A 72,089-nucleotide genomic window follows, 5' to 3' on the forward strand; every position below is an offset into this window, starting at 1 on the left:
AATGTTTGTGGAAGGTAGAGCAATCCAGAGGGCTGGATGGTGTTGAGCTTATTGAGTATTGTTGGAGCTGCATTCATCCAGGCAAGTGGAGAGTATTCCATTACACTCCTGACTTGTGACTTGTAGATTGTGAACAGGCTTTGGGGGATTAGGAGGTGAGTTAACTGCCATAGGATTCCTAGCCTTTGACCTGCCCTGGTAGCCACAGTGTTAATATGGCTAGTCCAGTTCAGTTTCTGATCAATGGAAATCCCCAGGATGTTGATTGAGCGGTATTCAGCGATGGTGATGCCATTGAATTTCAAGAGGCGGTGGTTAGATACTCTCTTGCCTGCATTTGTATGGCATAAATGTAACTTGCCACTTGTCAGCCCAAGCCTGGATATTGTCCAGGTCTTGCTGCATTTGAACGTGGACTGCTTCATTATCTGAGGAGTCGGGAATTGTGCTGAACATTGTGCAGTCATCTGCAAACATTCCCACTTCTGACCTTATGATGGGAGGGAGGGCGCTGAGGAAGCATTTGAAAATGGTTGGGCCGAGGACAATACTCTGAGGAACTCCTGCTGTGATGTCTTGGAGCTGAAATGATTGATCTTCAACCAACACAACCATCTTCCTTTGTGCCAGGTATGACTCCAACCAGCGAAAAGTTTTCCACTGATTCCCATTGACTCCAGTTTAGCTAAGGATCCTTGATGCCATACTCAGTCAAATGCTGCCTTGATGTCAAGGATAGTCTCTCTCTCAACTCACATCTGGCATTCAACTCTTTTGTCCATGTTGAACCAAGGCTGTAATGAGGTCAGGAACTGAGTGACAATGAGGTTTGGAGCTGAGTGACCCTGGCGGAACCCAAATTGATCACGTTATTGCTGAGTAAGTGCTGCTTGATAGCACTGTTGATGACTCCTTCCATCATTTTGCTGATGATGGAGAGTAGACTGATAGGGCACCAGTTGGCTGGGTTGGATTTTTCCTGTTTCTTGTGTACAGGACACACCTGGGCAATTTTCCACATTGCTGGGTAGATGCTAGTGTTGTAGCTGCACTGGAACAGCTTGGCTAGGGGTGCGACCAGTTCTGGAGCACATGTCTTCAGCACTATTGCTGGGATATTGCCAGGGCCCAAAGCATTTGCAGTATCCAGTGCCTGCAGCCATTTCTTGATATCACGTGGAGCAAATCGTATTGGCTGAAGACGGATATCTGTGATGCTGCTGGCCTCCGGAGGAGACCGAGATGGATCATCCACTCGGTACCTCTGGCTGAAGATTGCTGCGAATGCCTCAGCCTTGCCTTTTGCACATATCTGCTGGGCTCCTCCATAATTAAGGGGAGGGATATTTGTGGAGCCTCCTCCTCTGGTGAGTTGTTTTATTGTCCACCATAATTCACATCTGGATGTGGCAGGACTACAGAGCTTAAATCTGATTTGTATGTTGTGCAATACTTCTGCTTATGTTACTTGGCATGCAAATAGTCCTATGTTGTAGCTTCACCCTGTTGACACCTCATTTTTCGGTGTGCCTTATGTTGCTCCTGTCATGCTCTCCTCGCTCTTCACTGAACCAGGGTTGATCCCCTGGCTTGGTGGTAATGGTAGAGTGGGGGATATGCCGGGCCATGAAGTTACAGATTGTCGTTGAATACAATTCTGATGCTGATGGCCCAGAGTGTCTCATGGATGTCTTGAGTTGCTAGATCTGTTCGAAGTCTATTCCATTTAGCACAGTGGTAGTGCCACACAACATGTTGGAGGGTATCCTCAATGTGAAGACGAGACTTTGTCTCCAGAAGGACTGTGCGGTGATCACTTCTACTGATACTGTCATGGACAGATGCATCTGAGGCAGGCAGATTGGTGAGGATAAGGTCAAGTATGTTTTTCCCTCTTGTTGGTTCCCTCACACCTGCTGCGGTCCCAGTCCAGCAGCTATGTCCTTTAGGACCTGGCCAGCTCGACCTGTGGTGGTACCGGGGCTGGTTTAGCACAAGGCTAAATCGCTGGCTTTTAAAGCAGACCAAGGCAGGCCAGCAGCACGGTTCAATTCCTGTACCAGCCTCTCCGAACAGGCGCCGGAATGTGGCGACTAGGGGCTTTTCGCAGTAACTTCATTGAAGCCTACTTGTGACAATAAGCGATTTTCATTTCATTTTACTACCGAGTCACTCTTGGTGATAGACAGTGAAGTCCCCCACCCAGAGTATATTTTGCACTCTTGCCACCCTCAGTGCTTCCTGAGTACATGGAGGAGTACTGATTCACCAGCTGATGGTGGCCGGTACGTGGTAATCAGCAGGACGTTTCCTTGCCCACCTGAAGCCATAAGACTTCATGTGGTCCAGAGTCAATGTTGAGGACTTCCTGGGCAACTCCCTCCCGACTGTATACCACTGTGCTGCCACCTTTGCTGGGTCTGTCCTGCCAGTGAGACAAGACGTAGCCAGGAATGGTGATGGTGGTGCCTGGGACATTGTGAGATATGATAAAAAGACTTTGTAGGGTTGACAGGGCTGGTTTTGCCATTGTTGTTTCCGGTACCTGGTTCGATGCCGGGTGGTCCGTCCAGTTTCATTCCTTTTTTGTTTTTTCGGCGCGGTTGAATACAACTTGCTCGGCCATTTAAGAGTCAACCACATTACTGTGGATCAGAAGTCACATGTAGGCCAGACCAGGTAGGCCAGACCAGGTAAGGATGGCAGATTTCCTTCCCGAAAGGACATTAGTGAACCAGATGGGTTTTAATGACAATCGACAATGATTTCATGGTCATCGTTACACTTTTAATTCCAGATATTTTAGTGAGTTTAAATTCCATCACCAGGTGGGATTCGAAGTTGGGTCCCCAGATCATTATCCTGGGTCTCTGGATTACTAGTCCAGTGAAAATACCACGATGCCACCGCCTCCATATTGCTGTAATAACCCTTGTATCTGGACAATGAGCCAAAGAGGTGAGTTGACTTCAGTCTAAAATTGTGACTTTATTGCTGATCAAAATAAGCATCAGCAATGCAAGAATACAGAAGCACACAAGTAATTAATTATACTAAACACAGTGGCACAGTGGTTAGCACTGTTACCTCATAGGGACCTGGGTTCAATTCCGGCCTTAGATCACTGTCTGTGGAGTTTGCACTTTCTCTCCATGTCTGCGTGGGTTTCCTCCGGGTGCTCCGGTTTCTGGCCATAATCTAAAGATGTGTAGGTTAGGTGGATTGGCCATGCTAAATAAAATTACGCCTTAGTGCCCATAGATGTGGTTAGGTGAGTGGGGATGGGGCGGGGGGAGGGGCGGGTTTAGTGGGCCTAGGTAGGGTGCTCTTTCAGAGGGTCAATGCAGACTCGATGGGCCAAATCGCCTTCTTCTGCACTGTAGGGATTCTAAGCATTAAAGGTACAGAGGAGAATTAGTGTTAGCGCGTAGAAGTCTAAGCGCTCGCACTAATCTCTAGCTAAATCACCCAAAGTCACCCACCTGCTGTTGGTGGGTGCCTGGTTGGTGGGGCCCGGGGGGGGTGATCCGCGGTCGCTGCGTGGAACAGCAAGTTGGTGACTTTGGGACGCGAGGCTGCAGACAGCGGGGCCCCGATAGCTTGTCGGAGCGTCCCGCAGCGCAGGCCTGAGGGGGATCAGGGTCAGCGGAGGACGGGGGTGGCGCGTGCCACGAGGTCCAGGGGGATGCTGCGTGGCCGGGGCGTATGCGCGGGGGTTCAGGTCGGCGACCTCCAGGGAGGTTGCAAGGGTCCGTGCCTCAGCTAGGCTGAGGGCGTTCTTCTCCAGCAATCGTTGGCAGATAGAGGAGGATTGCATGCCGGCAACATAAGCGTCTCTAATTAAAGGTTCCATGTGCTCAGTCGCAGAAACTTGGGGACAGGTGCACATTCTCCCGAGAGCTGTGAGGGCCTGGTAGAATTCGTCGAGGGACTCACCAGGGAACTGCTATCTAGTCGTCAGGAGATGCCGTGCGTATACTTCATTGACCGGCCGGAGAAAGTGTCCTTTCAGGATATCTATGGCCGCATCATAATCACTTTCGTCCTCAATCATTGAATATGCCGCCATGCCCACGCACGAGTGGAGGATATGGAGTTTCTGCTCCTTGGTGGGCTTGCTGGCTGCAGTTGTCAGGTAACTGTTGAAACACGCCTGCCAATGTTTAAAAATTGCAGGCGCATTTGCAACATGCGGGCTGGTGCGGAGGCAGTCAGGCTTGATGCGTAGCTCCATTCCAAACTTCTAGCTAATTAAATTGATGTACCATCAATTGGACGCGAGACACGATGAAGATCCAAACTGTGGCTTTAATCAGCTAGTTGTTAGCCTGGTGGTCGACTACAGAGAAAGGCCAACCGCCTCGGAGGCGGGGTCTACTTGCCTCTCGACCAATTGGTGAGCAGTCACATGACTAGTCCCAGCCAATCAGACGAGAGGCACATGACCAGCCAGAGCCAATGGGAGACCAATGCTCTGCACCAATGGCAGTGCTCCCACTCATATCGCCACACTGTACATGTAAAGATAATGCTTCTCTATGCTCTGCAACTAGGCCTGACCACACTAACAGCCCTGAGCTTTAGTTCCATCCCTGTCCTCCTCGCCGTCTCTCCACCAAGTGAGGGGGGAGGGCCTTCGGCGTCACTCTTATATGTCCCCATGCTGCCCCCTGGTGGTGCTTCCCCTGGTGGTGCTTCCATTTCCCATCAGCCCCTTATGTACATACTCAAGCGAGGATCATTACAAAGCCTTAACTCCATTTCTGATTAAAATTCTGGTGTATCTCCTGCTTACATTTACTCAATATCCCTGCATCCACCGCACTCCACAGTTCAATAGATTCAGGACCCTTCGAGAGAAGTAATTTCTCCTCATCTGTTTTAAATATGCTACCCCTTATCCTAAAACTATGACCTCTCATTCTAAATTGCTCCAAAAGAGGAAACATCCACTCTACATGTGCTTTGTCAATACCTTTTATCATCTGATATACCTCAATTAGATCTCCATTCATTCTTCAAAACTCTAAAGAGTGCAGGCCTAAACGGCTCAATCTCTCTTCATAAGACACACTGGAATCAATCTAGTAAACCTCCTCTGAACTAACTCTAATGCAACTACATCCCTCCTCAAGTAAGGGGACAAAAACTGTATAGTTCACGCGCTGTTCACGCCGGCAGCGACCAGGTGTGGTTGGCGCCGGCGTGAACCCGTCGGATTGGGCAGGCCGCTCGGCCCATCTGGGCCGGAGAATCGCCGCTCGACCGTTAGAAAAGGCGAGCGGCGAATCTCCGAGCGGCCTCTCGTGAAACGCGGCACGCTGTTTTGGAGGGGGGGGGGGAGGTGGGAGAATCGCGTGCGGGTGCCAGGGGGGCGTGGTGGGAATTGCCCGGCACTCCCGCGATTCTCCCACCCGGCGTGGGGGTTGGAGAATTGCGTCCAATATGTTTCCTTTCTATTTTTTTGACCAAAATGGAGAAACTCACACTTATCCACAGTAAACTCCATCTGTCAAATTTAGGCCCACTCATCTAACATAACCATGTCAATTTTTTAATTTCTTACTTCCTCATTGCAATTTACTATCCCACCTATTTTAGTGTTGTCTGTAAATTCGCCAAAAGAGCTTTCTATCCCTACATCCAAGTCATTAATATAGGTTGTAAATAGTTGGGGCCCAAGGACCAAACCCTGTGACACCCAGCTAGTTACATCTTGCCAACCAGAAAAATACCCATTTATCCCAACTCTGCCTTCTGTCAGTTAGCCAGTCTTCTATCTAAGTTAATGAATTACTTCTTAGCCCTTGTGTGGCACCTTATCAAATGCTTTTGGAAGTCCAAACATACGTCATCTACATTATCGATTTGGCTTGTTACGTCTTCAAAGAACTCTAGCAAATTAGGAGAACAAGATTTACTCTGAATAAAACCATGCTCACTCTGATGGATCTGTTATTAATGTCCAGAGATGCCTACTCTTCAACTCTACTCATCTGATGTTCAAGCACAACATATTGCAACATTGCCACAGTCAGTCTTGAGTTGTAATAATAATAGAATAAACAACAAATGATGGACAACTACATTCTCATCATTCTTGCTATACTTCTGAATGCCAATGATGTGTTGCAGCAGAATCCAATATATGAAGGAGTATTGAAAGAAAATTGTACTGGCAATTTATCTGATTGATTGTTGTATATTGGAGGCAACTAACTTTAAAACAGTAAGGCAGAAGTTCAAGAAAAATATTCAAAAGCTGACTATCAATCCATCAAAAGGTTCAGCCTTTGTAACAGGTGTAACTTTGAAGTGAAACTTTAAAATGCATGTGTTACGTTATTGCATGTTTACCGTCACAGGAAGAAATCAATAATCCAAGAGAATATACATATTTCCTTTTCCTGTTAAAAAAAGATCCTTTACTCCAAGCAAAACCCAGAAAGGTTCAAACACTTTTAACAACATTAAATGCATTTTGATGTTATGGTGCTGGTTTCAGGAGGGCCTCTTGGTGCGCCATCTCTCACTTGCATTTTAATCCGGTAGAGTGCTTAAATAGGTGCCACAGGCTAATGTAGAGTCAATCAAATTATCATCACTGCTCCATTGGACAGTTTATACTTATAGCTGTAGTCATTCATGAGTATGATTGTCCACATATGAAACTCCGTGTTACTCGTCATGACTTCTTTGGGTTCTTGTATGGCTGATGGGCCCAATCCTCGAGCTGCATCTTCGACCTCACACTTGGCAGATGGTAGATTCATTAATTATTTGGGGTCTTTAAGAAATTAACTGAGTATATTACTAGAAAATAGAATGATTTTTAAAGAAAATACCTAGTCTACAAAAATATAGTCACTGTTCTAGATAATGAGTGAACTGTTGAACTCTAAGGTCATGTCTGCAAGATACAGACAATGTTTCAATGAATGTTCCATGTAAATTCTACCTAAAGAAACTTAATATGAATAAGCCATTGTATTGAAAAGGTATTTAACAAAAATGCAAAGAACAAGTAACTATAGCAAGATTGGTAGCTATGATGCAAAGACTTTAGCCATGAGAAACTGCATGGAGATATTAGATTATGCCAGGGGGACATTAATTAATCATATATTCATAGAATCATTTACAGTGCAGAAGGAGGCCATTCGGCCCATTGAGTCTGCACCAGCCCTTGGAAAGGGCATACCACTTAAGACCACGCCTCCACACTATATCCATAACCCAGTAATCCCGCCCAACCTTTTTGGATACAAAGGGCAATTTATCATGGCCAATCCACCTAACCTGCACATCTTTGTACTGTGGGAGGAAACTGGAGCACCGGGAGGAAATCCACGCAGACACAGGGAGAACGTGCAGACTTCGCACAGACAGTGACCCAGGCCAGGAATCCAACCTTGAGTAAATGACTAATGTTTAATTACCTAATCACCTTTTTAGTGGTTGATACCTCTTTGAACAAATGAGGAAGCCTCAGCTGAGAATTAGAACCAATGAAAAATAAACAAGGGACTAAACTGTAGATAAGGATTTCCTTAAGAGTAAGATTGTATAATCAATTGTTCTGTCCTGAATTCTTGCTTTCCGGAATTCTTGAAGCATCTGTTAAATTAATTTTGTTTTAAAGTAATTTCTTTATATTTTTCTTATGTTAATGTTTTAACGCTTTTTGCAATGTCCTGACAAGTTTATGGATTATTTTGCTCTAAGGTTTGATTCAGATCTTATGCAATTGTACTAAAGTGAATACCTGGCAATAAAGTCGTATTTTGGACACCGCCAATCAACCAGACTATTGACCCTTATTTGGAAGATAAATAAGAGATCCTACAGCAGGCATTGGGATTGGTCCTTGGACTCTAGATCATGGCTATTCCTTTCTCAGGCTCATTTTCCACGCCTCCTCTTGTCATCGGGTGTCCTCAAACAATTGTGTCCCTTCAACTAGAAGGTTCCTCCAATTAGGTCTCTTCTGAACTAGGATCCCCCAGACATTGACATCAAAGTTGCATGTTTTAAGGTGTGCCTTCAGGGTGTCTTTGAAGTTACTCCTTTGTCCTCTTCGTGTTCGAAAGCCTTCATTGAGCTGGTCAAATAGGCTTTGCTTGGTAATCATAACTCTGACATCCTAATCATATGCCCAGCCTAGCAGAGTTAGTTTCATATGATCATGGTCTCGATGCTGGTGCTCCTAGCTCCTTCAAGAACACTGATGTTAGTACGTATGTTCTTCAGCGGATGCTTAGAATCCATCTCAGACAATGTTGATGGTACTTCTCCGGGGCCTTGAGGTGAAGTCTGTACATAGTTCAGGTTTCTGAGCCATATAGAAGAGTTGGGAGGATGACTGCCTTGTGCACGAGGATCTTGGTGTCAGCACAGATGTCCCGATCATCAAAGACTCTCGTCCTTTGACATCTGAAGGAGGAACTCGCGGATTGAATACAATGTTAGACCTCGGCACCAACGTCAACCTTGGAGGAGAGACGTTCCCCCAGGAATGGGAAATGTTCCATGTTTGACAGGGTTTCTCCATTGATCTTGATGGAGGAAAAGACCAGATCTTGCCCTGGGGTGGGTTGGTAAAGGACTTGAGGTTGAAGCTGAGAGCAATCTTTGGTATGTATGTATGTATCTGCAAAGGTGTCAAGCATGTCTCGGAGATTCTCTTCTGAGAGAGTGGAAATGGTGATGCCATCCACATACTGAAGTTCCACGAGCGATGTCAGTGGCGTTGTTTTCTTGGATTTCAACCAGTTAAGGTTAAAACGTTTTCCATCCATCCTGTAGACGATGTCCACTCCACTGGGAAGCTTGCTCTTGACAAGATGAAGGATGGTGGGGATGAAAACAGAGAAAAGGGTGACACATCCCTGCTTGACTCCAGTCTTTACCTCTAAGATTTCTGTCTTATTTACATTAATGAGGACTGTCGCTGACATCTTGTCGTGGAGGAGTCAGAGGATGTTGATGAATTTCTCTGGACAGCTGACCTTTGACAGGATCTTCCATAGCACTTCCCAATTAGCTGAGTCAAAAGCCTTTCTCAGATCAATGAAGGCCATGTAGGGCGGTTGATGTTGCTCTTGGCATTTCTCTTGAAGCTGCCGAGCAGTGAAAATCATGTCTGCTGTTCCACGGTTTGGTCAGAAGCCCCAGTGATTTTCTGGAAGGATTTCTTCAGAGACTGAGAGAAGGCGGCTAGCGAGGATTCAGGCGATGATCTTCCCAGCAATGGAATGTATCATAGAATTCTACAATTTACAGTGTATGAGGCTATTCGACCCGCCGAGTCTACACAGGCCCTGGAAAGAGCACCCTACTAAGCCCATGCCTCCATCCTATCCCCGTAACCCAGTAATCCCACCTAATCTTTTTGGACACTAAGGGGTGATTAAGCATGGCCAATCCACCCAACCTGCACATCTTTTGACTGTGGGAGGAAACCCACGCAGACACGGGGAGAGAGTACAAACTCCACACAGTCGCCCGGGGTGGGAATTGAACCCGAGTCCTTGGATCTATGAGGCAGCTGTGCTAACCACGTGCTGCCCTATCTCCCATGTAGGGAGATAGCTAGGTAGTTCCCACCTTTTCCTTTCTTAAAGATGGAGGTGATGACGGCATCCCTGAGCTCGGCAGGAATTTCTTCTCTGCCCAGGTTTTCAGCAACAGCTGATGGAGATGACGGGTGATCTCTTCTCCTCCATTTGAAAAACTCCGCTGGGATCCAGTCACTCTTACAGCTTTTCCATTCTTTGTGTGTTTAATGGCAGTTTCGACTTCATCCATGCTTGGCAGAGATCCAAGATCATCTTTGATGGGGAGTTGGGGATTTACTCAAACACATCCTCATCTATGATTGTATCACAGTTTAGGAGTCCTTTGAAGTGTTCTCTCTATCGAAGGCCAATATTTTCTCTGTTCACAAGATGATGCAATCCTTACTCTGTACCGAGTTGAGGTCTAATCTATTGGGTCCATTTAGTGCCTTGGTGACACCAAAGAAGTCCTGGGTGTAATTCTTGTCAGCGAGGAATTGTAGCTCCTTAGCTTTCTCAATCCATCATTGGTTCTTGATTCTCCTTGTTCTTCTTTGTACTTCCGCCTTGGCTGATTGATGAGCTCTTTGCCTTGCTGGTCATTGTGTCAGGACCGGAGAGCTTTCCTCGTCTTGTCAATGTGGTCTTGGATGGTGTGGCTGTTCTCGGTGAACCAGTCTTGATGTTTCCTGGTCTTGTACCTAATGGTTTCTTCACAGCTCGAGATGACAGCTGTCTTCAGCTCTTTCCAGTTTCTATCCACTCTATTAGAATGGACACTTTGGAGATTTTGGAAAATACATTGTTGGAAGTTCATTCGCATACTTCGCTCTTTATGTCACTCAACTTTGGTCTTTTCTCTGAGATGTTCTTCCACCTTCCGCTGCTTCTGATGGAGTTTGATGGACATAGAGGAATGGATGAACTGCTGGTCTGTCCAGCACTCATCTGCACTGGTCATCGCTTTGGTGATGAGGGCAAGTGCTTTAATTGTGGATGTCTCCAGAAAGTCTTGAACATGCCTTTTTGGTGGAACTGTGTGTTACTGGTGACAAGCTGGTATTCCACACATTTGGCAAGTAGGAGAACGCAATTGGGGTTGTATTCCCAACTCCTTCCTTTCCAATTGTTCCTTTCCAGATTTGGGAGTACTTTTCAAACATGGCATTGAAGTCCCCAAGGAGGATTATCTTATCTTCCTTTGGTATGTTGGAGAGTATGGGGTCCAGGGTGGAGTAGAAGCCTTTTTTGGACTCTGTATTGGCATCAACTGTTGGGGCATAGGCATTCATGACCATTGTCTTGGTTCTTGGAAAGTTGTAGAGGAGGATCATGAGACACTCATTGATGTCATCAGGGATCTCCAAAATTCAGTTCATAAGTTTGTTCTTGATGGCGAAACAAATTCCATGTGTCCTCGGGTTTTCCTGTCCAGAAGAAGGTACGACCTTCCCTCATCTGCGCTTTGCCAGCTCTTTGGTCTCTTGCAGAGCAGCGAACCAGTGTTGAAATGTCAGAGTTCTGCTTCATAACCTAAAAGTTGATAAAGGAATAAAAAAAATATTTTTCTAATACCAGCTCAGACAATTTGGAATTTATGTTTTGAAGCTGTGAATTATTATAAGGAGACTCATATTGATTATGTCACAGTCACAGATATAGGTTGAGAGGTGGTAGGTTTAGAACAGAGATGAGGAGGAACTACTTCTCGGAGGATGGTGAATTTGTGGAACTCGCTGCCCCATAGTGCGGTGGAATCTGAGTCGTAAATGGTTTCAACAAGGAGAGAGATATATTTCTGATTTAACAGGCGGGGATTTGAGACCAGGAAGAGATCAGCCATGATCTGATTGAATGGCGGAGCAGGCTGGAAGGGCTGAATTGCTGACTTCTGCTCCTAATTCCTATGTTCTTATGGCAAATTCTTCCAAGAGAAAATAAAGCACAAACAATATCTGTGTTTGTTTTTACATCTTTAGTAACTTTTATATTGTGAAGCAGTGGTCAATGGTAAATGCAGAGTTCTCTTGTCTTACCTACAATTATAAATATACATTGCCTGATGTACCTTTTTCTGGTAGAGCACTGATGATATTTGGATTGGCTTTTCAACCACCAGGCGCCTATGTGCCATATGATATTGTGAAGACACAAAATGATGTGCTTTGCACAAGTGCTACTCCATGTGGTCTAACCATAAGTTCCTTTCTTTATTTCTTCCAATTGAAAAAAAAAGCTAGGTTCAAAATTGATAGAGTACGGAAGGCAGACACTCAAATCCACAAGAAACAGGTAGTTCATAAAAGGATTTATGTGATGGTTGGAGAATAGACATAAAGATGTTAACATACACAGCTGACAGATGAACGTTAAATTTCTATGGCACTTAGCAATTATGAAATAACTGTTGGACGCAGAAAGCTCAATATTCCATGAGTGCTAAACCATTAGACAATCTATTGTGAATTGTGATTCGGGATTGGCATCACTGTCATGGGATAGAATACAATTGTTGCTCTGACAGCTAATTGAATCTGAGACGATGAGCAATAATATTCTCAGTAACTATGTTTCTCTGTCAAGGGAAAAATGGGTTCATGATCACATAATCTAAGCTGACACATCAGTGCAGTATTTGGGGAATATTGCATTGTTGGAAGAGCCAAGTTTGGGGAAGATTTAAAACAAGGATTCTATCTGCCTGTTCCAGTACATGTAAAAGATTCCAAGGTAGTATTTGAAAAAGAGCAGTGAGTTATTCCAATGCTGGAATCAACATACCTCCTTCAGTCTTTACTGCCAAGAGCAGGTTAACTGGTCATTCACCTTTTTTGCTGTTTTGGGACCTTGTGATATCCAAATTGTCTGCTGAATATTGTTTAGAAAATAAGTAGTTTTAAGGGATTTATATTTGTATTGGCAACATTAGAAGTAATATATAGTTTCAATTGGGTTTAGTTTAATGATTCTCTGCCTGGAAAGGTAAAAACCTATAGTCAAATTCATGCTGGACAAAGGTGTTTGTATGTGTGAGGGTTGGTTAATTTCCTATTGTGTTTAGAGAGGGCTATGGCATGAAGAGTAAATAGTAAGTCATTGCTTTGCATCAGCAGGCCACTTTCCAGAGGAAAGGGCTTTCCTGTGTTCTTAGTTTTCACTGGAAGCCAGAGCAGATGGAGACAGGACATTGGGGAGAGTACAGCTCTCAACTCTGCCAGGAGAAGCTAAACAGGGCAAAGAAGTTGCAAAGATTCAAGCTTCCTAAGAAAAAGATACAATCCAGATAACCAGGAAATTGGGACAGACAGAACAGTTAAGACAAAAAGTTAAGAGAACAGAAACCACGGTATTGCTCAGAAGAATTCAAGGAAGAGTAAACAAAGTATTCTGAGTTAAAGAGACAATTGCAGGAACTAGAAGAATTCAAGGAAGAGTAAACAAAGTATTCTGAGTTAAAGGGACAATTGCAGGAACTAGATTTAAAGTGCCAGAAAACTTCAGAGGTGGATGAAATGTTTGATGTCATTTTAATACAGTTTGGGAATTGAGAGTTAAAGCAATTGTGAACAGTTTGTATGGCAGTCAAGACCAGGAAATCCTAAAAGAGGTTGGTGCAAATACTGGCCTGGATTTGCTGGTAAAAGTGGGGTGGAAGCTTTGTTTAAAAGCATCATTCGGAAAACCGGGACTAGAGTTTGGAATACAAAGCATTATTATTAGAGAAGACTTCAAAGTGTGTTTTGGGGATAGGAGTTTGAAAATTCTCATGTGACAATCTACTGGGGTGCTTCTGAGGAGGAAACCATAGACACTAACTTGGGTTCAGAACAGAGTGTCTGTATTTGACCACAGCCAATCTGTGTTTAAAAGGGACTTTATTTTAATAGGACCATTTTAGATTAAGATGTTCTTTATAATCTGTGCTGATCTTGAAATCATTGTGTATTTGTTAAGCTAAGGAAGAGTAATGAATTCTGGTATAATAAATGTTTTTCTTCATCTTGTTAAAACTAATTAGTGGTCCTCTGCCTCAGTTCCTCCATGTTTTATTAAAAACAACTAAAAGCTACAGTCTTTTGAGCCAGGGTTCAATTCTGGAATCTTCCTATCCAGGTATAACAACAACTGGGATTGTAACAATGTGTGTACATAACAACAGTTATTGCAATCCAGAATCCATTATTTGGTTGCAAAGAGCTTTGGCATGTCCTGAGGATGTAATAAAATGTTATGCAGTTTTATAAATATTTTAGCTTCGTCTCCACTGAATATTTCATATGGACTATAAATCTTTTAAAATAAGTATAATCTAACAATAACACAGAATTATTGCATTTTGAGAACACCAGCTGAGTCGCTTTTACTTTTTGTGCCAAATTATTACTGGGTTTACAGCTTTGACTTTCAGTAAATTAATCATACAGGTCATTTCTCAAAGAAACAGACGTGATGGAAATGTGTTCTTTTATCCTATGTTTTCAGTACAGAAACAGACTCCAACACACATACAAATCGTACGACCATAAATCCATAAGATGTAGGAGCAGAATTACGCCATTCAGCCCATCGAGTCTGTGCTGCCATTCAATCATGGCTGTTATGTTTCTGATCCCCATTCTCCTGATCCCCTTATTAATCAAGAACCTATCTATCTCTGTCTTAAAGATACTTAGTAATTTGGCCTCCACAGTCTTCTGCAGCAAAGAGTTCCACAGATTCACCACCCTCTGGCTGAAGAAATTCTTCCTCATCTCTGTTTTAAAGGATCGTCCATTCAGTCTGAGGCTGCGCCCTCGGGTTTTAGTTTCTCCTACTAGTGGAAACATCCTCTACACATCCACTCAATCTAGGCCTCTCAGTATTCTGTAAGTTTCAATTAGATCCCCCCCCCCATCCTTCTAAACTCCATCGGGTACAGACCTAAAGTCCTCTACCGCTCTTCATGTGACAAGTCCATCATTCCGGGAACTACTCTTGTGAACCTCCTCTGGATCCTCTCCGTGGCCAACACATCCTTCCTTAGATATGGGGCCCAAGCGGCTCACAATATTCCAAATGGGGCCTTATGCAGCCTCAACAGTACATCCCTGCTCTTGTATTCTAGCCCTCTCATCATGAATGCCTACATTGCATGTGCCTTCCTTGTTTTAAAATAAATTTAGAATACCCAATTATTTGTTCCAATTAAGGGGCAATTTAGTGTGGCCAATCAATGCAGCCTGCACATCTTTGGGTTGTTGGGGTGACACCCACGCAAACACGGTGAGAGTGTGCAAACTCAACACAGAGAGTGACCTGGGGCTGGGATCAAAACTGGGCCCTTAGTACCGTAGGCAGCAGTGCTAACCACTGTGTCACCGTGCCGTCCCAATACATTTACCGTCCTAACTGAGAACTGAACCTGTATGTTAACCTGAACAAGGTCTCCTAAGTCGCTTTGTGTTTCTGATTTCTAAACCTTTTAGAAAATAGTCTATGTCTCCATCCTTCCGACAAAGGTGCATAACCTCACACTTTTCCACATTGCATGCCATCTACCACTTTTTTGCCCACTCTCCTAGTCAGTCCAAGTCCTTCTGCAGCCCCCCCTGCTTGCTCAGTATTACCAGTCTCTTTACATATCTTTGTATCATCTGCAAACTTAGCAACAATGGCCTTAGTTCCTTCTTCCAGATCATTCATGTATAACATGAATAGTTGTGGTCCCTACATTGACCCTTACGGAACACCATTAGTCACCAGCTGCATCCTGAAAACAACCCTTTATCCCCACTTTCTGTCTTCTGCCAGTCAGCTAATCCTCTGTGCATGCCAGTACCTTGCCCCTAGCCCCATGGGCACTTATCTTATTTAGCAGCCTCCTGCATGGTACCTTGTCAAAGGCCTTCTGGAAATCCAAATAGATCAAGTCTGGTGGTTCTCCTTTGTCCAACTTCCTCATTACCTCCTCACGACTTCTAACAGATTTTACAGGCATGATCTCCCTTGACAATCCATGCTGACTCAGTTCTATTTTACCATCCACTTCTGAGTGCTCCGCAATCTCATTCTAAATAACAGACTATAAAATCTTACCAACAACCAAAGTGAAGCTAAATGGCCGATAATTTCCTGTGATCCACCTCTTCCTTCTGAAACAGGAGTGTTACATTAGCCATTTTCCAATCCTTTGGGATACTCCTTGCCTCCAGTGTTTCCTGAAAGATCACCGCCAATGCCTCCACAATCTCCTCAGGTATCTCTTTCAGACCCTGGGTGGTAGTTTATCTGGTCCAGGTGATTTATCCACCTTCAGGCCTTTGAGTTTTTCCAGCACCTACTCCTTAGTGATGGCCACTACACTCACTTATGCCCCCTGACTCACTTGAAGTTCTGGTATGCCATTCCACTGTGAAGACTGATTCAAAGTACATATTTAGTTCCTCTGCCATTTCTTTGTTCCCTATCATTATATCTCCAGCCTTATTTTCCAGTGGTCCGTTGTCCATTCTTGCGTCTCTCTTATATATCGAAAAAACTCTTGCAAATTTCTTTTATATTACTAGCTAAATTACACTCATATTTCATCTTTTCCTCCCTTATTTTTTTTTTAGTTTTTCTCTGCTTGCTTTTAATGGCCTCCCAATCCTCTGGTTTCCCACTAATTCTCACCACCTTGTATGTTTCTCCTTTTACTTTTATGCTTTCCTTGACTTCCCTTGTCAACCATGGTTGCCTTGTCTTCCCCTTGGCGGGTTTTCTCCTTGGGATGAATTTCAGTTATGCCTCCCGAATAACCCCCAAGAACTCCTGCCATCGCTGTTTCACTGTCTTCCCTGCTGGGCTCCCCTTCCAATCAACTCTAGCCAGCTCCTCCCACATGTTTTTGTAGTTACATGCGAGACCCCCAAGCGTGGAGACCTGGATCAATGACATGGCGGGTTTTATTAAGCTGGAGAAGGTCAAATACTCCTTGAGAGGATTGGTGCAAGGGTTCTTTAGGCGGTGGCAGCCTTTCCTCGACTTTCTGGCTCAGCGATAGAGACCTAGGTCAGCAGCAGCAGCAACCCTGGGGGGGGGGAGGGGAAAGGGGGGGGGGGTGTTGACTATGTTTATTTAATTTAATTTATTTTCAAGGTCTCTTGTTGTTTACTGGGTTGGGGGGTGAGGGGCTCGATATATGCGTTGTTACGGTTTTGGGGGTGTTATGCTTATTATGTTGTTTTATTGTTGTTTGTTACTGTTTGTTGTTATATATTTTGTAAAAAATTTTCAATAAAAATTATTTTTAAAAAAAAAATGTTTTTGTAGTTACCTTCACATACCTGCAAAACCAAGTATGGGAGCACACTTGAGCGTTTTGTTTAGCAGAATCAGTAATAACTCCTGTGCAGTAACAGGTGTTGCGCGCCTGTGAACAAATTAACCAATCTGATTAGATACTGAGGACAAGCCAGATTTTCTGGTGCTCTGGTTCCATCATTCAAGACATGCTGGGAGCAATGAGGCCGGTTTGGTGATGCCGTTGCTATGATCTGTTTACAGACCGATAACATTTTAGAAGGAAGGATCCCCACAACCCCAATGGAAAGAAAACCAATGTGCGTTATTTCACATTTTAAAACTTTTACTGCAACAATCAAACAACAATTTAAACATTAATCATCAGCCAAATGATGCATCAAATCAAAGGTAAATTTCAAATGTACAACAATGATGATGACTTCTCATGTAGTGACAAGCACTTTCATCACTTCTCACAAAAAAGTGGTACCATGTGCAATCTCTCAGTCTTTCCAACTTGAACACCAGTACGTAGCATCTCTTACTTCTCACACAATGGATTTGGCCTTTGAGTTCCTTTCACTGGTGGCTGCATCCCATCTGAATTTCCGAGCTATGGTCGACACCCAAACAGCACCCTCGCAGAACATTCCCAGCTAGGCTCACAGCAGTTTTGATGGTACATAATGCTCAGGAACCCCCTTCTCTAATTCCTTTGGATGGTCTGGTTGGTTCTGGCAAACCTGAAACAGCAAAGATATTGTTGTCCCTCTCTGTCCTTTCCAATTGCATAATACAGAATCTGCTCTGTTCTGCAGGTTCTGAGGGCAGCTGTCACTCCGTCTCCAATTAGCTTTGTATTAACCTACGGCAGCACGGTGGCACAGTGGTTAGCATTGCTGCCTACGGCGCTGAGGACCCGGGTTCGAATCCCAGCCCTGGGTCACTGTCCGTGAGGAGTTGGCACATTCTCCCCGTGTCTGCGTGGGTTTCGCCCCCACAACCCAAAAGATGTGCAGGATAGGTGGATTGGCCACGCTAAATTGCCCCTTAATTGGAAAAAATAATTGGGTACTCTAAATTTATTTTTTTTAAAAGCTTTGTATTAACCTTTTACTCTTTAATTTTCATCACCGTAGGAACTGCAGATCACAAGGGCATTTATTAGAACTAAAATGCTTGCTGGGAAGTTGAATTACATCCTTTTCGGGATACTCCTCAGTTTCACTGTGGAATTAAGGGGACACCACATAAAAAGAAAACATAGCTTTTTTTCCCGCAAAGCGCAAGTGCATCATTCATAAAGGGATGCTTGTTACTGTTGTGCAATACTTGATGAAACTAAATACTGCAATGCACAGGAGACTCGATGATATCAGCCAGGAATGATCTGTTTCATTTTCCCCAGCATTTGTACAGAAGCTGAAAGAATTTTTGTTTCTGCTGCATTGTCTCAGAAATGTCCCAAAAGGGTTGACAAAAACTAATTTTTTTGAAATGCATCTACGGTTCTCATGTGGCCAATTGAGGCAGCAATTTTATAGCTAACAGTGTCCCACAAACTGCAGGAGAGGTTTGTGTTGCCGAGGGGGAGTGAATTTAGATATATGCAGGCGAGGGACTTTGCGCGAAAGGAGTGGAGGATGTTTCCCAGGTTGCCGGAGTACACTTTATTGGAGCAACTGCTGCTCCCGAATTAGTTTTGACAGGTAGGGATAGGGGATATATATGGGTGGTTGGGGGAGCGTGGGGGGTGTGGGGAGGCGCGAGGATTAAGAACACATGGGAGGAGTTGAGGAGGGAGGAAATAGGCTGGGGACTGTAATGTGAGGCAATGCGCATGGTGAATTCAACCTCCTCCTGCACGAGGATGAGCTTGATTCAGTTCAAGGTGATGCACAAAGTACATATGAAGAGGATGAGTGGGTTCTTCAAAAGCGTGGCCGATGAGTGCGAGAAGTGTGGGCAGGGCCAGTGAATCACGTTCACATTGTTGGGGAGGAGGTCAGGCCGGACCCAATCTGCTGGAGCTGCTGCAGGGAAAGGGGGCCGATGTTGTGGCCTTCTCTAATTGCCCGGCAAAGAATCTTACTACATTGGACATCGGATACGCCGCCATGGCTGGCAGCCACCCTAGGGGACTTGTATGATTTTCTCTGGTTGGAAAAGATTAAATTTGAGTTGAGGGGGGGTCAGTGGAGAGCTTCGAGACACAGTGAAGGTTGGTTATAACAATGTTTGGGAAACTGTTCATTGCGGGGGTGGGGGAGGAGTGTAAAAGGGGAAAAATTGTACAATCTCTGGACGGTGAGTTTGTGGACTGCTTTTTTGTATATGTTGCTATTTTTTACACATTTTTTACACATGTTTGGAATAACATACATTTAAAATAAAAAGTCTCCCAGAAACAACAATGTAAAAGTGGTTCATAGAATTTATAGTGCAGAAGGAGGCCATTCGGCCCATCGAGTCCACACCAGCCCTTGGAAAGAGCACCCCACCAAGCCCACGCCTCCACCCTATCTCTGTAACCCCAACTAACCTTTTTGGACACTAAGGGCAATTTATCATGGCGAATCCACCTAACCTGCACATCTTTGGACTGTGGGGGGAAACCTGAGCACCCGGAGGAAACCCACGCAAACACAGGGAGTTAGTTAACTAGTGATAATTTAGTGGTGTTGGTTGAGGACCAGATGTTGACCAGGACACAAGTAGTTCTCTCTGCTAGTGCCATTAGATGTTTATCGTCGACCTACACCACCAGAGAAAGTTTAGAAGGTTTCAGCTCAATATGTCATCTGAAGCTGCCTGTCAACAGTACTGCACTCCCTCAGTTCTGCACTGAAACATCAACTTGAAATGTAACTGAATCTCCAATCTTCTGACACCAGAGGAAAAGTATTACCAGATTAACCTGAAACACACAGGCCCTGTAGAGTGCCAAACAGGAGTAATTTGTTCCCTTTTATCGTTTGTATACTACACATGTACAGGAGCTGATATTGAGACGCATACAAGCAACATCAGGCCAGGCGGGATGAATTGTTTCCTTTATGCATGCACAAAGGAATTGCTGCTGAGTTGCATACGTATTAGAATATGTGTGAGTGAATTATTCTCTTTTATCTGATGTGCCAGTAAACAAATTGATACCAAGATTCACAAACAATACACTGCTGGCTGAACAGGGGTGAATCGTTGGCCCTTACCCAGTAGCTCCTGTACTCAGCAGGTATAAAAATAAACAGACTGCATCGAAAAATTCTGAGCAAGGCATTTCCTCCTGCTTAGTGCAGATTACACCCATACATGGGTGAGCCCTGAAACAAGCATAAGCCTCAAAATGTTATGTGTATATCATTATGCAATCTCTCCAATTTAGCCTATTTAGACTTGTGCATACATGTGCCTCTGAATCAGCATTCCCATATTAACAGCTGCAGGATGTTGACCAGCCCAGAGATCAGTGTTTGTTCTCCACTGCTCGCTGCCCAGAAAAGGAAGGTAAAGGAATGATATTAGAAAACATGGGAAATTAGATTAAAATAAAACGGGTCCCATAGTTTACTAATTTTTTTCTCTCCCTGTTGGAAAGTGCTTGCTTGGCCTTCCACTTGGCAACTAACCACAGTAGCATCAGGGTTCATTGTTTGAGGATTCACAGGCACAGGTCTTACTTCATAGCCCAACAGGTGCTAGCATTCTAAAGAGTGGCCCTGAAGCTAGACATTGTGAGGAATTTTGACCCTTCACAAACAAATGATTAGTACTTACATGCCTTCAGACATGTGATGAAATTGCTATGTTCCATCTATTTTGTTCTGTATGCTGTACAACATGCTTGTATCAAACTTGTGGTATCCTCTTTCAGGAACTCTCTGGGGTCAGATGTGAGTTCAAGGGTTCAAAGCAGATTTTCAGCAGATGTGGTGTGTTGTGACTTTGAATCAATTCCGGTTACTGAGCAAATGGGTGAGGTGAAAGGCTACTGAATATCAGTTACTCCAAACATCCGTCTATTGTGTAATCATGTCTGCGGCCACCAGAAGCAGCTGAGCCAAACCGTGCCATGACTCTAAAAGAACAGTCAACACCACAGGCCATATTAATTACAGTGAATCAGATGCAACCACAGATTCCATCCTTCAGAGGCTTTTACTGAGCTAAAGCCCCGGGATAATCAATAAACTAAATTCAAACCTCTTTTGTATGTATTCCTCCACATACCACATTTGACCAAACTCAATTACGCCAATAATATGTTTGGCCAATAATTAATGCACAGATTTGCAACACAGGCTTTACCTTTTTCTTCTGTAGATCTCTGCCTGAAGGCAGGTCCTTCTCAAGTATTCACCAAAGCATAGTGCCATGATTTTTATTCAGGGTAGCGCAAAGAGGCAAGCCCCGAGTCTACCTGAGCCTGAAAGGGATAGAATCCTGCGCTGTTGGTGTTAATCTGATCCACACACTAGTATTCTAACCAACTGACTGGTCCCCCAGGCATTACCTGTGGAAACAAAATATACAGTTAAAGAAGAATAGGAATAACTGGAAATTTAGTCATTCAGTCAGCATCTGTGAAAAGGGTGATGAGGTAATCATCGCCACCTAAATTTTCAGTAAATGGCTTTGGTCTTTCTAATAGTTAGTTGAAGAAAATTTGTGCTTATCCATAACAAATAAGGCAAGTAGGGTTAATAAGTCCTTTTTATGTTGTTTGTTGTGTTTTTATGCCAAGGCGGTTAATCTTGTCCTGACGAGGTCAAGATGTGACTGTTAAATAAACCGTGGTTGTTAAATAATATGGTTAAGGAAGCTGTGATAAGGACAAAAGTAGTTAGCAAACTTAAACATGATGGACAAAATTCTCTGGCGTTCCCCGTAGTCTTTCTCAGCCGGTGGCAGGATCTTCTGGTCCTGGGGCTATCAATGGGATTTCCCATTGAATCCACCCCCCCAACTGAAATAGTTATTACATAATATTGTGGTTAATGCATGTGTTGAAATTTAAGGAACAGGTCATTATGTTGAGAAGCGAATTAATGGTCTAACTATATATATCATTGCCTTGGAAACCACAAGTGTGGTTACATACCTTGTAAAATGTTTAGAATTTGTTGTACTAGGAAATTCTTTGAAATGCGATGAAGAATTGTGACCTTTGAAATCTTTTGCAAGAACTGTCAAGAACAGGGAAAACCTGTGAGGGTCTGTGGACTAAAATGTAAAAAGGTTATGATATCAGACTAAGAATCATGTGAGAGAGATTGGGTGTGCCCTAGTAGGGTAAACCATCAGAAAAAGAGGATAACAGGTGAGACACTTTGAAACATTGATGCACACCAATAGAAGAAGATTCAAAGATCATCAGACAACATAACACTTGAAGTGATAGTGCCATGGTTGTCTGGAAGACAAGGACTGGAGTCATGGAAGATACAGGTGTCTACTACTGTCTATGTTAATTATTCACCTGATGAAGGAGCTGCGATCCTTAGTGATTCCAAATAAACCTGTTGGACTTTAACCTGGTGTTATAAGTCTTCTTACTGTGCCCACCCGAGTCCAATGCCGGCATCTCCACATTATGTTAATTACTGCATAGTTTAACTTGTGTTGCTTCATAAATCTATTGTCACTCATAATCACGGTCTGTACCTGTGTGGTCAATAGCCAGTCACAAATGAACCTCAAATCTATGAATCCAATGGGGCCAAACCCAAATGCTAGAATCAGAGCTTACTGTTTGCAAAAACTGACTTGACTGCTTTGCATTTTCGCCATTTTCTGTTCTCCGTTCAGATATCCAGTATTCTTAATTTTTCCATTTTTTTGCAGATTATTTTAAATTTCTAAATTTCAGCTAAGTACATCTTCTCCTTCTTCTTACTTCAAGACATTCTGCTAAATTCTGCAAATGCACACCATGTCAGCATATGAATGAGAAGGACAGGTGGAAGATAATAAAAATTACTTCACTCTTAGATCAAGATTTTATTGCAGGGCTGACAAATGTTTACAAGTCTAAATATACTGTAGCCGTTAAGATTTTTAAACAGAATGGCCAAAGCACAAAATAAATAGAATTTGGCACAAGTTTGGTAAAGAGTTTGGGGGGGAGGGGGGTGCAATGGGGGACAAGATGTCGGGGAAACATATCCAAGGGTGAGGGTTAAGGAACATTGTGCAACATTGCAGAAGGAACATGACAATATGGTTATATTGGATTACATAGGATATACAGCACAGAAATAGGCCATTTGGTTCAACAAGTCCATGTCAACGTTAGGATATACAGCACAGAAACAGGCCATTTGGTTCAACAAGTACATGTCAATGTTAGGATATACAGCACAGAAACAGACCATTTGGCCCTACAAGTCCATGTCAATGTTTATAATCCACACAAGCTTCCTTCAATCAAAATCTACCATCATAACCATCTACTCCCTTCTCTCTTTGAAAATGTATTTTATTACAAACAGGCTCCAACACATAAACACTCCGGGAAACATACTTCCCAGTAATCAACTATAGTTTGTACAATTTTTTCTGCCTTTTTCACCCTACCCCACCTTCTCCCCTTCGACGAACAGCTCCTCAAACATGGTCACAAACATCCCCACATTTTCTCAAATGTCTCTGCAGAGCCCCTTAACTCGTACTTTTTCTCCAACTGCAGGATAGTCGTACAGGTCACCCAGCCAAGCCACTACCACTTGTATATATTCCTCAATTCTTCCCTTCCCTTCCACATCTGGAAGCAGTGGTCGCTCCAGCAGGGTGTATCCTGGCAAACTAGGGAAACCCCACCAGACCTTTTGTGCAATGTCTCTAATCTGCAGATACCTGAACTCATCCCCCCGGCAGCTCTACCCTCTCCCTTAGCTCCTCCAGACTGGCGAACCCTTCCTCCAAAAACAGATCCCTCACCTTGACCAGCCCCACTTCCCTCCACTATCCATCCTCGCTGGCCCAAACCCATTATTCTCACACAACGGCGTTAACATCAACATTCCTTCCACCCCAAAATGTCTCCTCAACTGATTCCATAAGTTCACCGTGGACTGCACCTCCGAGCTCCCTGAATACCTACTCAGAGCCATTGGCAAAGCTGCCATTACTGTAGCCCTCAAACTAGACCCCTTACCAGATTCCTCCTCCATCCTAACCCACTCTACCCCTTCTCCTTCCCACCATTGCTTTACCTTATCCACATTCGTTGCCCAATAATAATGAAGCAGATTTGGCAACACCAACACCCCCCTGCTGCCTCTGTAGCAGGGTCCTCCTCACCCTTGGCACCTTCCCCGCACATACAAAGTCCAAAATGAGCGTGTCCACTTTCCGAAAAAAGGTCTTTGCTATAAAGATCGGGAGAGCCAAATGGCCTCTTTCTGCCTGTAACATACTATAATTTCAGTAGTTTGTCAAATGCAGTAGGTGGTAGGTGGCAGACCTGAAATATGAGGAAGATTTTCCAATTGGCTATGTCCAATTAATGGGCATTTAGTGAATGTAATTGAATGGAAAATGGACAAAGATCCCAATTATTATGACAGATTTCCCTCTATGTAGCTTAATAATTTTCCAAGCAGGCTTGAAATTAGAAGCAACAACCAGTTAGCAATTAATTATGTTTAAAGTTATCGTGCAATTGCATTATTTAGATGCCCATGCATTCCCAGTGTTTCTACCAGCGGTGTTCAATCATGTACCCAGCCATACTCGAGTGAGCCCCATCTTCCTTACCCCCAACCTGGCTGCATTTATTTATATGTATTTAAAGAGCTTAATAGAATGATTTGTAGCAGTACTTTTTGAGGATATTTTTAAATCTTTTTTATTTTCCTTTTTTTGCTCTTTCAACTTAACTGTTCCAGAAACGTGTGCTCTGTGTTGTAGCACATTTGCTTTGGTGTGGCTACAATATTGAGGCAATGTCTTTCTGTGGAAATCTCCCTTGTGCCTGCTTGGTGGAAGTAGAGGAGCAGCAATGAAGCAATGCCAGGTACCACTCCCACCCTCATTAATTGGCAGACTTGTTATGACCATACAAAACTATCCACACTGGTTCTAGGCCAAGCCAACCAGGCGTGCATTCCACGTCAAGTTTTAGCCTGGCCTAAGGGGCGGGTTAGTGGATTTGGACTGGATTTATTTATTGTCATGTGTGCCGAGGTACAGTGAAAAGTATTTTTCTGCGTGCAGCTCAGACCATTTAGTACATGAAGAGAAAAGAAAATACATAATAGGGCAACACAAGATACACAATGTAAATACCTAGACACCAGCATCTAGTGGACCATACAGGAGTATAGTATTAATCAGGCCAGTCCATAAGAGGGTCGTTTAGGAGTCTGGTAACAGCGGGGAAGATGTTTTTGAATCTGTTTGTGCGTGTTCTCAGACATTTGTATTTCCTGACCCACGGAAGTTCAAAGAGTGAGTAAGCTGGGTGGGAGGGGTCTTTGATAATGGTACCCACTTTCCCAAGGCAGAGGGAGGTGTAGATAGAGTTAATGGATGGGAGGTGGGTTTGTGTGATGGACTGGATGGTGTTCACGACTCTCTGAAGTTTCTTGCGGTCTTGGGCCGAGCAATTGCCATACCAGGCTGTGATGCAGCCAGATAGGATGCTTTCTGTGGTGCACCTGTAAAAGTTGGTAAGAGTCAGTGTGAACATGCCGAATTTCCTTAGTTTCTTGAGAAAGTATAGGCGCTGTTGTGCTGTCTTGGTGGTAGCGTTGACGTGGGTGGACCAGGTCAGATTTTTGGTGATGTGCACGCCTAGCAATTTAAAACTGTCAACCATCTCCACTTCGGCACAGTTGATGGAGACAGGGGTGTGTACAGTACTTTGCTATCTGAAGTTAATGACCAGCTCTTTAGTTTTGCTGGCATTGAGGGAGAGATTGTTGTTTTTACGCCACTCCACTAGGTTCTCTATCTCCCTCCTGTATTCTGACTCGTCATTGTTCCAACATTAATAGTCAGGCCAATGTTAATAAAGCTTCAAACTACTGCCACTCAATTGGAAAATCTACTCAATTTCTTCTCATCCTTGACCCTTTTAAAACATTTGAAAATAAGTTTAATGTTGGATTATCCTCTCCTGCCACCTAGTGTAATACAGTGGTAACTGAAGTATCTGCTGAGTCGACAGAATATAAAGTTATATTAAATGATGTAACATTAGCTGTTGAAAGAGGTTACTATTTAAGGCCACAGGTGGCACACTCAATCTTGGTGGCTATTGAAAGAATAGCAACACTTGTTGAAAAATTGGAATGAGGATCAAACATGTTAATTGTGGCTGAGAGGTAGCACTTTCTATGTCAAGAGTCAGAAAGTTGTGGGCTCAAATCCCACTTCAAAATCTACAGGGAGATTTTTTTTTAAGTGTCTTAAAGGAGGAAACTGAGGTAGAGAGATTTAGGAAGGAAATTCCAGAGCTTCAGCAGCCAAATGATGGTGCAATTAAAACTAGGGATGGTCAAGAGGCTGGAATTAGATGAACATAGATAACTAGTCAGACTGGAGGATATTAAAGTTGTAAAGTTGCCATATTCCCAGATGACCATAGGCTGCTTTCCCCTTTGAGGGGGGAGATGGCTGGTGGTGGTTTAACCTGACGATCACCACACCTCAGGCGAGGGGTGAGGTTGAGGTGAGGTTCATGAATAACCTCAACCAGTATGGGAATTGAACCGGCGCTGTTAGCCTTGCTCTGCATCACGAGCCAGCAGTCCAGCCAACTGAGCTAAACTGAGGATATTACAGAAATAGGGAGGGATCATACCACAGAGGGATTTCCAAAGCAAGGATTAGCATTTTAAAATGGAGGTTTTTTACTGTGCACCAGGATAATCGGTGAATCTATTTGGTACAAGTTAAATCATGAGTAGCAGGGGTTTGGATTAACTCACGTTTATGGGGGTTGAATGTGTTAGAATAGGTCAAGTCTGAAAGTAACAAATGCATGGATGAGAGTTTCAGCAATAGAAGAGCTGGGGTGAGGCACAACAGAGACTGGCAGAGGTCGAAACAGGAGCCCTTAATGATGATAGGGATATCTGTTTCAAAGCTCATTGCAGGTTTACCAACAGTCTGGTTCTTCCTCAGATGGTTCCGGAGAGATGGATGGTATCAGCGGATCAGGACTCTTCCATCAATAGAAGAGGTAGTTTGCAGCTTCTCCAGTGACCTTACTGAATAACATTTTGGTTTTACATGCATAGAACAGCAAAGGGGCTGGTTTAGCTCACTGAGCTAAATCGCTGGCTTTTAAAGCAGACCAAGCAGGCCAGCAGCACGGTTCGATTCCCGTACCAGCCTCCCCGGACAGGCGCCGGAATGTGGCGACTAGGGGCTTTTCACAGTAACTTCATTGAAGCCTACTCGTGACAATAAGCGATTTTCATTTTTTTCAATGCTCTAGGCAATGGAATGAAAACAAATATCGAAAATATTTGTTTGTTTTTCATTCACCCCCTGCCCCCTCCTCCCCAAAAGAACGGAAGTACAAAAGCTGTGCAAGTCTTCAACCAACAGAAATCCCAGTAACTGATCAGAATGGCAAATAATGGATGTTCCTCTGTATACAAGAATAGTCTAACATTTGCAAACGTTCATATTTTAAATGGGATTGTGCAACAAATATTAGAACAGATTTAATTGCAAACTGTAAAAACATTTCCTAAACAAATGAGACAATATCCGGTTTACAATTTAGACGTTCTCACTGAATCATGGAATTTACAGTACAGGAGGCCATTTGGCCCATCGAGTCTGCACCAGCCCTTGAAAAGAGCACCCCACTTAAGCCCACCTCATCCCGGTTACCCAGTAACCCCACCTTTTTTGAATACTAAGGACAATTTACCATGGTCAATCCACCTAACCTACACATCTTTTTACTCTGGGAAGAAATCTGAGCACCCACAGACACGGGGAGAATGTGCAGACTCCGCAGACAGTGAACCAAGCCGGGAATCAAACCTGGGACCCTGAAGCTGTGAAGCAACTGTGCTAACCACTATGCTACCATGCTGTCCTATTTTACAAATATGGGGCGGAATTCTCCGATCCCGGGAGGGTCAGAAAATCGCCCGGGGCCGGCGTCAATCCCGCTCCCGCCGTGGCCCGAATTCTCCACCACCCGGGAATCGGCAGGGGCGGGAATCGAGCCGCGCCGGTCCCCCCGCGGCGATTCTCCGGCCCGCGATGGGCCGAAGTCCCGCCGCAGGCAGGCCGTTCCCGCCGGCTAGAATCAAAGCTCGACTGGTGCCGGCGGGATTGGCGGCGTGGGCGGGCACCGGGTCCTGGGAGGGGGGCGCGGGGCGATCTGGCCCCGGGGGGTGCCCCCACGGTGGCCTGGCCCGCGATCTGGGCCCAACCGATCGGCAGGCGGGCCTGCGCCTTTAGGGCAGTCTTTTTCTTCCGCCCCGCCATGGCCTTCAGTATGGCGGGGGCGGAAGAGACCCCCTCCCCTGCACATGCGTCTGTATGACGTCAGCAGCCACTGACGCACCGGAGCATGTGCGGACTTCCGCTGGCCGGCGAAGGCCTTTCAGCCCTGGCTGGCGGGGCGCCAAAGGCCGTTCGGCCAGCCGACGGAGCGGGAGCCACTCTGGCGCTGGCCTAGCCCCTAAAGGTGCGGAGAATTCCGCACCTTTCGGGAGACCAGACGCCGGAGTGGTTCACGCCACTCCGTCCCGCCGGGACCCCAGCCCTGCCGGGTAGGGGAGAATCCCTGCCATGATTTTATCAGTGCATGTGTCATTTTTTGATTCAAATATGGTGGCATAGGCTGTACATATGATTTTGATGTTATTTACTACTGTTAATGTTTGCAGTATTGACAACTGAATTTGCTGACAAGCCATAAGTAGCTATTATGGTACTAATTTTAATACAAAAATGAATTTCAGGCATTCATTCAAGGGATGTGGGCTTTTCTGGCCAATCCAGCATTTATTACCCATCCCTAATGTCCTCGAGAAGGTAGTGAGCTAAGTTCTTGAACTGCTGCAGTCCATATCCCACAGCGATGTGAGGGAATTACAGGATTTTGATGCAGCGACAGTGAAGGAACAATGACGAGCATGATTTATTGGCCACACCACGCCAGAATCTGGACAGGACGCGACCGGTAAGTGCCAGGAGAGGCCTCTTCTGGCATTTCCAATGCCCCACGAGATCTATTGAGATCTCACAAGGCGTCACCAGCTGGATCCCACCCACTCACATAATTAAGTGAGTTTAAGTGCCCACTTAACTATGCCAAGGTCGGATCTAACCGGCTCTCAGGATCTATCGACCTTGCTGAGGAGGCCCCAGCCAAGCACTGATTAGTACTGGTCCACACAAACATGGACCAGGCTGAATACCTTGGGGGTCTTCTAGACCACGAGAGAACCCTGGGTGGTCAGGAACAGGGAAGGGTGGCACACCAGCTCCACCCCTGGCACTCGGATACCTTGGCATTGCCAGGCCTTGGCACAGCCACATGCCTGTGGAGGATTGCAGGGTGGCAACTCTACCAGGGTGCCCAGGTGGCACTTCTAAGGGTCAAAGTCTTTGGGGGGCCATGCCCATGAAAGAGGGGATGAGGGAGCATGAAGGGTGAGGGTTGAAGGGCAGGTATGAAGGGGCCTCGGAAACCCTGGGGGAGGGTAGGGTGAGGCAGTCCCCAAAAGGGCATGAGGAGGCCTGAAAAGGGGGCTCCTCAGCGATGCCCACTTGTGGTGGGTAATGCCTGTGTGTGTGTGTGTGGGGGGAGGGGGGGGGGGGTTGACATTGCTCGTGGGTGGGGAGGAGAGGGGAAGAGATTGTGGGGAGGTACCCGCAAGCTCAGAGATCGGGACACCCTTTCAAAATGGTGGCCCGGTCTGCCGGCAGGTTCAGCTTCCCAATGCTGAAAACACTTCGAAGTGTGGGCTAGACTGGGGAGAAACTCCCCAAGGCCCCAAAAGATGACTACATATGGATAAATAGTAGTGTGGATCTCACCGACAAAGCCGGGGGAAACACCCAGTCAAACACGCCCAAAATGATACTTTAAAACTTTTTTTGTTAAAACGCGCCCAATATGTTTCCGAGTCAGAATAGTGAGTGACGTGAAGGGTGACATCCTGGTTGCGGGTTTTCCCATGTATCTGCTGCTCTTGTCCTTCTAGATGGTACTGGTCATGAGTTGGGAAGGTACTGTCAAAGGAGCCTTGGTGAGTTCCTGCAGTGCATATTATAGATGGTACACACTGCTGCTACTGTTTGTCAGACAACTTTGATAGATAACTTTGGCTCTTTGGCTAAATATTAAAGTTATCAAATTGTGCAACTCCTATATTGCAACTTGCTCTAACATTATAAAATGATTTCACAGTGCAGTGTCAAACACTATTATAGACATTCACTAGAGATATTCCTTTATTCATGATTAAATTTAAGGAACTAACTAAACCTTCATGTTCAATCAGCTTTCAAATATTCTCCAAATATTCTCCAAAGGGAAGATCATTTCTGCCAGTCACTAAAGTCCAGAATTTGCTGAAGCAATTTACCTTGCAACAAGTACCAAGGGTTGTATTTTTTTCTTCACGCTTCATCTTCAATTAATTATGTGCCACCAATTACTGGAAATGAGAGTTGATAATGGAACCGAAGGATCAGCAGGACACCTGGAACCTTGGTGACTGACAGGGTCCCTAATATATCTCCCGACCCAAATAAATGTAAGGATTTGAATGATTAGCAAATATCTGAAATGGCAGCATGAACATCTGATTATTCAAATGACAGTTATATAGCATTACATACAGGATAATGTGTTGGTTTAGATTTTTATGTCTATGTAACATGACACAAAAAACCCCAGCCTAATGTGCAGATTATTATTCGTTTTTAATTTTTGTCTATATGGAAAAGTGTAAACTATATACCGTTTATAGCATTTCAAGGGATGATGTTACTTGTGGGATCAGCATGGCGATTGTTGTTTACTTACAAATTGGTGGACCAGCATACTTTGCAGGACCGTTGGGAAACTAAATTCTGGTAAGCTGAAATGAATTTACTATCGTCACTGAATCCATAATAAACTGATTTTGATTCAAACTGATTTTGATTCAACCAGTTAAATAAATCAATTTAACTAGCATCCTGGTTACTTGCTTTACGTGACACTGTGGATTAATTACCAGTTCATTGATAACTGGTTTCAAAATGGAAGGTCATTTTGGAAACATAAACTAACAGGGCCATTATGCTGCTGAATCGAAGCCCTGAATTTCAGTGGCAAACTTTATTTATTTTTATAGTGTAAATGCAGCATTTTCTTCATAACACTAATGAGGAAGTTGACCTCCAGGTTTGCAAGGCTAAAAGTGAAGCAGCACAGATCACACCATACTTTGTGGGGATTCACAACTGTCAGCACTTCTCTTCATAAATTACTGGATTATTTTATGCACTAACAACAAGGAACTGTTATTTTCCCAACAAATTCTGGGCCTATGCACAGCTACACAGTAGTCAAAAAGAACATATTTACAATTTACCAACTGAAATCATTCAACGTTATGTTATGATGAAACTACACAAAGCAATCGGAGGTAATCAACCCAGGGGCTTTTAAAATGGTTATTTCATTATCAACTATCACTCAGAAAGAAAGTTAATGAAACAAACTTAAAGCCATTGTCTTTGGATGTTAAGACTTTCCTTTTTAGCATGCTTCTCACTTTGAAAATCTTGGGATAGCTATGAAGCTGAATGCTTTGTAGCTTTAACTCTCAATTCAAATGTACCTTCGTCCACTCAAATTTGCCAGTGAAAAAGCAATTTTCCAAAATATTTCTTTTGAAACTGGTTAAATCCTAACAACATGGGCCATCAAAAGAATATTGTAATCTGTTTTTCTGAGATTTTTCTGCATGTGCTGAGAAAATTTCTGAATTCAGTTTCCTCGGAGAAATTAAGGCTGATCAAAGAAACATTGCTGAAATATCCGTCTCCAATTAACTTAAGGTGGGATATGCAAAGGTTTGTGTTTAATTTGCACACAGGTTCCAGAGACCAAGGATAATGCGTTAATCCATTGCACCACTAGATAATAAAGGAAAAAGAGAGACCAAGGGGGAAGTGGGGGGAGGAAGGGAGGAATGGGGGAGGAGTGGGGAGGATGGGGGTGGGAAGTGCTTTCTGTTCAAGGTGTTTCACTTTTTTATTTAAAATACTGTACATCTTTAAAAAATACTCTTACTATACATATATAGTTTTTTAAACCTGCACAAAGAAGTTCAAATCTACATGACTAAACTAGTGATACCAATTTTAGAGTTCAATTTAAACTGGTCGATAGTCCACTCTAAAGTACACGTTTGCCCCTTCCCCAGTCATAGAAAACCATACGGTTTCCCATCTGTATCATGATTTCTTAAGAATAGGTGACTCCAAAGCTGCCAGCAGGCTCTGCTAAACTGGTATTCTTATGAAAATGGAACAGTCTAGCAAGGAAGGGATCATACTAAAATGACTCCATGCCCATAAAAAAGATTGTAGAAATATCGGGCAAATGTATATTTTTTTGTTATAAAAGAAATAAATGAAAATTATCCCATCTCCAAATTCCTTCATAAAATAGATCAGAATGAAGAAAGTCCATTTAATCCCATCCTAATTCTAACACTAATACTAACTTTTTCCATTACAATCCCTAGTTATTTTTCAACTTCAGGCAAACGTCATTGGGCAATATTTGGGAGAACTAAATGCAGAGGTTAAAGAATATATTACCAAATAAAATTTACGAGAAATAATGGGAATCATTAAGTGAATAAAAAAATAAAATATAATATTTTCCTTCAATTTGGACGACTTCACAACATATCAGTAACCTGGCAACCAGCTAAATATAAAATATTGGAAAGCCCAGCTCAAAATATAGGGATGTTGCAGTGCTACTTACTACTACATAACGGCAAAAGCCTGCCACAGGCAGCCAGAAACTTAAAACAATATATACAGTTGGATGCCCTACTTCCACAATTCAATTCAAGTAGTGTTGTTGTTTGTTTGTAAAGTTCAGTTCATGCTTTGGAGTTGCACACTGGGTCATGCATTTTCTTGATCCATGTTGAAGATAATGTAACAAGTCTCCAAGTGATCAGATCCCAGCCGATGCTCGAAATGAGGTTGGAGATCCTCGGGGGTCAAACCCTTGAGAAACTGAGCAGCAACTTCATGGAAAAGCATCTGACCAATATCATCTGTAAACAGAGAAAAATGTCAATAATTTGGTTATGAATTGGGCTGATTGCTGTTAAAGATTAATGCAAATGGATCAACGTTCAATTCGGAGAGTTCTAGCTCGAGTTCTAGCTCTAATCTTAAATGTATTAGTCATCAAAGCAAGCGTGGCAGAACTAAAGCCACCTCTTCCAATGATCAAAGTCTAGAGACAAGGTCATTTGCATAATTGATAATTGCATAACGCAGGCAGGACTTGCAGGGTGCTCCAGTAGCATCTTCCACAAAGCACCATAATCTAATGGTGCAGTGAAGACCTGGCAAAGCCGCCACCCCACCCCCTGCCACTCGCCCTCCCAAAAAATAATTTCTCCAATCTTCTGCACCCAACAGAGCAAGCAGTCATCTTGGGGAAAGAATTTGATTCCTTCCAAAATCAATTACTTTTCCTTTGGAATCTTTCCACTGGAGCAACCTTTCCACTGGAGCAAATTGCACTGAGGCCTGAGAAGGGTGCAGTCGGTGGAATTTCCTGATGCTGCTTGGAGGCTCCCCCAACACATTCCCTTGCCGGCAAGGCAACAGCAGATCTTCCAATGTCTCCCTTACACATCAGAATTTAAAGCAGCTTTGTAACAGCAGAAAATCCTTTATTTTAACCTATAGGCATTACCGTGATGAAATTGCTCATTGTTTCTCTGCTCAAATATGACGCAGAACACAGGAATTTCTATCAATGGACACAATTGCTCATTACCTTGTTATCCTGCAACAAAAATGATTTATGATGGCTGTATTTAATCAATAATTCCCTTTAACCAATAGCTTTCTGGCTGCCTGTGGCAGGCTTTTGCCGTTATGTAGTAGTAAGTAGTTTAGACTGATCAAAAAACAGTATTAAATGAGAAAGTTCCTGACATCATCCATTACACAGTGCCCCTCTTTTGAATGATGGAATTTTGGAGAAAAATTAATATTGTTCACCAGTTGAGGTCGACTTAAAGCAAAATTCACAAATAAAATAATAGTTAGACAACTGTGGCAGAAAAGGTCAAAAACAAAAACTGAGAAATACCCAATTAAAAGCCTTTTGCGACCACTACCCCCCCCCCCCCCCCCCCCCCCATATTAAGGTGGAATGATGAAGAACCATCATATTTGAAAAGAGTGTAGTTTATGAAAGGATTTCAAAAGGAATCAGGCTATCTGCCAACATTCGTAATCTGTCAAGTATTCGCTAACGCTGCAAGCAAGCAAGCTTATTATTCCAATTCAGGTGTATTTTCCATCCTAACCTATTTTTCTTGCAATTTAATCATTAGTAAGAATCTTCACACTGTACCACTCTGGAATTGCCATCCTAAATGTTTTCATCTTGCTGTTGCTTACCTAATCTTCAAATGGATCTCTTTGGTCTACTTTCAGTCGCCTCCCCTAACTATCCCACTTGCTTAGTATCCATTGCTCCTTGTAAATTTTGTTATGTGAAAGATGATAGATAACTGTGCCTTTTAACTCAGAAAAATAGATTTAAATCTTTTCCATGTTAAAGTAGGAATATTCCTGGAACTATGTCTCCCATTATCAAAGAGCTGTCTGTTCTTCTATATAAAAGTAAAGTCAGTATTGTGCACCACAGTCAACACAACTTTCACAAGAATACTTTGTGCCCGATACTCGGTCCAGGACATTTCATAATCATTCAAAAATAGCTTTGAATACCTTGGACACAATTACATAAAAAGAGTGTGGATTTGTCCCAATATGACGATAGGGATTTATACAGCAAAATGGTCTGCTAATCTAAACAATGTTTTCAAACTTGTATTTCACTTCAGAAAATGTACCCATTCCAAACAGATAATCACAGAAAAACACAAGTTGTCACTTAATTGTTACAACGCAAAAAGGAGGCCATTCAATCAATCGTGTCTGCACCAGCTCTCCAACTGAGGAATTCATCCTGTGCCATTCCCCCACCTTCTCCCTGTAACTTTTCACATTCTTCCTTTTCAGATAACAGCCTTATTCCCATTTGAATCCTCGATTGAACCTGCCTCCACCACACACAGACAGTACATTCCAGACTCCAACCACTTGCTGCCTGAAAAAGGTTTTCCTTACGGACGACACAGTGGTTAGCACTGCCGCCTCACAACACCAGGAAACCGGGTTCAATTGCTGCCTTAGATGACTGTCTGCGTGAAGATTGTATGATCTCCCCTTATCTGTGTGGGTTTCCTCCGGGTACTCCAGTTTCCTCCCACAGTCCAAAGATGTGCAAGTTAGGTGGATTGGCAATGCTAAATTGCCCGTAGTGTCCAAAAGGTTAGGTAGGGTGGGGGAGTGGATCTTTGTGGGATGCTGGCTCAAAGGAGCAGTGTGAACTCAATGGGCCAAATGGTCTCCTTCTACACTGTGGAAATTCTAATGCCATTTTTGTTTCTTTTGCCAATCACTTTAAATTTGTAATCTCTTGTTCTTGATCCTTTTTCAACAGTAGAAACACTTTCTTCCTTTTCATTCTGTCCGCATACCTCATGATTTTGAATAACTCTATCAAATCTCCTCTCACCCTTCTCTTCTCCAAAGAAAACAGGTCCAACTTCTCCAATCTATTTTCATAACTTAAGTTCCTCATTCCTGCAACCATTCTTGTGAATCATTTATGCATTCTCTCTAATGCTTCACATCTTTCCTAAAATGTGGCACCCAGAACTGGGAACACTGAGGGAGAATTCAGAATGTCCAATTCACCTATCTGAATGTCTTTCGGGACCTGTGGGAGGGAACCGAAGCATCCAGAGGAAACCCACACAGACAAGGGAAGAATGTGCAGACACCACACAGACAGTGACCCAAAATAGGAATCGAACCCAGGTCCCTGGTGCTGTGAGCAACAGTGCTAACCAGTTCTATCCAGTTGGCTTGATTGGCTGGCTGGCTGATAACCTGTAGATTAGCCAGGGATAGAGTTCTGCCTGACAACAGTGAGAGAGAACTGTGCAGAAGTAATTAAATCTTGAAAGTAGAAGGAATTTACACCTTCTCTCTCACAGATGAAGTAAAGAACGGTTTTATTAGTCGAAAACCAGTGTCTGGCTCACTGTTACTATATATTTGAAATTATGTTGAATATACAGAGAAAGTAGACAGCCTGATCAGAGAAAACCACCTCAAGCCGAGAATGAAGTAGTACTGAAATGAAAGCTTAAACACCTGAAAGACAAACTGGGAACCATACTGGTGCATCAGAGATCCTTTTACCCTTTAATTTTATCATTATTCTCTTCCCTCTCCATCATCTTTCCCCTCTCTGTTGTCTTAGTGTGGGGTGAGTAGGTAGTCCGTTACATTATCAGTTTAATTATATTACTGTTAAATAATATACTTCACCATTTTGACGTATAGGTCCAGCATGACAATAAATAAAGCTTAATCTATTAGGACCATAATCCGCTCATGTTTATAGAACGCAGGATTGGTCCATTGGAGTCTATTGTTACAGCCTTTCAATGTTAAAATTGTACATATTCCTGGAAAGGACGATATTATTGCGGATGCACTGTCACGGGTTTAGATGTTGATAAGTGGCAGACACAAGGAGGGAATTTAGGTGGTGGGAAAGGAAAGATGAATGCCTGTGTGCTTTGTGTCTTTGCAATGATGTTTCATTCTAAGGGGTGAGGTATGTTAGAGTCCTTTCTTTTGATTTCCCTTTGTTCCCATTTCTTTTATTTTAGGTCCACAAAGTCATAATCGGAACTCATAATCATAAGCAGTATGTTCCAGGATTTGAAGAGAAATCAGACTCATCAGTGCCAGGTGAATAAGAACCAGCTTTGGAAGAAGTTTGATTGACTAGTTGGCATCCTGTGGGATGGCCAGGGACAGAGGTCTGTCTGACAATAGTCAGTAATTGGTTCCTACATGATGCTTCAGAGAGAGAGCTGTGCAGAAGTGATTAAATCTTGAAAGGAGAAGGACCTCTCTCTCGCCCAAGTAAAGAACTGCTTTATTGTTCTAAAACCAGAGTGTGCCTGGAACATTTTTACTATATGTTTGAAATTATCTTGAATCTACAGAGGAAGTAGACAGCCTTGCCAGAGAAATTCATCTCGAGCCTAGAAAGAAGTATCAAAATGAAAGCTTGATCTCCTGAAAGACTTTAACTGGAAACCGTGCTAGTGCATCAGAGATCCTTTCATCTGATCATGATTTTATCCCCTCTCCACTACCCTCTCTATGGTATGTGTGTGTGTGTGTGTGACTGTGTATGTGTGCACATGTGTGTGTATGGGGCGAGTTGAGAAGGGGGATTGGGAAAGGGGTATTCAGTAGTCAGTTACATTCTTGTCAGTTTCATTACATTACTGTTAAATAATAAAAGGTTATTTGGGTTAATTTTACAAACCTGCTAACTGCAGTTTACTGGGCTCAGGAATTTTAAAAGAATATCTAATTTCACTTGTGTTGCATGTGGGGTTGGAATTGACCACGCACTCGCCCAGTACGTCCTCTCACTTATTTCCTCTGATTCCACCAAATAATGTATTCTTCCATACTCTTGTGCTAACTATCCCTTCCAATAGTCTCTGATAATTCCTCCTATTTACACATGCCATGTTAGTTTAAATGTTCCTAATTGCACCAGCAAACCGCCCCACAAGGAACTTAGTCCCAGCAGTATTTAAGTGCAACTATTCCAGCCTATACAAGTCTCATCTCCCCCAGAGCTGGCCCCAATCTAAAACTCTTCTGCACCCTCATTGCATCATCTCTCCAGCTCTAGATTCATCTGTTTTATCCTCCTATGTTTATACTCATTTAAGTGTGGCACTAGGATTAATCCGGAAACTGGTATTTTTGAGGTCCTGCTTGCTAATTTCCCAGTTCCCTAGATTCTGACTGTGGAACCACGCCTCTCTTTATGTCTATGTTATTCATATTGGTATGTATTAGAACAGCTAGCTGTTCACCCTCCCCCTCAGGATGTTGTCCTTGACCCTGGCACCAGGAAGGCAACACACCATCCTGGATTCATATCTGCAACCACAGAAACTCCTGTCTAATCTCCTAACTCTCTAATTACCTATCATTATTGCACTGCTGGTTTTCCTTGTATTCCCCCAATACAGCTGAGCTACCTGTGACATGGACTTGGCTCTGGTTGCACACCCCAAATGAGCCATCACTTTCATCTCAGTATTTAGAACTGAATACTGGTTGGAGTGGGATGCACTCAGGGGATTCCTCGATTTCCCACCAAGCACACAATGTGCACTCTAGAAGTTGGAATAGCCCTGTCATTCCTTTATATATTAGTTAATAACCTTGCTACTGCTAATACAACTTTCTACCATACTAATATTCATATTCCTCGCCAATACTAATAAACTTTACAAATACTGATAATCCCGAATAATTCTCAATACACCTTACTAATACTGATAAGCTCTAATAATACTTAATACCCCTTACTAATAATAGGAATATTTCTTTAAAAAGCAGATAACACAAACCAATTTATTCCCTTGTTAGAAAAGATAAAAGAAAATGCTCACCAGCCATTTGGCTAACTGCTTCTCCGTGAAGTTTATTTTCCCAAACGCGGGCTCTGAAGCCACTGATTAGCTGCTGGTGGCAGCAGATAGCCAAGCTCCTCTCGTATTGTTTTCTGGTGTTTGCAAAGTGAATTCTAACTCTCTCTGTTCTGTTTTAAGAACCACTGTGTTCTTGTCATTTCCCACTGCTCACCAAATGAAGTCTTGCTATCCCATGCTGTTTGAAATGTCCATCTGCTCTCACTGTTTCTTGCAGGTCACCAAATCTAGCTTTGGAGAAAGAAAAAGCAGAAACAATACTCACCAGTCAATAAACTCAGTTGATGCTACAATTTGCTTTTTTCCTCTCTCTCACTCCAGTGATGCTAACCTGCTTTACACTCCTCCCGGCTTTTTCACAGTGCCGCTGACTGCTTCACATTCCTCCCAGTGTCTTCCGTGACGCTGACCTGCTTCATACTCCTCCTGGTCTCTTCACAGTGACGCTGACCTGCTTCATAATCCTCCTGGTCTCTTCACAGTGACGCTGACCTGCTTCATAATCCTCCTGGTCTCTTCACAGTGACGCTGACCTGCTTCATACTCCTCCCGGTATCTTCACAGTGACGCTGACCTGCTTCATACTCCTCCCGATATCTTCACAGTGACGCTGACCTGCTTCATACTCCTCACTGTCTCTTCGCAGTGATGCTGACCTGCTTCATACTCCTCACTGTCTCTTCACAGTGACGCTGACCTGCTTCATACTCCTCCCTGTCTCTTCACTGTGACGCTGACCTGCTTCACACTCCTCCCGGTCTCTTCACAGTGACGCTGACCTGCTTCATACTCCTCACTGTCTCTTCACAGTGACGCTGACCTGCTTCATACTCCTTACTGTCTCCTCACTGTGATGCTGACCTGCTTCACACTTCTCCTGGTCTCTTCAAAGTGCCGCTGACCTGCTGCACACTCCTCCCAGCTTTTTCACAGTGCCGCTGACTGCTTCACATTCCTCCCAGTGTCTTCCATGACGCTGACATGCTTCATACTCTTACCTGTCTCTTCACAGTGACACTGACCTGCTTCATACTCCTCCCGGTCTCTTCACTGTGACGCTGACCTGCTTCACATTCCTCCCCGTCTCTTCAAAGTGCCGCTGACCTGCTTCACAGTCCTCTCGGTCTCTTCATAGTGATGCTGACCTACTTCACACTCTCTCCAGTCTCTTCGCAATGACTCTGACCTGCTTTATACTTCTCACCCAATCCCTTGACAATGATGCCGACGTGTTTTACACTCCTCCCGATCTCTTGACAGTGACGTTGATCTGTTTCAACTCCTCTGATCTCTTTACAGAGGCTCTGACCTGCTTCACACAAACTTAAACTGCTGAAGTTTTAAATACTTTCGCCATTTAAAAAAATTATACCTTGTTATCCCAGCTTTTATGGGATTACCTATTCACAGATGGTAGTGCTAGTTCAGCCAAGTGTCAATCTTATTAAGTATATGCCATGATTTGTAGCAGGCTATTGAGCAGTAGAATGAATCCTGTCCTCATCCAACTTCCATAAACACGAGTATTTTCCAGCAGTGTTCACATGGTGAAGTCTGTGGTGCAGTGAGTACTGTTACTGTCTCCAAGCGAGAAGCTCCAGGTTTGCGTTTCACTCTAGTACTTGAAAGTAGCCAAGAAAGGTACGTTCATATCACAGTTAATCAGATTGAATGTCAACTTGTAAATACTGTGTTAGAGATTGCTGGTCAGCCATGTGATGAAAAGAAATTAAAGCCTCTGCCATAACTATCCATAGACCTAAACCTTCCTCAGAAATGCATTCTCCTAAAGGGCACCAGTTGACTGGATGGCTTGAGTGGATCAGATTGATGCCTGCAAAATTGGGTTCAATCCCGCTTCTGTTCATGTTCCACTTCAAGAATTGGATTACCATGGTTCATACTGTAGCGAAACAAGTTGATTATCGGCCTATAAATCCCTCCAATATGCTTGATATCAGGCCAGACGAGAGGCGTTTCCAGGTCAGCAATACTGCAGAAGGCAATGGAAAACCACTGCAATACTTTGCCAAGAATAACCATGGCCAGTCCAATGGAAGTCCATGGTTACCAGCACCCTCTTAAGGCATGATACTTGAAGAGGAGGAAACCGAGAACCTAAGACCTTTTGGTTGATATGTTTCAGCATTACATAGTGTTGAGGGAACAAATAGGTTTAAAGTAATTTGAATCCACAGTAAGCTGGACTATATCATGGCATAATTAGATATAGGTTTTTGCCCATGACTACTTAATACTACAACTCAGATGTGCAATCATAAAGAAGGATCAAGCTTAGGTCAGGGAGAGAAGTCAATTGGAGTGCCCCCATCCAGTGGCCTTGACATCTATCATTATGAGGTGCTTGGAGAGGTTGGTCATGAGACACATCAACTCCATGCTCCCAGAATGCTTTGATCCACTGCAGTTTGCATACAGCCACAACCGGTCCACAGCAGACGTAATTTTCCTGACCCTACACTCATCCCTGGAGGACCTTGACAACAAGGACTTCCACGTCAGATTCTTATTCATTGACTACAGCTTCGCCTTCATCCCATAATCCCAGCCAAGTTCATATCAAAATTCCAAAACCTAGGACTTGGCTTCTCCCTCTACAACTGGATCCTCGACTTCCTGACCCATAGACCACAATCAGTAAGGATAAACAACAACATCACCTACACGATAGTCCTTAATTCCGGGACCCTGCAAGGCTGCATTTTTAGCCCCCTACTGTACTCCCTATACACAGACGACTGTGTGGCACAATTTGGCTCAAACTCCATCTCCAAGTTTGCTGATGACACAACCGTAGTGGGTCAGATCTCGAACAACGATGAGTCAGAATACAGGGGGGAGATAGAGACCCTAGTGGCATGGTGTAATGACAACAATCTCTCCCTCAACGTCAGCAAAACTAAGGAGCTAACAGGTTCAAAAAAGCTTCTTCCCCGCTGCTACCAGACTCCTGAATGACCATCGTATGAACTGAACGGATCTCTTCACACATCTTCTCTCCTGAGTAGTACGACACTCCATATGCTTCACCCGATGCCTGTGTCTATGTATTTACATTGTGTATTTATGAATGTCCTATGTTTATTCATGTATGGAACGATCTGTCTGGACTGTACACAGAACAATACTTTTCACTCTACCCTGGTACACGTGACAATAAATCAAATCAAGCACCTAATATTGCTCATTTGCAACTGTTAAAACACAACAGCAGTTTGATAGGAACATAAGTTAAGTTTTCAGTCTGTCCCCTCAGCTGATTAGCATATAGAACATAGAACAGTACAGCACAGTACAGGCCCTTCAGCCCACGATGTTGGGCCGACCATTTATCCTAATCCAAGATCAACCTGACCTACACACCTTCAATTTACTGCTGTCCATGTGCCTGTTTAAGAGTCGCTTAAATGTCCCTAATGACTCTGACTCCACCACCTCTGCTGGCAGTGCATTCCACACACCCACCACTCTCTGTATAAAGAACCTACCTCTGACATCTCCCCTATACCTTCGTCTAATTACCATAAAATTATGTCCCCCTCGTGACAGCCATTTTCACCCTGGGGGAAAAGCCTCTGGCTATCCACTCTATGCATGCCTCTCATCACCTTGTACACCTCTATCAAGTTACCTCTCTGCCTTCTTCGCTCCAGCGAGAAAAGCCCTAGCTCCCTCAATCTTTCTTCATACAACATGCCCTCCAGTTCAGGCAACATCCTGGTAAATCTCCTCTGTACCCTCTCCAAAGCATCTACATCCTTCTTATAATGAGGCAACCAGAATTGGACACAATATTCCAAGTGTGGTCTAACTAGAGTTTTATAAAGCTGCAGCAAAACCGCGCGGCTCTTACACTCAATCCCCCTGTTAATGAAAGCCAACACACCATACACCTTCTTAACAACCCTATCAATCTGGGTGGCAACTTTGAGGGATTTATGTACGTGGACCCCAAGATCCTTCTGTTCCTCCACACTTCCAAGAATCCTGCCTTTCACCCTGTATTCAACATTCAAATTCAACCTTCCAAAATGAATCACTTCACATTTATCAAGGTTGCACTCCATCTGCCACCTCTCAGCCCAGCTCTGCATCCCGTCAATGTCCTGTAGTAACCTGCAACAACCCTCAACACAATCTACAACTCCACCAACCTTCGTGCCATCGGCAAACTTACTAACCCACCCTTCCACTTCCAAGTCATTTATAAAAACCACAGAGTAGAGGTCCCAGAACAGATCCTTGCAGGACACCACTGGTCACTGACCTCCAGGCGGAATACTTTCCATCTACTACCACTCGCTGTCTTCTTTCGGCCAGCCAATTCTGTATCCAGACAGCCAAATTTCCCTGTGTCTCATGCCTCCTAACTTTCTGAATGAGCCTACCATGGGGAACCTTATCAAATGCCTTACTGAAATTCATATACACCACATCCACTGCCCGACCCTCATCATGTGTCTCATCACATCCTGAAAGAATTCAATGAGGCTTGTGAGGCATGACCTGCCCCTCACAAAGCCATGCTATCTTTAATCAAACTACGTTTTTCTAAATAATTATAAATCCTATCTCTCAGAATCCTTTCCAATATTTTACTCACCGCAGACGTAAGACTGACTGGTATGTAATTCCCAGGGATTTCCCTATTCCCTTTCTTGAATAGGGGAACAACATTTGCCTCCCTCCAATCATCCGGTACTGCTCCAGTGGACAGTGAGGATGCAAAGATCATCGCCAACAGTGCAGCAATCTCCTCCCTCGCTTCCCGTAGTAACCTTGGGTATATTAGGGCCTCACGGTAGCATGGTGGTTAGCATCAATGCTTCACAGCTCCAGGGTCCCAGGTTCGATTCCCGGCTGGGTCACTGTCTGTGTGGAGTCTGCACGTCCTCCCTGTGTGTGCGTGGGTTTCCTCCGGGTGCTCCGGTTTCCTCCCACAGTCCAAAGATGTGCGGGTTAGGTGGATTGGCCATGCTAAAATTGCCCGTAGTGTAAGGTTAATGGGGGGGATTGTTGGGTTATACGGGTTACGTGGGTTTAAGTAGGGTGATCATTGCTCGGCACAACATCGAGGGCCGAAGGGCCTGTTCTGTGCTGTACTGTTCTATATCCTGTCAGGCCGAAGGGACTTATCTATCCTGATGCTTTTCAAAATTTCCAGCACATCCTCCTTCTCAATATCAACCTGTTCGAGTCTATTAACCTGGTTCACACTGTTCTCTCCCTAGTGAATACTGAAGCAAAGTATTCATTTAGGGCCTCCCCCATCTCTTCAGACTCTAGGCACAAGTTCCCTCCACTATCCCTGATCGGCCCTACTCTCACTCTGATCATCCTCTTATTTCTCACAGAAGTGTAGAACGTCTTGGGGTTTTCCCTAATCCTTCCTGCCAGGGCTTTTTCATGCCCCCTTCTAGCTCTCCTCAGTCCATTTTGAGTTCCTTCCTGGCTACCTTATAACCCTCTAGAGCCGAGTCAGATCCTTGCTTCCTCAACCTTACGTTAGCGTCCTTCTTCCTCTTGACTAGAAGCTCCACTTCTCTTGTCATCCAAGGCTCCTTCACCTTACCATTCCTTCCTCGTCTCAGTGAGACAAAACAGTTCAGCACTCGCAGCATGTGCTCCTTAAACAATCCCCACATTACTGTTGTGCATTTCCCCAAGAACAATTGTTCCCAGTTTATGCTCCTCAGCTCCTGTTTAATAGCAGTATAATTTCCCCTCCCCCAATTAAATACCTTCCTATACTGTCTGTTCCCATCCCTCTCAATGATTATGGTAAAGTTCAAGTTGTGGTCACTGTCACCGAAATGCTCTCCTATCGAGACATCTGACACCTGGCTTGGTTTGTTGCCGAGCACCAAGTCTAATATGGCCACCCCCCTAGTCGGCCTATCTATATTCTGAGTCAAGAATCCTTCCTGTACACACCTAACAAAATCTGCTAAATATTTTGCAAAATAATTAGGGTGACTGTAAGTAAGCTCACGAATAATATGAATGTTGACTGTTCTGAAGTATTTGTTCTGCTGTGTTAACCCGGAGGTAAAAAAAACACTACGGAGCAAAAACCAAAATCAGAAATAAGTCCGGAATTCTTATTGTACAAATTTGCACTTTTTGTTAGGTCGCACAATATTCTGGTTTGTTCTTAAATATTCTTATAAAGTAGTGATATAACAGCCCATGCACTAATTGTAAGCCAGTAAGCCAGAATCCATGCAGTGTATCGTCCATTGGATAATATTTTAATGCTTCAGATGCCTTCCTACCTATACATCTCTCTCGCAGAGTCTTAATGGTGGTGGACAGATTGCCTGCAGCTTCTTCTTGATTGTCTCTTTCCTCTAGAAATGCTTCGTTATTTGCCTCAACGTCCATGGCAGAGCGAGCATTGCATACGATCTCTGCAACATCATCCTCCCATTCCTCAAAATCATCGGGGTACTCTACAAAGTCCACCTCATCAGTGGCTACAAATCATAGATATAAACAACGATTAGAACAGGTATATAAGCTTAGTACAACTTATTCATACACTCTCAAGATGCCCAAATCATACCTTATACAGTGCAATGTTATTTTAGATGACTCCAGGTTTATTAAACTGTACACTTTTCAAAAAGCAAACTTAAGAATGTTGCCCCTATTTCTGAGCACACAACACAGACAAATGGTTTACACTACACCTGGCTCCAAAGTTGGTTCCAAAATTTGCAATGCTGAAAGAAGTAGCAGACCAAATTATTTTAGTACCCATATCTGAACTCCAGTTGTGCTCAGTCAAGGAGTGCATGATAACTTTGTGAAGGGAATGCTGAGAAGGTAGTAAAAAGCTGCTTCAAGAGTAATTTCAATTTGGCTCAACACTGAATGAATAGTTGGAATGTCTTCCATGTTCTTTTCCAATAGTGATTATATGTACAATAAAATGCAGCGAGTGAGTTTTTTTTCCTCAAAAGATAGGTAACTAAATATTTTATAGCTACTATCTATTTAATTTCCTCAATTATTTCAATTTAGCTTCTCACTCTTTTACATTTATTACTCTGTTGTAAAACCATTTCTGGGAGGAGTGTGTGTGTGTGTGTGTGTGTGTGTGTGTGTGTATGTGTGTTTGTGTGTGTGTTGTGGGGGATTGCTTTTGAAATGTGTGAATAGAAAGAATCTGCTTACCCTCTTTGCAAGGATTGCAGAGCAATGTAGCACCTTGTCGGTATAGCTTGGCTACTATGCACATTACAAATCAAATTTCCAGTTTGGAAGTCATTTTGGAAGTCAACTACTAACCTTAACACTCTAATAAATAATCCTCAGGCACATTCCTTCAGATTGTATTGTTCTTTTTGTTTTATTACTCGTCCATTTCCCAATAGACTGCTCTACTGATGTCATCATTGGTAAATCTCAGACAAGCCGATGCTATTGTCTGTTCAACTCATAACACCAGGACTTCCGGTGGCAGCTATGAAGGAGTAAGTCGCACATTTGGTGGCTCCCGCTCTGGTCGGAATTTTGACCCTTTTCCCCCGAATTTTTAACGGTCATAAATTTAAAACGGATTTTAGTGGCAATTCTTTACTGAATTCCCACTTTGGTGCATGGAGAAAAGGACTAGAAGTGTTTGTGAGGGCAGAAACACAAAGAGAGAGAAGACTTGGGCTGTAGTTGCAACAGGAGACAGCATGGCGGACGGGTGGACCTCTGGCTTGTCGACCCAGCAGTCTATGGAGCAGCTGGTGCAAGTCATTCAGGAAGGCTTTGCTACGCAGAAACGGGACTGCTTGGACCCGATAAAAGAGTCGATTGAGCGGTTGGAGCTTAGACTGGACGCCCAGGATTGGGCGATCCAGAAGGTGGAGAAGGCACTGGCTGAGCAGGAGGAACATCAGACTGCGGTGGAGCTGGAGGTGGGGATGCTGAGGGTCCTGCAGAAGAAGCTTCTAGAGAAGGTGGAGGACCTAGAGAATAGGTCCCGCTGGCAGAACCTAAGAATTGTCGGGCTCCCGGAGGGGTCCAAAGGAACGGACACTGGGCATACGTCGCAGACATGTTTGAGAAGCTGCTGGGAGATGGGGCATTCGCTCGGCCATTGGAGGTGGATAGGGCTCACAGTGCACTCGCGAGGAAGCCGCGAATGGGAGACCACCCCCGAGGGCAAGGGTGGTGAGATGCCACAGGTTCTCGGATAAGGAGCGTATTCTGCAGTGGGCCAAGCAGACACGAAGCTGTAAATGGGACAATAGCATCCTGCAGGTTTACCAAGACCAGAGTGTGGAGGTGGCCAGTAGGAGGGCAGGCTTCAACCAGATCAGGGCGATCCTTTTCAAGAAAAAGGTGAAGTTTGGACTGTTATACCTAGCCCGTCTCTGGGTCACGCATGAGGATCAGCACTTTTACTGCGAGTCGCCTGAGGATGCGTTGGACTTTGCAAAAAAGAATGGGCTGGCGAAGGACTGAGAACTTTTGAACTTGGCTGCAACGTTCATGTTTTTGTTTTTTCTTTTTTGTTTCTCTGTTTTTGTAAAATGTTTCTCGTTTTGCATTTTATGGAAGATGTTTGTGATGCCATTTGCATTGATTTGGAACCAGCAGTAGTGCTAGCTCTGGGAAGCGCAGTGGGGGGGGTGCATATGTTTGGTTTAGGAAAGGGGTTGGGTTACAGGGTGGTGTTGCTAGGGGGGTGGGGGTGAATGTTCTGCTGACAAGGGAGAGACTTGGGCTGAGGGACAGAGAGGAGGTCAGGGGCTGCCTGGGCATAGGCCGATGGAGGCGCGGATCATGGGCTGGAGGTGGGCCTAAAAAAGGGGATGGCGGATCGGTGGAGGGGCCCCTCCAACTAGGCTGATCACGTGGAATGTTCGAGAGTTAAATGGACCGGTCAAAAGAGCATGTGTGTTCACGCATTTTAGGGGATTGAAGGCTGACGTGGTAATGTTACAGGAGACGCACCTTAAGGTAACGGACCAGGTTAGACTGAGGAAAGGCTGGGTCAGCCAGGTGTTTCACTTGGGACTAGATTCAAAGACAAGAGAGGTCGCGATCCTGATCAATAAGCGGTGGTGTTTGAGGCGGGTAGAATAGTCTCGGACATGGGAGGTCAATACATTACAGTCAGTGGGAAGCTAGAGGGGGTGCAGGTGGTATTAGTTAATGTACATGTGCCAAATTGGGACAATGTGGAGTTTATTAGGAGGATGCTGGGAAAGATACCGGACCTAGACTTGCACAGGTTGGTCATGGGAGGGGACTTCAATACAGTTATGGACCCTGACTTAGACCGGTCAAGCTCGAAAACAGGCAGGTGCCAGAAATGGCAAAGGAACTAAGAGTGTTCATGAAGCTGATGGGGAGGGGGGGGTGGATGAATGGCGGTTTGGGCAGCCGAGGGTGAAGGAGGTCACCTTCTACACACACACACACACGTGCATAAAGTGTACTCCCGGATTGATTTCTTTATTTTGAGCAGGGCCTTTCTGGCGGGGGTAGTGGATACGAGCTATTCAGCGATTATAATCTCAGACCATGCACCACACTGGGTTGACCTGCAGGTTAGCAAAGACGTTAACCAGCGCCCGCATTGGAGGTTGGATGGGGGACCTTTGACGGATGAAGGAGTGTGCGAGCGGTTGAGGAAATGCATTCAGAGCTACCTGCAGGTCAATGACACGGGGGAAATTTCAGCAGGGGTGGTTTGGGAACCACTGAAGGCGGTGGTCAGGGGGGAGCTGATCTCGATCTGGGCTCATAGGGAGAAGGTTGACAGGGCAGAGCCGGACCGACAAGTAAAGAAGATATTACAGACTGATAGGAGGTATGCGGAGACCCCAGAGGCAGAGGGAACGGCGGAGGTTGCAGGCGGAGTTCAGCTTGCTGACCACGGAGGGTGGTGGTGCAGCTGAGAAAGGCGAGGGGGGCGATTTATGAACATGGAGAGAAGGCCAGCAGAATGCTTGCACAGCAGCTTAGGAAGAGGGAGGCAGCTAGGGAGATAGGGAAAGTAAAGGACAGTGAGGGGAACCTGGTTGGTGATTCGGTAGGGGTGAATAAGGCGTTTAGGGATTTCTACAGTAGGCTGTACAGGTCGGAACCCCCTACAGGGCCAGAGGGGATGAGGCACTTCTTGGAAGGGCTGAATTTCCCAACGGTGGACGGGGAGCGGTTAGAAGCGCTGGGGTCCCCAATTGGGCTGGAAGAGATAGTGGAGGGCTTGAAGGCCATGCAGGCGGGTAAGGCCCCGGAAGGGTACCCAGTGGAGTTTTATAAAAAGTTCTCGGTGATATTGGGGCCAGTGCTGTTCAGGATGTTCAATGAGGCTAGGGAAAGAGGGGTGCTGCCCCCGACCATGTCACAGGCAACAATTTTGCTGATTCTTAAGCAGGACAAGAACCCGGAGCTGTGTGGGTCCTACAGGCCGATCTCCCTGTTGAATGTGGATGCCAAGTTGCTGGCTAAAATCTTATCCTCCAGGGTTGAGGATTGTGTGCCGGTTATTGGGGAGACCAGACAGGGTTTAAGGATAGGCAGTTGGTGGCCAATGTAAGAAGGCTGTTAAATGTGATAATGATGCCTTCAGAAAGTAGGGAGGCAATGGATGCAGAAAAGGCTTTTGATTGGGTAGAATGGGATTATCTGTGGAAGGTACTGGGACGTTTCGGATTCGGGCGGGGCTTTATTGACTGGGTCAGTTTACTGTATCAGGCTCCTGTGGCTAGTGTATAGACGAACAGGACAACTTCAGACTAATTTAAACTGCACCGGGGGACGAGACAGGGATGCTCCCTCTCCTCTGTTGTTTGCGCTGGCTCTAGAGTCATTGGACTGGTCGGGGGGGGGGGGGGGGGGGGGGGGGGCAGGGCTTCGCTTATGCGCACGATCTGCTTCTGTACGTTTCGGACCCAGTAGTGGGGATGGAAAAAAAACATGAAGATTTTAGGGGAATTCGGCCGGTTTTCGGGGTATAAGCTAAATATGGAAAAGAGTAAGATGTTTGTGGTTCAGACGAGGGTAGAGGAGGGGCGACAGAGAGCTGCCGTTTAGGTCAGGAGGTACCTGGGCATCCAAATGGCACAGGAATGGGACCGGCTGCAAAAATTGAATCTGGTCGGCTAATGGACAAAATGAAGGATGATTTTCGGAGATGGGACGCGCTTCCATTGTCTCTGGCCAGAAGGGCGCAAAAGTTGAAAATGATGGTCCTCCCGAGATTCCTATTTGTATTTCACTGTCTCCCCATCTTTATTCTGTGGTCCGTTTTTAAGCGGGTCAACAGTGTGATCATGGGCTTCGTCTGGGCAGGTGCAAGTAAGGAAGGCAATGCCCAAGCGGAGTCGGGGAGTGCGGGCTGGAGCTGCCAAATGTTAGCAACTATTACTGGGCAGCTAATATAGCCATGATCAGGAAGTGAGTGGTGGGGGAGGAGCGCGGATGGAGGCTGCTTCTTGTAAGGGCACCAGTCTGAGGGCACTGGTAACTGCGCCTTTGCCGCTCCCACCGGCGCGGTACTCCACCAGCCCCGCGGTGGTGGCGGCCCTGAGAGTTTGGGGCCAGTGGAGGCGACATGTGGGAGCATCGGTGGCGTTTTTCAGGGTGTCAGAAGATCCGGGAATCCGGATGGAGGAGAAAGAGGCAGATGTTCTGGCCTTTGCTTCCCTGGTGGCCTGGAGACCAATACTATTGGCCTGGAGGGACTCAAAGCCCCCGAAGTCAGAGACCTGGCTATCGGACATGGCTAGCTTTCTCTGTATGGAGAAAATTAAGTTCGCCTTGAGAGGTTCACTGTTAGGGTTCACCCGGAGGTGGCAACCGTTCGTTGACTTTTATGGAAAATTGATTGGCAGCAGACCGGGGGAAGGGGGGGGGGTAGTTTAGGTTAGAGTAGCGGGTAATAAGGGTGGGTCCTGTACGAGAGGTAAACAGCTTTTGCACTATGTTTATGGTTTCATGTATATTGTTTATTTTGTTGTTGTTACTATACCAAAAATACCTCAATAAAATGTTTATTAAAAACAACTCTCATAACATCAGCAGGAACTATTTATATAAAGAGAGGGAGTGACATTATAATAATAATAATCTTTATTGTCACACTAGGCTTACATTGCAATGAAGTTACTGTGAAAAGCTCCTAGTCACCACATTCCGGCGCCTATTCGGGTACACAGAGGGAGAATTCAGAATGTCCAGATTACCTAACAGCACGTCTTTCGGGGCTTGTGTGAGGAAACCGGAGCACCCGGAGGAAACCCACACAGATACGGGGAGAATGTGAAGACTCTGCACAGACACTGACCCAAGCCGGTAATCAAACCTGGGACCCTGGAACTGTGAAGCCACAGAACTATCCTCTGTGCTGCCCCAGTAGTAGCAATTATAGTAGCAATGCAATGTAAAGTAAAAATGTCTGATGTAGGATAGGGCTTAGTATCCTCGGAGTACAATGCATTGAAAGTGGTGGCATTGTGCCTTCTTGACTGACGTCGACAGTTCAACCATCCAGAAGCCAAGCATTACCCCAATCATATGGTGAGACATCAGCTACACAGCAGCAGTTCTATAATTTGGGGAAAGTATGATGTCTTCAAAGATTTTCACATAGAATTGACTAGTTGTTGTCATGTGGATAGAACCAGCCGTCATCTTGCACTGAACAAGATTTCACAAATAGCAAGAAGATGAACCAACAATTTATATGGTGCTGTTTCTTAAGGGATGAATATTGACCAGAATATCAAGTGACGGTAAATAAAACTGCAGAAGTGTAGATTTTAGAATTTAAGCAAGACATTAAGTATTACAATATGGAAGATATCAATATCATTTGTACTAGGATTTTGAGGAAGCATAATGGTGTGAAGTGTTCAAATTTAAGCAGCGGTAATATGAAAGCACACACAATAGATTTTTAGAAGTAATCCTTCCTAACTTGGATTGCAACAGAATAATACATTTGTAAATGAGCAAGTGCTACATATATGTGTTATAAAATTTCTTACAGATTTGTCACTTATTGTGGTGAGAATTAACAGAGTTAATAAATTATGAATATTACTGAGAAATGAATTTGATCAATAAGGAAAAGTACTGGTAATATTTGCTGCGGCAATTTTCTAAAGTAAGTACACTGGAAGTATGGTTATATTAAGGGTTAAACAAAAAGTATTAAAATTGATTCTAAATACCAAACTACCTTCGGTCTCTTCAGAGGTCTCAACACTTGAAGGTGGTACTGATATTTCATCCTCCTCTGCATGATCCTCTACCGAGGACAAACTATCCTGATCAAAATCGTCCGAGTAATTACATCTATCTCCTTCATCAGTGGGCCCCATATCTTCACACACCTCTGAGGCCATCTCTTCTACATTTCTATCACTCAGACGATGTGAAGTTGAGACTACTTTGATGCTCTCAGGACACATGCCCTCTGCAGAGTGATCCAGATTGTCATGGTGGGCATCAGTGATCTCATCACTCTCCTTCTTAGCCAAGTGCAGATGTTTTACAGAATGATATTTTGTAAGCTGGGATTCCTGATCTCTGATGAAGAACTTGAGGTGTTCTTGGACATAAGATATTTTGAGGATAGTGCTGGCACTGGGTCTTTCTTCAGGGCATTTGTTGAGAATCCTTTTGATCAAGTTTTGCAGGTTTTCAGAGTAGCTCTTGGGTACACAGGCATACTCTCCCTTTACAATTTTATAAAATAAACTCAAGAGGTTCCTTGCATGAAAAGCAGGTTCCAAAGCACAAAGTTCAAATAAAAGGCAACCAAGTGCCCAAATATCAGACTTGGAGCTGTAGGGGATATCTTGACAGAGTTCAGGGCTCAAATAGCATGGCGTTCCAACACAGGTATTTGCCATATCCAAAGTGTGGGTCATCACTTTCGAAATTCCAAAATCTCCAAGTTTAACTGTGCCTTTCTTTGTAAGAAAGACATTTGACGTTTTAATATCTCGATGAAGAATCTTCAGGGAGTGAATGTACTGAATGGCCATAACTAATTGAACAAACCACTGCATAATATCCTCTTCCACAAAGGACCCCTTCGCTTTTTGAGACTGGATTAGGTCGTCCAAAGTGCCACCATCACAATAATCTTGCACAATGAAGACATGCTCTTCTTGGTCAATGAAGTACTCATGACAAGTGACAATGTGAGGATGTTTGAGTCTGATCAAAATGGTTGCTTCCTGCATTACAGCTTCTTTGGTTCTCGTCTTAAGTGAGGAATCAATCTTTATTCTTTTAACAGCATATAACTTTTTTGTTTCTACATTATTCATTAAGAGGACCTCCGCACTTGCACCCCTTCCAATTGTCATAACTCTCTCATACTTCTCCATGTTACGTTGTTCAGTTACAGTTGAGGTCTTGAAGTCACTCTATATATGCACATAAAGATACATAACAAAAAATTGTAATTTCTGCTCAGTTTACATAACCAAACAGTTTAAAAACAGTAATTTATGATCATTAATTAATTGACAAGAATTATCTATGTGGCAGACCAACAGTGAAGTGCCATTGAAACGTTGGGCACAGCCCACAATTTGTGATTCTCTATATCCATGGTGCTAGTGTTTATGGAAAGGCTGAAAGGTCAATACTCTTTTGGAGGGAGAGAAAAGGAAAGAAATGTTTAATCTTTACATAGGTCATCTCAATAAATGCTACAAATGTATTTATAATTTTCTCTACTGAAGATTTTTTTTTAAACAAAAGTGCAAATTGCTGGTATTCATCATATCATATTTCCCAGTCAGAGATAACAAACATTGCAAAAAAGTTAAATGGCAAATCTTAATGATGGAAAGAATACAAGGTCTGAAACTCAGCTTGGGAAGAACAGTAAGGGTACCAATTGTCTGCTCTAGCTTGTGGCAATGGTCAGAGAAGGCTTGTAATAGTCCCCTCCAGCCTGTGGCAGCAGTTAGCAAAGGATAGCAATTGGACCACGAGTCGGTTTCCAGACAGAAAGCAGAGAGTGGACTAAAGGGTAGATATTCACAGTGGCAGAAGTTGGGAAGTGGCATTCCACAAGGATCAGTGCCGGGACCACTGATGTTCACAATTTATATTAGCAATTTGGACTCTGGAATCAAAAACACAACTCTTATATTAACAGTTAACACCAAATTGGGCAGAGGACTGCAATGAATTACAGGGGAATATTAACAAATATATAGCATGAGGAAATAATTGGCAAATTAAAAGCAAATTACTGTGGATGCTGGAATCTGAAACCAAAAGAGAAAATGCTGGAAAATCTCAGCAGGTCGAGCAGCATCTGTAAGGAGAGAAAATTGGCAAATTATGTTCAATACAGATAAATTGGGGGGGAATACATTTTGGTAGGAAGAATAGAAAGATCACTTATTAATTGGAAGGTGTGAGTCGAGGTGGGAAAGAGGAACAAAGGAATCTTAAGAGTTCAAACTTACCAATCACTAAAAGGTGTGCTATTGGTTAGCAAATCAAGCACTGGAGATTATTTGTAGAGGGATAAAATTGAAACAGAACAAAGTTATCCTAAACTTGTATCGAACCTTGGTTGGACCACACTTAAATGTAACATGTGCTGTTCTGGTCGCCATATTATAAAAAGGAAATAGAGGTACCACAAAAGATGCAGAGATGTACAAAGATAATACAAGAAGCGAGTAGGTATGCATATCAGGAAAGGATTGACAGGTTCATTTTCTTCTCTCTTGAAAAAGAGCGACTGAGGACGGCCTAATAACGATTATGAAAAAGTTTGATAAGAGTGAATGCAAAGAGCAGGTTTCCTCTATTGGTGAAGAGCAAACTTCCTCAATATGAGTCAAAAGTCCTCAATATAAAATAGTAACAAAGAATTTTTTTTAAAGACTTGCATTCATGTGGCACTTTTCATGACCACCAGATGTCTCAAAATCTGTTACAGCCCATGAAGTACTTCTTGAAGTTTAGTTACTGTTGTAAAGCAGTAAACGTGGATGCCAATATACAGACAGTGTGCTTCCACGAACAGTAATGTGATAATGACCAGATAATCTGCTTTTGTGATGTTGTTTGAGAGATAAATATTTCCCAGAACACCAGGGGCAACACCACTGCGCTTCTTTGAAAGTGTCGCATCTACCCAAGGAGGCAGCTCACCATTTTCTCTGAAATTTTGACAGAACCTCCGATAGTCCAGCACTCTCCCAGCACCGAATTGGAGTGCAGCCTTTATTTTTTCACAAGCCTTGGGACTTGAACCCAGAGCCTTGTGGTTCAGAGAGAAGTTCTGCCAACTGAGTCACTCCTCACAGTCACCAAGAAATGGAATATGGAATTCAGAAGTAATTTCTTTATCCAATGAGTGTATCCAATAAGAATGTGGGACTTGCTACCACAGGGAGTGGTTTAAGTGATTAGTTTGGATACATTTAACAGGAATCTAGACATGCATGGTAAGGAAATAAATGTTTATGATGGTAGATCTAGATGAGAAAAGTAGGGAGGATGCTTGTGGAGCATCCTTGGACTAAATGGCCTATGGTTGCACGGTATACCCTATGTAGTCTGTTGAAACCTGTTGCAGCATTCAACAACAACATATTTATATAGTGCCTTCAACATGATAAAACATCCCAAAGTATTATAAATCAAAATATGATACCAAGCTGCAACAGGAGAGATTAGGTCAGATGTTAAAGCCTTAATCAACGAGTTAGGTTTTCAGGAATTTTTCAACCAGGAACTCGTAACGTGGCAGAGGTGCAAGGACAAATTCTGGAGCTTGGGCCCTATGGTGGAGGAATCAAGTGCAGAAGAGGCCAGAATTGTCCAGCTGTTGGAGATTACACAGATAGGGAGGACAGAGAGATTGGAAAGCAATACAAGTTTCAAAAACAAGACGTTGCTCGCCTGGGAGCTAAAGTAGGCCAGAGAACGCAGGGGTGACGGGGAACAGGAGCGGGGCTTGGTGCAAACGAAGACACCGGCAACAGTGTGTGAGATGACCTCAAGTTAAGAGAGTAGAATATGGGAGACCAGCCAGAGCAGTCCAATCTAGAGGTGACAGAGGCACAGAAGAGGGTGTCAGCAGCAGTAGGTGGGCCAGGACAGGGGTGAAGTTTGGAGATGCTATGAGAAAATAGTCCGATCTTATCGATGGCGTGAATGGGGGGGGGTTAGAGCTGACACTCGCCTTGGGATCAAATGTGACACTAAGATTGTGGACAGGCTGGGGTGTCAGACTGTTGTCAGGGAGAGAAGGCTGGAAGTTGGCGACTGGTGGACAGAGTTTGGAGCGATGGCGCGGGGGTGGCGGGCAGTCTGCAGGGGCCGAGAATCACGGGCTCGCCTTGATAGGCGAGCGAAGGTAGAGTCAGGCTTGCCTCCTGCTGCAGCTCACGTCCTGGGCCGGCTCCACTCGCTCGGTTCCAGGGGAGGCTTGCCTCACTGCCCCGGCACTCACTCTCCATGTCCCTGTAGTTAGGCCGGCCAGCTCTCTTTCTGCCGGGTCGATTGCACCTGTTTCCGGCATCGCCTGGTCTCTCGGGAAGTGACGTGTGCTCACCTGTCGAGGTGAAGCCTAGCAGCCAACCAGCGTGGGCGCTGTTAGCGACTTCCGGAAGGGCAGAAAAATAAAATTCACAGTGCAGGAGGCCGCCATTCGGCCCATCGAGTCTGCACCGCCTCTCGGAAAGGAAACCCTACTTAAGGTCCCTGGCGCTGTGAAGCAACTGTGCAACCCTGGGCAAATGGGCAGCAGTACATCAAAACCCGAACCAACTCACTGTATCCCCTTGTTGCATTGCCAAGCGATTGTCAGCTGTGCTTGCTTAAATTTCCTTCCCACCTCCACCAGTCACTGTTTATTGGGCATTCTTTTTCAATTTAAGACAATATTTGAATCCCAATATCTATTTTGGCAATTTTTTCCATTTCTGTAAGCCCCTGTTAAATTTCACTGAAGATGTTGCTCCACAAATTTTCTCCACTCCCTAGAAGATTTTACTGAACTGTCATATTAATGTACTACACTGAACTAGCTTTTTCCTGGAGCTCTGATAAAAGATTTAAATCAGAAATGGTAGCTGGTTTGACAGTACAGATTTCCAGCATCTGAATTGTTACAGCATTTCTTAATCTGCTTACTAGATCAGTTTGCGGTTTTGTACACTGCTATGCCCACTTTAATACTACAACATTTAACCTAAAAAATGTTTTATGTTACCTTATTTAATACTGTAAACCAGGACTTGCCCTTAAAAATTGTTATAGCTACAGAAACAAATTGTAGACAGTCAGTGGCAAAATGTATTGAGGCTAAGATTTGTAATACTATGTACACTGAGCTATGTAACAGGAAACAAAAAGGTCAATGGATGCCCTTGTGAATGGAAATTTTTTTCAAGTGATGTTCCACAGGGCTTATTATACATTAATAATTTGGACATGAATGTGGGGGGCATGATTGGGAAATTTGCAGACGATACAGATTAACGATAGATCGAAATTGGCAGGTGGATTTTAACACTATGGTCATGCATTTAGGGAGGTTGATCAGAGGGGTAAATGAAGCAAAATATCTTGGCAGGAGGCAGTTCAAGTAGACAAGGTTGGAGGGAGCATATGGAATGCATCTTCATTGGCAGAAGAATAGAATATCAGAAGGGTATAATGTTGAAATCATATAAAACACTGAAGGCCACAACTGGAGTAGTATAAACAGTTCTGATCACCAGGAAGGTGGTAATTGTTCTATCTGGAGAGCATGCAAGAGGTTTACAAGGATATTGCCAGGGCTAGAAAAGTGATTGGGAGAGGGCTAACTTTATTAGGTGTACAAGGGGGAAAAGAGTGGACAGCACAAAATGATTTCCTAGGAAGAAAATTTTAGAACCGTGGACAAAGAACAAAAAAAATATAAGTGCAGGTGTTCTGGAACTCACTGCCCAAGTTGTTGGTGGAGGCAGAGACCCTAAACTCTTAGTGCTGTAAAATACAGGGCTATGGACTGAGATTATAAAAAAGGGTATTGGTGTCTCAGGTTGGCATGGACAAGATGGGCTGAATGACCTTCTGTGCTGCAATCCATAACATTGCTCTTGATGAAGCACACCATGTTTTCCAGGAGATGGCATCAGAACAGTTCAGACCTTCCACCCTCTACTGTGCAAGGTAAGCAAGCTGATGGCTTAAGCTTGCAAGTTACTAGAAAACAAGCAGTTGTTTCTATGTTTGGCTGGATTTCCCAGAAAGAAAAAAGGAAAGCACCAAAAGAGTAGAAAAAAAATGTTGGCTACTAGATTTAAATTACAACTGACTTACTGCTGTTCGAAAATGAGCCTGCTCATGGCTGCACATCCAACTCAGTAACCGGTCCTACTTTCGCTTATCCTTTAGCTCAAGAGCTGCATCCCTGTTCCTGTACTCAAATCCTCCAAGGTCAATATACAATTTGCCTCACTGCCTGCTGGACCTGCATTTTTACATAGTGACAGATGTCCTTGTGCACTAAGTCTCATGCACATTCCCCTCAATTTATGGCCAGATAATAAAAAGTATCTATGAATGCAGCACTTCACATGAACCCCACACACTTGCACTCAATAGTTTACTGCCACAATTAAGCCAACATTAGCAATCCGCAAACACTTGTAGGGCTGTCGTGTTTGAGCAGTGAGCATGCAATTCCATAGAATTCCTGCATTCACTGGGAACTCCTCTGCAGTATACCTGTACAGTTGGCCACAAGAGGGAAATAGAAATAAATGTTGGCCTTGCCGGAATGAATTAATGTGCTCAAAGTCTGGTTAAGATATTGGTATTTTAAGCATGCACCAAATTTGGGGCAAGAGCACTGCCAATTCTCCCCAGCCAGGAATGGACTCCATTTGAAGATGATCAGCTACTTCACCATGCTCTAGAAATGCTGCCCGAGGAGGTTTATGCTGCAGGGGTTAGTTTCTTCCACAAAGATGCAGCCCTAAAGACTAAGTTTGTCAGTTGTGTATGTGACTACATGTTAATAACTGATGTAAAATCTCAGTTATGGTAGAATCTTCCAGAATTCATTATCTATGCCCTCCCACTACTACCCATCGTTCCATTGTTTGGTCACAAGGCACAATTTACATCCAACCATCAAAGTTGAAATTTCAGCTCGAGATGAAAAATCTTTATCAAGACCAATTAAAGATCAACCAGCTTTGCACAGTTCAAGCCATTTCTTTATTAAATATGCAAGTTAAAGATAGTACAAAGACCAGGGCAAGCTCAGTAGAATCTTCAGTGTTAAAATAACTTTTTTTCATACAGTATTTTGCAGTGTACAAATGCATAGATCCAAGACAGTTTGCATTGACAGTCTAAATAGATGCACTATTTTAAATGTCTAGCTGTTTTGAGACAACCTGAATACAAGTACTGAGTCATTGACTGACTGCCTGGGTTAATCAGGATTTTCAAAGTTAGAACTTTACAGTAGTTGAATTCACACTTGGGTTCATGGATACAGTACATGTACAACACCCACATGAGTATGCCAGCTATCCCAACAAGCTTCATATGGGAGATGTGTAGCTGAATAGTGCAAATATTTCAAAAAGAATCAACAAATTGGTGACATTAGGAAGGCAAATCAAGACTAGCAGAGCAAATAATTCAGACATGAAACACTTCAGACTAGATTGTAATACAACTGTCAATTCTACCCGCATACGTTTCAGAAAGTTACCCCTTGAGAACTGCAGTAGCCAAGATTAATTTCATTTCAGTTCCAACTCCTGGTACTGGAACTGTAGAAGTTAAAAGTTAAGTTGCAAATTTGGGGGGGTTAAAACCAAAGTGCATATAGCTATTTTAAAAATTGTTAAAGTTTACTGATCTAATGTATATAGTGAATGAAAAAAAAAAGTAGTTGCTCACTTGAGTTTTCCCAGCCACCCCCTCCCATTTTTGGTGCTTCATTCTGCTCCCACCCACCCAATTAAACCCCCCACCCCCTACTAAATCTTGTGCATCATGTAGGAAAAAGTTACCCACAATGAAGGTGCAGACATTCACTTGTGTAATTTATATCAGGGCTGCCCGAGTCACCTAGTGAATTACCCTCAATGGCTTAAAATATTACTGCAGCTCAGGTTAAACAACTTTGATGGGAGTCCTAATTTTTGCGAGTTAAAACTTGACTATTTACATTTGGCTTGAAAGGATTACTAGGAGTATCAGACTTAACAAGTTTAGTATAAAAGATGGACAAAGTTTTATCATAACAACTGGAAATTCAGATATTTACAAAAATCACAATTATAAATACAGACTACAAAATTATGAACATTTCTTACTACATTAAGTATTTGGTTATTTTAGCAATTTCATTGTCTTTGCAGAAGGTTCTTGGGCTACCATTTTGCCTCTTTCCTGCTGCAAATTCAATCATCTTCAAAAACCTCTTTGCATTAAAGTGTTAATACCATGGGCTGCAATTACACCATGAATTCAGACACTGTTTCCCCCAATTGGTAGCAGAAGAACAAAGGAAGAAGAAGCCTTCACTGTAATTAAGTGGAGGAGCAAGTCATTGTATGACTTGTTTTATGAGGTGGTTAAGTATTCAACACAAATCCAATTTGTTAGTGTGCATTTTATAATAATCTCATGGAACAAGTTTTAGTGCAATCGATTACTAGATCAGGTTCTATTTGCATGTACAAGACATTGCAATCATGTCCTTGTATTCCTTGTACACAATGTGATCATTTTGCTCCTTCAAAAGGACACTAATTGGGTTGTATTTCAAAGGGACACATGATGGACGGGGGACATTTTTGTCAACAATTTCATTGATAAAATTTTGCACTATTGCATGATTGGGAGAGTGGTAACCATAATGAAGAATTCTAGGACAATCACCTCTGCAAAATTTGGGATTGTACCTGTGAGGAGCCACAATCCAATGATCCCATCCCAGTTGCTCAAAGCTTACCCAGAATGAATGGAGCTTGCATTTGTTCTTTGAAAAGCTTTTAAGATAGTTGGGAATGTCAGAGCCAAGGTTACTTAATTGACGTGGCTTCCGAGATAACACACGGGATTTGGATGAACTCTCTGGAATTTGCTTTTCTGGTTTTTCCTTTCTTTGATGTGCAGTTTCATCAGTATCATTCAAATATAGCAGCAGCGAAGGTACTTTAAGATTAACAGCATAGTTTCTCTTTTTGTCCAAAGTTCTTTGATTGGCCTTTCCAAATTCAGTGCACTTGTAACCGATGTGCAGGTGGACTTGCTTCACATAATTACTGGATGAGGGGAATACACAAGGAGTTACATCAGCTTCTGCCCATCGATCATTCAGATTGAATATAAACCTGATGGGCAATTCTATGTCAGTGTCATTCTGTATGACGTTTAGATGAATATAGTTTCCAAGATGACATCTGATTTCACAGGAAACCAGGAATTGATTGGGAAGAGGGTTGTGCAAATACACAACAACAACCTTAATCAAATGTTCCAGCTCTGGAAGATAATGCAGATTGTACTGAACATGATGTATGTGCCAATGACCTATTAAAACAAAACAATAACATTGGAGATTAGCAGCTAAAGTCAAAAAGCATATAGCGGTAAACATAAAGAGATTTATCTGCATAAATGTTCAAAAAGGATTTGATTACTAAGAGGTCTGTATTCCAAAATATAAGGGAAATTGATTTGGTATTCAAGACTCAAGCCTGTTGAATTAGGTTAACTGCATATTAGGAGACAAAGCACAATGTTTGAGCAATTCAGATTGATACCACTGATCGTTCTTACAGCTTTCCAATGTTACAACTATTGAAGTGAGAAACTATAAATTTCTATTCTTCCCCAAGCGAAACCACGAGGAATCAATTTGACAAAAAAAATCCATAGAAAATTCCCCGACATAGCCAAGCCAACCCCATTCTTAAAAGGGATATAGAGGAAATGAAAAAGAAACCATATTGGACGAGTTAGTCTAGAAGTTCATAACGTTACAGGTACTCCCAATAATCACCTTGGAAAGCCGTCATGCAGGTTACAGGCACTCAATCATCTTGCAAAACTAGGAAATTCTTATACAGCGTCCTATTGAGACTCCACCAAGAAAAATAGGGAGAGTCACCAAATTGACCATCTTACAAAAAGGTTTCCAGGTATTAGAATTTTAAAATATAAATGGCAACACTCTTGAATAGCCATTCTAAAGCCACCAATGAACTTGAATAAGTACTAGGTTTAAAGCAAAATTAAATAATTTCCAATTCCGTAAAACCAGCTAATAGTCCGCCAAACTTTGCAATCATGCACACGCGCCAATCAAAATGTGAAAGTCACCATTTGTGAATATAAAGCTCCCATTTAATTCGAAATCAAGTTCCCAGAATTTACCTGAGTCGGCAAGCAGGACGCTTGCGCTGGGTTTCACCAGCCGAATGGTATTAGTCAGAATAGTCCGATTACTTTTGGGCTTCCCATCGCGGTCTGCCAACTGCTTGTAGAGATTGGCCATGTATTCCATGTGTTGATCATCTATCATCCTCTGTTCAGAGAGCAGCGGAGGGCGGGGGCTGACCTTACCGGCCAACATCTCAATCAGGGGACCCAAGTCCCTGACTTCCCTCCCACCAGGCTCTTCACTCACTCCGGCACCTCCATGTACCACTGCAAGCTCCAGTATACAGATCAAAATGCGGAACACGGAGCAATCCCAAAGCATCACACGGCACATGTTGGCTCCGAAAGATATCACCGTACAGGTTTCTGCAGCCCAGGTGGGAGCATACCTCCAAGGCACTACTAAACTCAAGCACGTTCCTTTGAGTGCTCCATAAAGCAGTCTGTGTAAATGATCTCCTCGTTAAAGCTCATCTCAGCTGATCGATCAGTTGTACGTGACGTAGTTTAATTTCTATTTGACATAATTGAATGAACTAGATGAGAAAGGCTACGCTGTTGTTGTTTATTCAATCAGAGGTATGGTTTTGAATGTATAAGAGTTATCAGTTTCCTATTGGTCTATTTTTATTGCGTGCTTCACTGTGCCCAGATTTCAGAAAGTATCGAGTTAAGAGCTAATTGGATTTTTATATATCTTAAAAGGGCATTTACAACGTGCATTGGAGTAGCTACAGTAATGAGAAAAGGCTGTTTCCACTTGTGATATTATTGCCCAACATGCCTTAATATTTCACTGAGAAGTTAATGACCATTTATTTCCAAGCTTGGTCACCTGAACCTGTCTGCGCCTTCACCTACTGTTTTTATAATAATAATATTTATTTGTGTCACAAGTAGGCTTACATTAATGCTGCAATAAAGTTACTGTGAAAATCGCCTAGCCACCACACTCCGGCACCTGTTCGGATACACTGAGGGAGAATTCAGAATGTCCAATTCACCTAACGGCTTTTGGGACTTGTGGGAGGAAACCGGAGCAACCGGAGGAAACCCATGCCGACATGGGGAGAACGAGCAGACTGCGTGTTCAAGGAATCGAACCTGGGTCCCTGGCACTGTGAAGCAACAGTGATAACCAATGTGCTACCAGTTCTTAGGCCCACTAGTAGGTCCCACTGTATCTTTAAAGGAAAAAAACATTCTCTGGACTTTAACCTGATAGTCCATATCGATTGTTAACTTTAGTTATTCAGCTATTTCAACATTCTGATTGCTAAAGGAATTGGAGGATCTTTGTTAGCTGTATGTGCTCTCCAGTTGGTATTAGAAGTCACCTTAACAATACATAATCCACCATTAGCAACATTACAAATTATAGCGTTTAATTGAAAACAATATTTTTATACACATTACATTGATGAAGGTGAAGTTGGAAAGTATTTTGTTTAATTCAGTATTGACATTGTTCTGTTGATTATTTTGTAACATATTTCCCCATCATGGATAGCAGGTTTCTTTCTTTGCTATCCATTATTACAACTGAACACGAGGGAAATATAAGGAAAACTTTTATTCAGAAGGCTAATACTGGATGGATCCCCAGTTACTCATTGTAAACACTGACTGTAAAGAGTTTTCCTATCTGTAATAACTGTTTATTAAGCACGAGCAATGTTTTCTAGTTCCTGATGCAGACCTCAATTTATCATGAGAACATCAGATTATAAGAAATAGGAGTGGGAAAATGGCATAAGGTCCATCAAAGGTTCATCTTTGTCAGAATCATCCAGACTCGAAAAGTTAGCTCCCTTCTCTCTCCACACATGGTGTCAGACTGCTGAGATTGTCCAATATTTTCTGTTTTTTTTCACATTCGCACTAATTTGCTTTTATCATAACATCCATCAAGTCTGTTCTGCTATTCAACATGATTATGGCTGATCTTGGGCTTCACCTTCACTTTTTCACACACTTCCATATCCCTTAATTCCTTGAGAGACCAAAATCTTTCTATCTTAGCCTTATATTCAACGATGGTGCTTCCACAACCCTCTGGAGTACTGTACTGCAGAGACTGCTATTAAAACAGTGCAGCAGACCCTCTCCAGATAGCAACAACAGCATCGGTCCCTATGTATATTCAAAGGAAATAAAACTCCTACTTTCAAACTGATGGTAAATATCAATAGTTAACATTAATTATAACATAATTTTAATAGTCCTGATGAAAGGATTCAATGACCTTTCACAATCCATATCAATGATTTGGATATAAGGGCCAATTGTAATATTTCCAAGTTTGCGGATGACACAAAAATAAGTGGAATGTGTGTAGTCAGGAGGACGCAAAGAGATCAGGATTTAGACAGCTATGTGAGTTGGCAAGAACTTGGCAGATGGAACATAATGTGGAAATTATTATTATTATTGTCAAAAGTAGGCTTACATTAACACTGCAATCAAGTCACTGTAAAAATCCCCTGGTTGCCACACTCCTGTTCGGGTACAGAGGGAGAATTCAGAATGTCCAATTCACCAAACAAGCACGTCTTTCAGGACTTGTGGGAGGAAACCAGAGCACCCAGGGGAAACCCACACAGAGACAGGGAGAACGTGCAGACTCCGCACAGACAGTGACCCAAGCCGGGAATCGAACCCGGGACCCTGGTGCTGTGAAGCAACAATGCTAACCACTGAGCTACCCTGTCACCCATATGTGAAGTTACCCACTTTAGTAGGAAAAACAGAAATGCAGAGTACTTCTTAAACAGGAAATGTTGATATCCAAAGAGATCTTGGTGTCCTTGTTTATGAATCACTGAAAGCTAACGCGCAGGTGCAGCAAGCAATATGGAAGGCAAATTGTATGTTGGCCTTTATTGCAAGAGGAATTGAGTAAATTCTTACAGGGCTCGACAGGGTAGATGCAGGAAGGATGTTTCCCCTTACCGGTGGGGGTGGATGCGAGGGAAGATGAATCTGGAACCATTGAACACAACTTCAGAATAAGAGGTAGGACCATTTAGGACTGAGGTGGAAAGGATTTTTTTCACTCAGAGGGTGGTGAAACTTTGGAATTCTGTATCCCATAGGGCTGTGGAGGCTCAGGCATTGAGTATGTTCAAGACAGAGATCAGTAAATTTTTAGATATATTCTAACTATGTGGGATGTTTGTAGGGAAAATGGGAAAAATGACCTATTCTTGCTCCTATTTCCTGTGTTCTTGTGTTTGTTGGCTGTATGTGCTATTCACTTGATGTTAGATTAGCCATCGTATTAATGAGGGATTACCACTAATCCATTTATAAATTATTGTTTTTAATTGAAAAAAATAAGTAGACATTTATATAATGTTCTTCTTGCCCAGAAAGACATCTCAGAATGTTTTATTATAAGAAGCATGTTGGCAGAAAGTGGACGGGAATGGAAAGGCTGCAATTGGGCACTGAAATCAGTCAAAAGGAAACTACTAAAGAGGTTTTTGAAAACCGAAAGAAAGGTGGTTTTCTTTTCTGTAAAACACTCCAGACACTGGGATGTAGTGCCAGAACTTCTAATGGTGTAGAAGATGAAGTGGTTGGAATTGAGGCAAATCCAGTGATGGAGTAAAAGAGAGTATATGAAGTGATATAAGCCAGAAGGCAATGAGTAAGGTAGAGTGACACAAGAACACAGAAAGATTTTAAAACAAAGCTAAGAACATTTCAATTGAGTTGCTGGGATACAGGCAACTAGTGAGTTTGGGAAGGGCATGAATGATAGAAATTTAGAATTAATGTGGGTGAGGATGTAGTCAGTGGTGTGTGGATGAGTTGAAGCTTGTCTGCGTCCTCTAAATAATTTGCTTTCCCACCTAACTTTGCATTATCAGCAAATGTAGCTGCAATAGACTCAGTCCCTTCATCCAAGTTATTCATATAGATTTTAAATAATTGAGTCCTCAGCACTGATCCTTGTGGCACACCACCAGTTACAGTTTGACAACCTGAAAATGATCAATTTATGCCGGCTATATTTCCTTTAGTTAGCCAATCTGTTATCCATGCTAATATATTACCCCCAACACCATCTGGTGCAGTTACACTTTATTGAATACCTTTTGAAAATCTAGATACACTACATCTTCTGATTCCTCCCTATTTACCCTCTGCTCACTACATCCTCAAAGAATCTAACACATTTGTCAAACATGACTCCCCTTTTATAAAGTCGCATTGACCCTACTTGATTGTAGTATGATGTTCAAATATCCTGCTACTACTTTATTAGTAATGGATTCCAGCATTTTCCCACTGACAGTTTCCCTGCATTCTTGAATAGGGACATAACATTTGTGGTTTTCCAATCCACTGGGACCTTTCCAGAAGCTCAGGAATTTTGGAAGATTACAACTAATGTATTGAGTATTTCTGCAGCCAGTTGGATAAGGACCATCGGGGCCAAGGGATTTGTCAGCCTTTAGTTCCCTTGGTTTGTCTAGTAATGTTTCTCCAGTGATAGTGATTGTTCATCCATCCCCTTTGCCCTTGATTTCCTACTTTTAGTGGTTTGCTTTTGTATCTTCTATCATGAAGACAGATACAAAATATTTGCTCAAAGTCTCTGCCTTTCCTTGTTTCCCAGTATTAATTCCACAGTCTCATTTTCTAAGGAACCAATGTTTATTTTGGCTATGCTCATACTATTTATATACTTGTAGAAACCCCCACTCTCAATTTTCAAATTTTCACCCTTTTTATTTCTTTTAGTATACTTATTGGTGTCTAAAATGCTTTCAATCTTCTGGCCTAACACCATCTTGCCAACATTGTATGCCTTTTCTCTCAAGTTGGTGCCATCCTTAACTTCCTTAGTTAGCCTCACAAACTGTTTAATGCATCAAAGTCACATCACTCACCCACTGACTCTGAATGGTAAGTATCAGTTGGGATGGATAGACATTGTTGGGAGGCATGAAAGGCTAGTAGGGCAGTTGATAGAATATGGTATTTGTAGATACATTAATTAACCTTGATCACTTTTGTGAACAGCTTGTGACACTGCATTCTGACCCTTGGAGTAGACTTGTGGCATTGATTGCCTCAAAGAGATTAATGCTCTTTCTGCAGAGCGGACACATAAATATATGTAAGGAAATATCTACCCCAGAGCCCGTATGAACATATCTATTAATTTAGTCGTAGGCACATTTGGGGAATTCCTCTGTGCCCTGTTGTTAAATGCTTGAGGAATATTCAGCTGTCAGTTTGAAGGAATAGCACTGACTGGGCACCAGATGGCAATGCCCTGAGATCATGCAATTTCCTAAAGTTCAGAGGTGCCCAAAAGTGTGAATCTGCAACACAGTTTGGCTGAGAATCCTAGCCATTACTTTGAAGATTCAAGTTCTGAGCATTTGGAAGGTACTTTGTGAAGCTTGCTGAAGAATTTAAAAGGAGCTCTGCAACATGTAATTCCATTGTTCCCGTGTTTTAAGAAGGATGACAAGGACATGGAGCATGAAAGAATGAAAGCCAGATAGATGAGTGTAGTATGTTGCAAGCAAGCAACATCTGCAGATATCCATGCCATTAACAATTGAGTGTCGAGGACCATTTTTCATGTAGGCAGTGTCTGACTAGGTTGCATTTTCCTCTTCTTCTTTGGCAGTTCCTCAGGGTAGAGGATGACTTAGTTCCACTCTGGGTGGTGGGGGTTGGGTTGGATTCTGCGGTGCTCAGTAGACCAATCCTCAAGCTGCAGGTTCTGCCATAAGTGGGGCAGGTGGTGATTGATGAGGCGAGTGGGTGGGACACTCTGGATTTTTTGTGCTCTTTCTGCTGCTTACGCATTGCTTCCACGTGCTCCACTCAGTGTCGCTCGAGGTGGTTAGCGCCATTGCGGATGCATCTCCAGTTTGTGCATTCTAGGACAAGTGATTCACATGTGTCGATGGGGATGTTGCTTTTATTTAAGGGGGCTTTTAGAGTGTTCTTATAGTGTTTTGTCTGCCCTCCTAGTGATTGCAGAGCCCAGAGCAGTGCACTTATTTAAGGAGTCTTGTGTCGGGCATGTGGACAATGTGGCCCACCCATTGCAGCTGGGTCACGCGTGAACAGTGCCTCAATATTGGGGTTATTGGCCTGGGAGAGGATTCTCACATTGGTACGCCTATCCTGCCAGTGGATTTGCAGGACTTTGCAGAGGGAACATTGGTGATATCTCTTGAGGGATTTGAGGTGTCTGCTGTACATTTCCCATATTTCTGATGCATACAGGAGGGCAGGGACCGATGGCTGCTATGTAGACCAGGAGCTTGGTACTGGATTTGAGGCCTCAGTCTTTGAACACTCTGTTCCTAAGGCATTCGAAGACTGCGCTGGTGCATTGGAATCTGTGGTGGATTTCATCGTCGATGTCTGATCGCACCAAGAAGAATCTCCCAGGCATGGGAAATGGTTCACGTTGTCCAGGGCTCACTGTGGACTTGAATGGTCAGAGGGTCAGTATTGTGGCAGGAGCAAGCTGGTAGAGAACCTTTGTTCTCTGGATGTTTGGTCAAAGGGCCATTCTTTCGTACGTCTCAGTGAATGCATCGACGATGCTTTGTAGCTCACCCTCTGAGTGTGCGCACAAAGCAGGCATCGTCTGCATGCTGCAGCTCGATGACAGAAGTTGGGGTGATCTTGGTTCCGGCCTGGAGGTGTCAGAGGTTGAACAGTTTCCCACTGTCATACAGGTTAGTTGCACTCCGGCGGGGAGCTTCATGATGATGGCATGGAATGTTGCAGCGAGGAAGATGGAGAAGAGCGATGGTGGGTGCAATGACACAGCCTTGCTTCGTATTGGATCTGTGGTGGATCCGTTGATGAGGATCACGGTTTGTATATCATTGTGGAGCTGCAGGAGAATGGTGACGAATTTCTGCAGGTAGCCAAATTTGAGGAGGGTGTTCCGCAATCCCTCACGGTTCACAGAGTCGAAAGCCTTTGCGAGATTGAAGAAGACAATGTACAAGGGTTGGCGCTGCTCCCTGGACTTTCCCTGGATTTTTCACGGACGGAAGGTCATGCCCATTATGCTTCTAGATGGGCAGAAGCCGTATTGAGAAAGGGAGGAGCTCTTCTGCCACTGAAAGGAGGTGGTTGAGGAGGAGTCCCATGGCGGACAGTAGGGAAAGCCCTCTCTAATTTCCGCAGTCGGACCTCTTTTACTTGACGATGTTCACAATTATAGCATCTCTGAGTTCTCCCAGCATGCTCTCTTCCTTCCAGACAAGGATGATGAGGTCATGCATTTGTGTCAAGAGTGCCTTTCCATTGTATTTTAATACTTCCAGAAACTCCATCTACGTCAGAGGCCTTTTTTTTTTCAACTGTTGGATAGCTATTTTGACCTCACGGCGGGGTTGTGCTGAGGTGGTGGTGGGTGGTGGGTAGCCAGCTGTGGGATGTCTTGGTTGAGGAGGTCCTCAAAGTGCTATCTCCAACGGGCATTGGCTGTCCCTCTGTCATTGATGAGCGCCTCTCCATTTTTGGCTCAGTGAGGTAGGTCCTGAGTACTCGGTCGTGGATTGCTTTAATTGTGCTGAAGAAGCTGCACAGGCAATGATTGTCACGGAGTTGCTGAGACTCCTGCGCTCTATCCATCTACCATCTCTTCTTCAGTCATGTGTTCTTTGTGCCACCTTGGCCTTCAGTTGCCTATAGGCTTGTTTCCTCTCACTGGAGTTTTGATGGAGCTGCCAGTTGCGATCTCCTAATCATCTCTTCTTGATGTTCCCTGGTCAAGAGACTGAGCGTCTCCTCACAGGTTGTGACTCTCGTGGCTTTTAGGGCAGACCAGGTACTGTGGGCACTCTGCAGCTCTGCATTGTTGATCATCAACAGGTTAGTTGTGTGGCGCTGGCTGCGTAGGACTTTCTTCTCAGGGTTTCTGAGTTCAGCAACATTGAGTCTCCAGCAGCAGAGTTTTTTCTGTGTCTGCCAATTTAGGGCCAGGTTGCTGGAGATGCTAGAGCAGATTAGTCGATGGTCAGATCAACAGCCGTCAGCTCCAGTCATAGCACGGGTGATGCAGAAATCTTTGCGGTCATTCATTCAGACGATGATGTACCAGTGCTAAAGTGGGGGGTGTTGCCATGTGGTCTTGTGCTTGTCTCTCTGGTGGAACAGAGTGTTTGTTATGACAAGGTCTAGGCATTTCATCAGGAGGAGGACTCCATAGGGGTTTGTTTTCCCCACGCCTTCCATGCCTAACACGCCTTTCCCAAGATTTGCAACTCTCCCAACTCTGGCATTGTAGTCGCCAAGGAGAATCAGCTTTTCTCCCTTTGGGATGAGGGACGACGTTTGGGCGAGGATGGAGTAGAATGCCTCTTTTTTCTTGTCTGTTAAATCTAGGGTTGGGGCATAGGCATTGACGGCTATGATGTGCTGCTTCTGGGCCAGGGTGAGCCGGAGGCTCATGAGCCTCTCACTTACTCCACAGGGGTATTTCTTGAGACGTATGACCGATTTGTTTTTTACAGCGAAGCCAACTCCATTCTTCTGTTTTGTCTTTCCAGAATAAGGTGTATCTACCACCTTGTTCTTTAAGCTGGCCTTTTCCTGCCGGTCATGTCTCGCTCAGGGCAGTGATGTCAATATTGCAGCTGCGGAGTTCCTGGGCTATGATGGCGGTGTGACCTTCGGGTCCGACGCTGTTGGGGTTGACGATTGGGGTACTGACATTCCAGGTCCCGAAATTCATTTGGGTGGGTGGAATGAGGTTGGTGTGGTAGAAGACTGCGTGGATTCTTTTAACATGGTTGGTAATTGCACACCAACCATCACACGGAATGAGGTCTTGGCCCAATTACAGGGAAATCCAAGATGACTGGAGACCTATTGTAGGATAGGGACTAACAAACATTCATCATCCACCAGTCATCTGCCTGCCTGTCAGTACCTGGAACAAGAAGCCGGAAGAGGGAATATTGTGAATTTCTCTCCTGGACTGAAAGTGAGATTCCTTTAACATAAAACATACAGTGCAGAAAGAGGCCATTCGGCCCATCAAATCTGCACCGACCCATAAGGATGGGGAGGCACTGGAACAGGAACAGAAACCTCGGGAGCACCGTCATCTTGACTGACTGCACCCTACCCGCCAGAGACAGCGGCAGCATGTCCTACCTTTTAAACTCCTCCTCCATTTGCTCTACCAGCCTTGTGAGGTTTAGCTTATGCAAGGCCCCCCAGCTCCTGGCCACCTGAACCCCCAAGTACCTGAAGCTCCTCTCCGCCCTTTTCAGTGGGAGCCTCTCAGTCTCCCCCCCCCCCCCCCCCCCCCCCCCCCCCCCTCTTGGTCCCCTGGGTGTACCACAAACAGCTCTCTTTCCACACTAACCTCTTGAGTAGCTGAATTTCTAGAAGAGTGTGGTGCCATTCATGTTACCCATGTTACTGTAAAGGACTATTTTAAGACCCCATGTGAACTTCCATAAAGTCCATCGCATGATGCAATAAAGCCCGTGATGAAGAAGGAATAATAAAGGATATTGTGGATAAGGACCCCCGAAGGAGCAATGACCACAATATGGTAGAATTCCAAATACAGTTTGAGGGTGAACACAATAGGTGCATAACCAGTGTTTTCAACTTAGATAGGGCAATTATGATGGTATGAGGGAGGAGCTGTCTAAGGTGATCTGGGTAAACAAGTAAAGATACAGGCCAGTAGATGAGCAGTGGCAGATATTCAAATAGCTGGTCCATTATGCTCAGCAGGGGTTTATCCCAATCATAAAGAGAGATTCCAGGAGAAAGAGGCAAAATCCTTGATTAAAAAGGGAGGTCAAGGATAATGTTAAATTAAAAAGCAGGATATACAAAGTGGCAAGGGATAGTGGTAGACCAGATTTTTGGGAAGTTTTTAGGATCCAGCTGCAAAAGACTAAAAAAAGCTTATATGAAGGGCCAAAGTTAATTTTGAGAGGTAACTTGCATGCAGTATAAAAAC

The 72,089-nt window shown here is 43.6% G+C and overlaps 2 protein-coding genes and 1 long non-coding RNA gene across 5 annotated transcripts; 1 reads left to right on the plus strand and 2 right to left on the minus strand.

The window, feature by feature from the left end:
- Nucleotides 1–2,882: 2,882 nt before the first annotated feature.
- On the plus strand, nt 2,883–7,795 carry LOC119952293. The gene is made up of 2 exons (XR_005457819.1): nt 2,883–2,958; nt 7,726–7,795. It is a non-coding gene; the product is annotated as an uncharacterized LOC119952293 (long non-coding RNA).
- Nucleotides 7,796–30,235: 22,440 nt separating this feature from the next.
- Nucleotides 30,236–56,240, minus strand: nek12 (NIMA-related kinase 12). 3 transcript variants are annotated; one of them, XM_038775350.1, is made up of 5 exons: nt 56,074–56,102; nt 54,151–54,190; nt 51,894–53,091; nt 44,977–45,177; nt 30,236–33,097 (listed from the first exon to the last, which is right to left on the minus strand). In XM_038775350.1, the coding sequence occupies exons 3-5, from the start codon at nt 53,050–53,052 to the stop codon at nt 32,943–32,945; spliced, it is 1,515 nt and encodes a 504-aa protein (XP_038631278.1). In that variant the 5' UTR covers nt 53,053–53,091; nt 54,151–54,190; nt 56,074–56,102; the 3' UTR covers nt 30,236–32,942. The 3 variants fall into 3 exon arrangements, with proteins under 3 accessions (XP_038631278.1, XP_038631277.1, XP_038631279.1); XM_038775349.1 differs by lacking the exon at nt 54,151–54,190 and having other exon boundaries at nt 56,074–56,240; XM_038775351.1 differs by lacking the exons at nt 54,151–54,190; nt 56,074–56,102 and adding an exon at nt 53,932–53,996.
- A 3,428-nt stretch (nt 56,241–59,668) lies between these two features.
- On the minus strand, nt 59,669–62,561 carry LOC119951134 (bone morphogenetic protein 15-like). Its single transcript, XM_038774139.1, has 2 exons — nt 62,099–62,561; nt 59,669–61,252 (listed from the first exon to the last, which is right to left on the minus strand). The coding sequence occupies exons 1-2, from the start codon at nt 62,436–62,438 to the stop codon at nt 60,384–60,386; spliced, it is 1,209 nt and encodes a 402-aa protein (XP_038630067.1). The 5' UTR covers nt 62,439–62,561; the 3' UTR covers nt 59,669–60,383.
- Between the last annotated feature and the right edge of the window lie 9,528 nt (nt 62,562–72,089).

Source organism: Scyliorhinus canicula, chromosome 17 (assembly GCF_902713615.1).
Source record: "Scyliorhinus canicula chromosome 17, sScyCan1.1, whole genome shotgun sequence".
Classification (NCBI taxonomy): Eukaryota; Metazoa; Chordata; class Chondrichthyes; order Carcharhiniformes; family Scyliorhinidae; genus Scyliorhinus; species Scyliorhinus canicula.

What these genes read in the sequence shown, in the direction of transcription:
- nek12 (XM_038775349.1), bottom strand. Translation starts at nt 56,160, where the DNA reads ATGGAGAGTGAGTGCCGGGGCAGTGAGGCAAGCCTCCCCTGGAACCGA. An exon ending in GACGTGAGCTGCAGCAGGAG is followed by an intron (nt 53,092 to 56,073) that starts GCAAGCCTGACT and finishes GTGCATATATAG; the next exon opens with AGTGACTTCAAGACCTCAAC. An exon ending in GACCTCTGAAGAGACCGAAG is followed by an intron (nt 45,178 to 51,893) that starts GTAGTTTGGTAT and finishes TATGATTTGTAG; the next exon opens with CCACTGATGAGGTGGACTTT.
- LOC119951134 (XM_038774139.1), bottom strand. Translation starts at nt 62,438, where the DNA reads ATGTGCCGTGTGATGCTTTGGGATTGCTCCGTGTTCCGCATTTTGATC. An exon ending in CGTCCTGCTTGCCGACTCAG is followed by an intron (nt 61,253 to 62,098) that starts GTAAATTCTGGG and finishes TTGTTTTAATAG; the next exon opens with GTCATTGGCACATACATCAT.